Source organism: Quercus robur, chromosome 2, assembly GCF_932294415.1.
Source record: "Quercus robur chromosome 2, dhQueRobu3.1, whole genome shotgun sequence".
NCBI lineage: Eukaryota > Viridiplantae > Streptophyta > Magnoliopsida > Fagales > Fagaceae > Quercus > Quercus robur.
This window is the reverse complement of record NC_065535.1, coordinates 31,560,749-31,624,093: the sequence shown is the minus strand read 5'-3', so window position 1 is coordinate 31,624,093 and position 63,345 is coordinate 31,560,749. Positions and strand designations below refer to the sequence as shown.

Sequence of the window (63,345 nt, the reverse complement as noted above, 5' to 3'; positions counted from 1 at the left end):
GTCAAAAGATAAATTTGTATATATATAATTTGGGGTTAAAACAAAATATTATTGTTACACTAGATGATTATTTGTTATCATGATGATTGAGAAATTTTTTTAGTAAAAGAAAATTTGTATAAGTATAATTTGGGGTTCAAAAAATTACTTAATACACTGGACGATTATTTGCTATCATGCGGCAGTGGCGGCAGCGGTAGTAGTGGCAATAATGGCAACGATAGCGGTATCAGTTGTGGTGGTTGTGATTGTTATTTATTATAGTGGATATATTATTTTATTTTGTTGAAAACTAAAATAGATCCATTGATGCTGGATGTTTTGTAAAGTGAGTAGGTAAAATAAATAAAATAACTTTTTGTGGTGCCAAATAACTAAAAAAGTAGCTCTACCAATGTAGATGTTTTTGCATCACCACTTTTGCATATAATTCTACTTCAACCACTTAGGCGTTCCTTGCAATACACAAGCCCATCCCTTAAAGCTCACAGTTTAGTAAAAATGCTAGTCGCAATTCTGATGGCTCTAGAGTACCTAGGGATCTAAGCCCCATTGTCCACCACTACTGATAATATCTCCACCCCCCTACCATGCATGATTTCCCAAATGAGGCACCATCTGTAACAAGCATGCCTCATGCATGATGCATATATAAACAAAAATTTCTACAATAGTTTTTTTTTTTTTTTTCTTTATATCCATACTTGAATTAAGATAATTCCAAAACCTGAATGTACCTTATAGAATTCAAGAAAGCCTATATACAACAACAACAACAACAAAAATTCAAAATATTTGACATTTGGTTAATGTAGCAAGTTGTTAGTGGTAAGTAAAAAGTGATATCAATGGTGAATTCAGATAAGAACTATAAGGACTAGATTTGAGTTCCTAGCCCAAAAAGTGAATGGACTTAAGCCCAAAAAGCCCAAAACAATAAATTTGTAGAGAGTGGATCAGAAAACTGGGTTCTAATGAATCAGACAACAAACAAAGTAGGTTTTGATGACAAGAAAATGAAGATAGACAAATTTAAACTAAAGAAAATTGTCCTCGGCTTAATTCGAGGAGATTAGTTCTTATATATTGATTCTCAAATTTGATTACAAGTTCAGTTCTTGATTGCTACAATTTTTTTTTCTCTCTCCCTCCCCCCTCTTCCATGGAGGGTTTCTTACATTATATAGTTCTCTTTAAACGATCTTGGCCCTCCACTTGTTGATCATTCAAGCCACTACTTCAGTGTTTGTCCTATCAAACACCCTCTTAGGCCCTCTGTTCATTGGGGCAGCCAATGCAGCACTGTTCAGAGGTCTTCTCCACATTAATGCAGCCAGAAAGTTAGTTGCAGAGCATTTAATACAGTGGTAGCAGCTTTTCCTTGAGATATTTCATAGCCTCCCTCTGTCCTGTTCCTTCTGGATACTTATCCTCATTAGTAGAATTGCCCAGAACATTGCTCCTGGTGTCATACCACACCTTCTGACCTTGACTTTGCTCAGCAGAGGAAGTATTCCTCCTCGGATAGCCTTCTCGGATGGTAATGATTAGACCTCACCTCTTTACTTACCACACCAATATAGATTCTTAGGAAGGTGCTTACCCGTCCTCGGACTATTTATGTCCTCAAATTGGGCCTCTAGCCCAATATACACATAGATATGTACTCTTGGGCCTATCACTCCTATTGTAAGGTTCTCAACTTAACTATTGTAAAAAGTGTCGTGAAATTTTTTGTGTATGCAATATTGGTCCAAAGTGCAACTATGCTATCCAAAAGAGGAAAGAAAATTACAGTTTTATCTAGGGAGATTGAAAACAAAAAGAACCATAAAATTATGTGGACCAAATGTTAGGGTCATATTTTCATGTAGTTGGCATATCCTATGACGAAGAGCACTTTACTTATATTTGGGTAAATCTACGTAGATTCAAGAATATTTTGAAGTACCTTGAAAAGATTTTTCAAGTAGTTATATTGAAGACATGAAGACTGCATAAAGAAATAACTATGAAAAGTTGAAAATTGCTAGCTTGACACCTGGTTCGATACCTGCTTCTATCTAGAATAAATGAACCTTGATACCTCGTGAATTATCTAGCTTCGCATATCCAAAAATCTTAGATCTGTTTTTCGGCTCATGATGACTTGGCTTTTCTAGGGTTTCATTCTTTGACCTACTAGATGAAATAAAAATTTTATTTTACAGTCATCATCATACACAGAGACACACATAGAGAATATACATTTTTTTTGTGAAGCTATTGTATACTTATGCGCCTTACGGTATTGTAATCAAGTTGCCTTTAATTCTACTAGTGTGTAGTGAAGAACTTTGCATCCATCAACATACTTTAAGTTGTTAGGAGTTAGTCACAAATTAGAGATTTATGAGATTGAAGAAGTCTTTACAAGATCAAGTCTAATTGGAGATTAGCGTTAGGGTTTTACTGTAGGTGGTACTTTGGGATAGACTAGAAGGGTAAGATTCTTTGTACTTGTAATCACTTTTTCTTGATTAGCAAATTCTTGAGAATGGTGACCTAAAATTCACTCAGTGGAGTTTTTTCCTAGTAAAGTTTTTCCCCATTAGTAACAAATCACTATCAAAATTAATTTCCGCTTCACTCTATATTAGAATTGTGATTTGTTGATGCCTTCAAGATATTTGCCTAAAATCTAAATAATTAATTAACTTAGGTAATTGAATTATTTAACTAGGGTCAATCTATAACCCTACACCAAAAATCGCCAAGACACTAATTGTAAAATTTTGTCTATGAGCAAGCCACTAGATTAATAAAGGGTAGTACTTCATACCTAAAATACGACTTTTGCTATAAAGTGATGTGAGTTTAAATAAGAATTTTAGTATTTATTTAGAAACAATTTATTTAACTTTTTGTTGGAAGTGTCTTAAAGTATACTTTAAAAAATATATTAAAAAAAAAGTTTTTAAAAAGTTGTACATAAAGATTAAAAACTAGAAACTTTTTTTTTTTTTTTTTTTGAGAAAAATTAGTAGTTAAGTTAGAATTAGAACACAGGGATTTGGGTAGTGTACTAACGGCTTATTGAGACTAAACTCTGACCAAAGGTACTCTAACAAAACGGCCTAAGTCTTGTTAGAATAGCGATGGTTATAAGCTCCTAACTAGAAACTGAACTTATAAGCTCTAACCAAATAAATACAAATATATCTCATTTTTCATGTGGTGTCATTTGTCAAAGAGATATAAGTCTCTTACATGTACGCCATTCAGGATTTACGCCTTGTCACTAGTTCTATCCAAAAGAGAAAAGACAAAAAAGAAGCAAGAACCATAAAAGTTCTATCCAAAAGAGAAAAGACAAAAAGAAGCAATTATGTGGACCAAAATAGATTAATAATGGGTTAAACCCTAAAAAAAAAAAAAAAGAAAAAAAAAAAAGAAAAAGAACAAGAAGAAGAAGAAGAAGAAGAAGAAGAAGAAGAAGAAGAATAACGGGTTTGAACTTCACGCCTGAAATACAATGACTTTCGCTATAAATGTTGTCAAGCCTGAGTAGTTAAAAATTTAAAATCCCATAAAAATGGAGGAGAAGAGTTACAGTAGGGTCTGCATCACAGGAGGATCTGGATTTATTGGTTCCTGCCTTGTCAAAAAGCTTCTGGAGAAAGGTCATACCGTCCATGCAACTCTGAGGAACCAAGGTTCGTATGTGTTTGTGTGATGTGAGTGTGTACATGTGTGTATGTACCATGTAGATAGGCTCTCATGGTCTTTTATTTAACTTACAATTGCAGGGGACACCTCCAAAGTAGATCTCCTGAAGTCCTTTCCAAATGCAGAGAACAAATTAGTGCTGTTTCAAGCTGATATTTACAATCCCACTGAGTTCGAACCTGCAATTACAGGGTGTGAATATGTTTTTCATGTGGCTACCCCAATGTTACATAACACCCAAAGCTCTCAGGTATCATGTCCATTAATTTCTAAAGCTACAGCCTACAGTTAGTTCTCCTATATAGCTTAGAGAATTTTGGCAATTAACAGTTTGATAATCTGAATTATATAGTATAAGGATACGGTTGAAGCGGCTGTTGCCGGGGTTAGGGTCATCGCTGATGCTTGTATCCGGTCGAAAACCGTGAAGCGGCTCATCTACACTGCGTCTGTAATGTCCTCTTCACCTTTGACAGGAGATGGAGTCTGTTTCAAGTCTTGTATTGATGAAACCTGTTGGACACCTTTTGATGTTTCCTTCACTTATGCCAATGACTTTACAATGGTATTTTTCTCAGCAGCCCTTTCGTAATTTCCCTGTAATTGTGCAGTTATTAGTGGGTCTAGTATACTTTTAGTCTTGACGTATTATAATTTGTTCCAAGAATTCCCCTCAATGTTAATGATTCGTTGGAAAAAATTGCAAGTGCAGCAGCAACTGTTCTTTTAAAAGATTCTGTCTATTTTATACACAAAAAAAAACTTTTTTTTTTTTTTTTATTTTACACAATCATTTTACCAAAACATTCACATCAATTCTTCTATTATACACTATATTTTATATAAATAATATTTTTATGAGTTGAAGAGAGAGAGAGAGAGAGAAAGTGGAAGAGAGAGTGCGAGGGAGAGAAATAATATTAAAATAATGTATAGAATAGCTACAATAACCATGTATATGTGCACGGTTACTGTAACACTTGTGCATTTATGCACAATTTTATATCCACTGAAGTGGAGTTTTTTTGTTGTCAAAATGTATAAAATAAGCTATTTTTTGTATTTTGCAAAACTTTGCAAGAGATGATGTGGTTCAGTATTAGATATTATAGTGCGCATGGGTTGTGTGTGTTGTTTAATATTAAATATTATTTTATTTTTGTGTTTATTCATTGTGGAATATGGGTTGTCCAGTATTAAATTAGACATGTTTGTTCATGTTACACCTTCTATGAAATATTGCAAGTTTGTCTATAAATAGTGAGTCACTCATTTTATTGCAATTAGTTTTTTTCAAGCAATATATTTTCCTACATAGTCAAAGAAAGAGAAAGAGAGTTTTATTTGTTAAGAATTTAGATTTCTACACTTCTTATATGAGGGGTAAAATCTGTCTTAAGGAGATAGTCTCATCATTGGCATTGATCAAATTCGCATTTTGCATTCATTTGAACTGTGTGTATATTTAATTATTTTTAGTTATTTTTGTGTTATATATATTTGTTTGGTTTGTTGTTCTGGTATAGAGAATTACAAGAGTAAATTATTTGTGAAATATATCTGACATGATTTACTATGTTAATGATATATTTAGATTATCTACATGAACAATAATTACAATCATCTAGAGTTCTTAAGATAAGTCAACGTGGAATTTCAAGAATCTTATCATTAACCATTATAGAATGAATGGATTAGATTTCAATACAGCATTAATAATTTAAATAGATTGTTAGGTTCTAAGGAATTAGGAACTAATATATTAGAACTTTATTTTGTAATGTTGGCAAATCATGATCAAAACATTTTAGTCTTGTTTAGACTTGCTCAAAGTATGTGGTTGTATGTAAAGTTAGAATCGAGTAGCTGCAGGATTTACTGTGTAAATCTGCTTGGCTCGATCGATTGAGTCTAATTCTCAATCGATCGAAAGTTGTGCAGATTGTTTTTTCTGCAGAATTTCCAACTCAGCTTAAGCCCGTTTGACGTATAGGGTTTTATGTTTTGCCCTAGGTATAAAAGGAAAAATCCTAGCCACATTTTGAGGTTGCTCTTTATGCTATGTGTGTGAATCTCTTGTGAGATTTAAAGGTGGTTGCCTTCACATACACTTAGGGTTTCCAAGATTCAAGATTATATCAAGAACTTGGTGATCAATTCAGTTACAGATTCAAGAGTTTAAAGATACACAAGCGAGAGTGCTTGTACTTGCTGGGAATCCAAGAAAGTAGTAGTCCGTAGACTCAGAGCTGTCACGTGGTCGTGATAGTAAGTTTTTTACTGAAGGTAGTAATAGGATGTTAGTGGTCTAAGTCGCTATTGTGTAAACTTCAATTCTTTCATAGTGGATTTAGTTTTACCTTAAAGATATCCAGGTTAAATTTCCCCAGATTTTTTACCAGTTTGGTTTTCCTGAGTTATCATATTGTTGTGTTCTTTATTTTCCGCACTTTACAATGATATGATATATTTATGTTAACCTAGATTTGATAATTTGACTAAATAATCACTTGGCTAATTAACTAGGTTAATTTGGTTGTGTTTTAAGGGGTCTAAAAACAAACTTAGATGATAAAAATTGTTTTAAAAACTGGACCAAACCGTCTAATTTGGACTGGGTTAATCTGGAACTAGCCACAAGTTCGGCTTGAACAAACCTGCAAGTTCCGCAAACCACTGGCGGTTTCAAACTGAGTAATTGTTTTTTTTTTCTTTTTTTCTTTTTTTGAGAAAAGATGACAGAATGATATTGAATAATTAATTGCTGGAGTGGGTGTTGTATTATTAATAATTTAATCTGGTCATTGACTGTTTGTTTTGTCTTTTTATTTAACATCTTTAAATCAGAGTTTTTTTTTTTTCGTCTTCTTCAGAGAGATAAGCAGTATTGTTAGATTTAAATAATTAATCTTAGCAAAAAACTTTATATAAAAATTTCCTCTTTTTGTTTGTCTATTTGTGATTTTTCCTTCTTTTTTTTTTTTAAATTTTGGATTTTTTTAATTTATTTTCTTGTAATCTTTTTTACTCAACAATAATAATTAATTTTAACAACAATAATTAGTATTTTTGTTAGAAGATTATTGGACATATAATGAGATAATAAGCATAACTTTTATTTGACTGTAAAGGCCAAGAGCAAACATCACAAGAATAGTAAATTATCGTGATTCATGTTTTTAAAAACATAAATGATTGATTGACACCTAACATTATATAGGTGACATGTCTTTATGGACGACACTTATCTAACACTTACCAATTATATTACTAACATAAATAGATTTATATGGATGATGTGTATGGAAGGTACTCATTTGATACTTAACATTCTGATTAGTAACAGAAATAGAGTTATATGGGTAACGTGTATGAATGGATGACATTTATCTTATCGATCAAATTACTAAAAGAAATGGATAATATGAGCCAAATATTAAAATAGAATCAAACATGATGTACCAAAATTATTTATTAAAAAAAAAAACCTCAAATTTTAAGGCCAAAAGTGTACTTTACTAATTTCTTTAATGGATTTGTTCGAAATTGGTCTTGTTATTTTTCCTTTCAAAATGAAAAGGGTTTCCACCTAAACTGTGGTGTTCTTGTGTATGGTTAATATATATTTTCTCATAGGTTTGAGATATTGGCTTCATAATTTTAGTAGGAATATATATATATATATATATATATTTTTTTTTTTTTGGATTGTTTAAAATTGTTTGTTAAACTTTATTGATTCACATGAGTCTAAATTGTAGCCTACAATATTGAAGAATGATAGAATATGTTTTTTTTTTTTAAGCCGATATCTTGAATAAATAAAAATGTGCAAACTGTTTGATTTATTAAGATCTTCTATTCATAATGTTCAATTGTTTTTTTATTGGGTATGTGTTGTAGGGATACATTAAATCAAAGACACTAGCAGAGAAAGAGATTCTGAATTATAATGAATATGATAATAGTAGGCTTGAAGTTGTAACACTTGCTTGTGGCCTAGTGGGAGGAGAAACACTTCTTCCTTATGTACCATCATCTGTGGAAACAATTTTATCTCTGCTTTCGGGCAATTTATTTTTCTCAAATGCATTGAAGTTTTTGCAAGAACTTTGGGGTTCAATTCCTCTTGTTCACATTGAAGACATTTGTCAAGCACATATCTTCTGCATGGAAAACCAATCAATGAAAGGTAGATTCCTCTGTGCTGCCACAAATCCAACCATAAGAGCGATTGCAAGTTCCTTCCAAGAAAAGTTTCCAGAATATCAGATAGCGAAAGAGTAAGATTTTTGTTTGAATTTTGATTGCCAAACTTCCTTTCCATTTTTTTTTTTTAATAGCAATTTCCTTTTATGTGTTTATTTTATTCATTTTTGGTCAAAAGAGAAATACCAAAAACTATTTTTAGCTTGAGGCCTTTCTTTGACCATGACATTTCATTTTAGATTCATTGAAGGACCAGATAAAGGAGTTACATTTGATTCTACAAAGCTAATGAAGATGGGTTTTGAGTATGCATATGATACAAAGAAGATATTAGAAGATAGCGTGGCATGTGGAAGGCGAGTCAGATATCTAATCAAATGAGCATTCTGAACTCTTGAGGAAATGTATTAATAATTTGAAAAAATCTAAAAACACAACTTTTGTACCATAACTCTTGTCATAATGTGATTGATTATGAGCAAGGGAAAAAAAGTAGTGAATTTATGTAAAAATGATTGTTCATCACTCATAGTCAATCACTTCAACAAGTTGTAATAATTGGCAAATGATATGATCCAGTTGCAGAGCTAGGATTTGATTTCAAGGGGCCAAATTTACATTTGACACTCACAATTACTTATGCACACGCAGACACACACACACACATATATATACATACATACATATAGTATTTATGACAAATTTGAAAAATAACAAGTCATTCACATGAATACTAACAAGTGATATTTGAACATTTTTTGATAAGATCGTGTTCATTATATTAAATTTTTTTATTAGGAATTTTTTCACATAAATAATATGTTTTTTGATTTAATTTGTTTTCAAAGTCATAATTCTACGCACAAATATAAAGATTTGTAGTTAGATAAATATGAAGTACAACTCTGTAAATTTGTATTATGCAATTTGGGGGGGGGGGGGGGGGGGGGGGCGGGCGGGGGAGTGACCTATGTCAATTTCTATTTGTTAAATTTGTATTACAGTTTCTTTAGAATAAAATTTCTACTAGTTCATTGAAAAACACAGGAAACATGTAAAAAATTATAATAAGAAAAGAAGACACATACTCCTACCTAGTAGTATTAAAATTTGTTTGCAAGGCCAGGGAAGGCATTTGACCCCTCTCGACCCCTTAATTAGCTTCGCCCCTGGTATGATCTAAGGAAACTGAAGTAAGTTTTTTTTTTTTAAAAGAAAACTGAAATAAGTTTGTAAAACTATTTAGTATTTATTTTAATGTAAAGTGGTTCCTGCACGTAATCTCACTTCCAAGGAAGTAATTTTATGTTGGTAAAACATATTTTTAACTTTTTAAGTATTGTAAGATTGTATAATTAAATTGCATGGAGACAAGACCGAGTCCATCAACATTTTTATTCAAGAAGATTATTGTATTAGATTGGAGACCCTCAACTTGAATTTCACACTCTCTATCCTTCAAAGCTTAGATTACCAATCTACATTTAGAAAAATTACAGGTATAGCTGTTTATATGTATACCCCTTTCTCTCCCAAGGTAGGAGTCTTTCTCTCTGGACCTTAGGTTCCAGATTTCCTTAGAGAGCTTTGTCTCCTGTTTCTCTCTGGACGGGTGATTCTAGTTTTCTCACTCTCGGCGCACGACTTGGCTCTCCGGCTAGGCGGTTGCTCGAGTCCCTTTGGCGGACACTTGAATTTCTTGGACTTTCCGATCTCGACTTTCCGATCCCGGGCTTCCCGTCCCTGGACTTTCCGATCTGGGTCATTCCGATCTTGGACGTCACGATCTTGTGAGCTCAGACTTACGATCTCAGGCTTTCCTTCTTCTCCAGGGGTTTCCTTGGTGTTGATCGGTTTCTCGGAGGCTAATTGCTGTCAGTTGTAGCCTCTGTGGAGATCCTAAGCTCCATAGGTGTGGGTGATTTGGCCAGGCATGCCCACTACAAGACAATAGTGAGTAGTTCTAATTGTTTTAGCTTTTCATTATTGATGCTTTGTCTACGAGGGATCTTATTTCAAGATTTTCCCTTGTTTTGGTTCTGCTTAATGCTCTGTTTATACCCCTGCATCTTTTTACTCTTCTTTGGATATGCTCTGCATGGTGTTTGGTATGGTATGAATCCCATTAGCTGGAATTGCCGGGGATTGGGGAATCCCCGGTCAATTAGGGCATTGCAAAATCTGGTGCAGCGTTGGAACTCAAAAATTGTCTTCCTTATGGAGACAGAAACGGGGAAGAATCGTATGGAGAGGATAAAGAATAGAATTGGTTTTGCAAATGGTTTGATAGTTCCTAGTGTTGGCAGAAGTGGGGGTATTGCTCTTCTCTAGGCTAGGGAAATTAATTTAGAGGTTAAAAGCTACACAAGATTCCACATTGATGCAGTAATTTCGGAGCCTAACAGTGAATTCAAATGGAGATTACCCGGCTTCTACGGCCATCCAGAGACACATAAAAGATTGGAATCTTGGCACCTTCTTGCTTTTCTTAATAATCAATTCCAACTTCCTTGGCTTTGTCTTGGTGATTTTAATGAAATTCTTTCAATGGATGAGAAACTTGGAGGGGCTATCCGCACTCAGCACCAAATGGATGGTTTTAGGGGAATAGTAAATTATTGTGGTTTCCATGATTTGGGTTATTGTGGTCCGGACTTCACATGGAGTAACATGTAGGGGGGAGAAAATAGAATTTTCCTCAGATTAGATAGAGCATTGGCTACCTCTGAATGGTTAGCTCGATTTGGAGAGCTGAAGGTCTACCACTTAGTGGATTCCACCTCAGATCACTGTGCTTTACTTATCACTGATCCCAGAACTAGGAATCAATCAAAGACTAGGCGTTTTCATTTTGAAGCTCAGTGGACCAAGAGAGAGGATTGTAAAGCCGTTGTTGAGGCCACTTGGGGTGTTGGTGTGGACCTTAGTACTTTGAACGACATATCGGAAAACCTCAGAAGTTGTGCTGTTGAACTTTCTAAATGGAGTTCCGTGGTATATGGGCAAATTCCAAAGAAAATTCAGAATAAAAGGAAGGAGTTGAGTGCCCTAGTCCTCCGGGAAAAGGATGAAGATCTGAGTCTGGAAATTAACAGGCTTAGGGGAGAAATCAATGATCTATTAGATGATGAAGAAATCTACTGGGGGCAAAGGGCAAAAGCCCACTGGCTTAAAGAGGGTGACAGAAATACTAAGTTTTTCCACACACAAGCTTCGAAAAGGAGAAGTCAGAATACTATTCTGGGTATTTGGGATGAACAGGGAAGGTGGTGTGATGACAAAGAAAGTATTGCCCATGCTGCCATATCCTATTTTGGGAACATATACAGCTCCTCTCACCCAAATCATACCGAGACAGTAGTTAACGCAATTCTTCCTAAGGTGACAGTTGAAATGAATGAAAGTCTAACAAGGGAATTCACCAAGGAGGAAGTGGTAGCTGTTCTAAAACAAATCCACCCCACCAAGGCCCCAGGACCAGACGGTATGTCCGCAGTATTTTTTCAGAAATATTGGGATATCGTTGGAAATAATGTTACTAATTTGGTCCTAAACGTCCTTAACCACAACATTCCTATACCTGAGCTCAACAAGACCAACATCTCCCTAATCCCAAAAATTAATAGCCCCAAAAGAATGACCGACTTCCGGCCCATCAGCCTATGTAATGTAATCTATAAGCTCATCTCAAAAACACTTGCCAACCGCCTAAAAGCTCTTTTACCCCACATTATATCAGAAACCCAAAGTGCCTTCACCTTGGACAGACTCATTACTGATAATGTGTTAGTGGCTTTCGAGTTGATGCATTATCTAGATCATAAAACATCGGGGAAGGAGAGTTTTATGGCTGTTAAGTTGGACATGAGTAAGGCATTTGATAGGGTTGAATGGAGTTTTATCTCCAAGGTAATGGAAAAAATGGGGTTTTGTAACAGGTGGATCAACTTGATCATGCAATGCATTACCTTGGTAACATACTCTGTCCTCATTAATGGTGTTGCCTACGGAAACATCTTTCCTACGAGAGGTCTTCGTCAAGGCGACCCTCTCTCCCCTAGTTTGTTTCTGATTTGTGCTGAGGGCCTTTCAGCACTCATCCACCAGGCAGCAAGGAACCAACTCATCACTGGCATCTCCATTTGCAGGGGCTGTCCAAAGGTGACCCACCTTTTCTTTGCTGATGACAACATCCTTTTTTGTAAAGCAACTTTGGATGAATGCCAAAAGTTTAAATCAATCCTGTTGGAGTATGAAGAAGCCTCGGGTCAGAAAGTTAATACAAAGAAATCCTCCATTTTCTTCAGCCCCAATACAGCCCAAGAAACTAGAGAAGGTATTTTTAATATCCTAGGCCCTATGCAGGACTCGAGGCTTACTAAATACCTTGGCCTCCCATCTTTTATTGGTAGGTCAAAGAATCAAGTTTTTGCAATCCTAAAGGAGAGGGTTGGGAAAAAATTAGCGGGCTGGAAAGGCAAGCTTTTATCTTCGGGGGGGGGGGGGGGGGGAAAGAAATTCTCATCAAAGCAGTGGCACAAGCAATTCCAACCTATACTATGAGTTGCTTTCAACTCCCCCAAAGCCTTTGTCATGATTTAGAAAGAATGATGAAAAACTTCTGGTGGGGTCAAAGACAACAGGAAACAAAGATCAATTAGGTTAGCTGGAAGAGATTATGCATTTCAAAGACAAATGGCGGCTTGGGGTTTAGAAACTTGCAAGCCTTCAATTAGGCAATGCTAGCTAAGCAAGCGTGGAGGATTCTCTCTAACCCGAACTCTTTGGTGGCCCGTGTGCTCAAAGCCAGGTACTTCCCCACTGGCGATTTATTAAATGCTAAGCTTGGCTCTTCCCCTTCTTATTCTTGGAGGAGCATCCACGGTAGCTTAGAAATCATTAGATGTGGAACCCGGTGGAGAGTCGGGAACGGGAAACAAATCCACATATGGGAGGATAGATGGCTCCCAATGCCTTCCACTTATAGGGTCATCTCCCCCCAAAACCATAACCTTGAATTCCCTATGGTCTCCTCTCTCATTGATTCGGAAACCAAATGGTGGAGAATTGATGTTCTTCGTGCTACTTTTCTTCCCTTTGAGGTTGAGACCATCTTGAAGATACCACTGAGTCACAACCTAGCTGAGGATAAAATTATCTAGATTGGGAATAAGAGAGGTGAATTTACGGTGAAAAGTGCCTATCACATAGCTTATAATCTGGCTAATACAATGGAGGTGGGTGAAAGTTCCTCTGGGGACCCTTGTAGATTACTCTGGAGAAAACTTTGGCATTTAAACCTTCCTGCAAAAGTAAAAATCTTTGCTTGGAGGGCTTGCGTTAATGGGCTCCCTACCTTTGAGAATATGAGCAAAAGAGGGATTCAGAGTAATAATGTCTACCCTATATGTGGCTTGGGAATTGAGGATATCAACCATGCTCTCCTTCATTGTGAAGCTGCCATTCTTGTTTGGAATCACTGGGCTGATCTATCTAGTTCCTTGTGTCTCATGTGGTCCTTTCTAGACATGGTTCTGCACCTCCTTCAATCAAATGCCCCACAGTTAGAATTATTTTTTGTGTTATCTTGGGCTATCTGGTCTAATAGAAATAAATTGGTGCATAATGATTCCCCCCTTTCCCCATCTCAGGTGTGGCAGTTAGCAACCTGCACTTTGGAGGATTTCAGAAAGGCCAACTCTTTGGCTCTCACCCCTCCAAGTTATCCTTCATCCAGATGGGAAACTCCTCCCCAGGGAGTGTTCAAAATCAATGTTGACGGGGCCACCTCAGACCAGGGGAATAACTCTAGCATTGGAGTAATTATTAGGGACTGCAATGGCCATGTTGTGGCAGCCCTCAGTAAATACCTTCAAGGCAGATTTGCTACAGATCAAGTGGAAGCTCTGGCTGTGGAGCAAGGCATCTTACTGGCTCAGGAGTTGCAGCTGTCAAGAGTCATTATGGAGAGTGATGCCCTTACTGTGATTCAAGCCATTAATGACAATATCACAGGTAACGATTTGGGACACATTTTGCAAGGAGTTCTTCTTGTGTGTGAGAGCTTTGAAAGCTGTATTTTTAAACATTTGAGTAGAGATTTTAATGATGTTGCGCATGAGCTGGCTCAATTTGCGCGTAGAACTGAGTCTTCCTGCATGTGGAATGGGGTTACCCCATCTGAGGTGTCTAGGCTAGTTCAAAAGGACTTATTGGCATTGGTTTAGATCCTGCTGTATCTGTGGCTTGCTGTGGTCTTTGTCCTTTGCTGTATCCTTGCTGGTTTTTTTGTTATAAAGCTTCCTCTTCAACCAAAAAAAAAAAAAAAAGCCAATACATATAGTACAATTTTCTATCATCTCATCGCCAAGAAATTTTCTCCATATATGTATTTTTGTTCGGGCGGAGGTGACATTGACTGAAGTTGTTAATGTTGTTATTAGCAATTGGAAAAAAGTAATGCTACAACTACAAACTATTTTACAACATTTTTATAAACTGTTGTTGTAGTCAACTTCTTACTAGTTTTCATCTTAGCTCACTAATAACATCACTTTTTTTATTTATTAACAATCACTCATCACATTAGTAGTTTAATTATAAAAGATTTTGTAAAAAAATTTGTATCTTTAACATTTTCCATTGAAAAATAGGTTTTTGGGCCTAGCTTTAGTTTTCCATACCCAAGCGAAAAGAATATTGATTTTTGTACATGTTATATTATCATTCTTAAACATTTGTTTTTCTCTCACTTATAGCACTTTCACAACCACTTATCCACTTTCTTTTTAATTTCTTTTTTCCCTGACTCAATACAATTCAAAGTTTAAGACAATAACTTCAAAAAAAGTCTTTTTATATTTAAATATTCTTTAGTATTTTTTTTCCTATCTTCTCTTCAAAATTAAATATAAAAAAAAATTAAAAACAATTATTCTTACTTTTTGATATGACTAATTAATGGAGACTGGGTTCAATTTCTATTTATTCATAATTTTTTTGGGAATTTGCTTAAGTTACTTTAATTTTTTTACTATAATAAGATTATAAATTGATTTGACAAAGAATGTGATTAATGATACTTCAACAAGATAATAATTAATAAATAAGTATTTAAATTACAATTTGTAATTGTTGACAAGTCAATTTGTCATATTACTCAATTATTTGGACCTTTTTAAGAATGGATAAAAAAAAAATACAATTAATATAGTTTTTTTTTAAAAAAAAAGCACTTATTGATCTCCATTCTGGAGGCTTTTCTCTAGTAGAGGGGCCTAGGGCTAGCCTATTACCTCATTTATGTCAAAACTGCCTTATTTGTGAAAACTCAAATTAGTATGAAAACACTAGAGTTTGTTCAAACCCCAAATTAAAAATTACCGCTAGATTGCTTTTACTCTAACTTAACAAAGTGCAGAACAAGAGTAAATATGCGCAATGAACCGATAACACTACTTTAAGCCATATCCAACCACAATGAACAATAAAAGTAAAGCTTAAAGAGTAGGGAAGAGAGATGCGAACACATGATAACACCAAGACGTGTTATCGAAGAGGAAACCGAAGAACTCGGTGAAAAACCTCTTTATGACCCTTCAAGTCAAAATCGATTCACTAGTAAATATAGTTGGAGTACACGAATAACAAAAGACTCTTTAAGCCTAGTCTACCCCATGTACTTGAGCCCTCCAAGCTTCTGCTACTAACGGACTTCTCGGAGTTTTGTCTTCACTAACTTTCCAGATCTCTCAATTCAACTCGATTGCATCCGTCCAATGCTTCCCAATAGCTCCTTCCAATGGCTCCTTCCAATGCTTCCCAATAGCACCAAAACTTCACTCAACACTTAGATTGGGTGTGGTAAGTGTTTGAGATAAGAACCTCTCAAGGATGTAAAGATGGAGAGGTAGGAGTAGAGGAAAATCAAGATGAAATGTGTAGATATAACAATCTCTAACTCTCAAGTGTATTGGATATAACAATCTCTAACTCTCAAGTGTATTTGCTAGGGTTTTCTCTCTAAAAATTACTCCTTACAATTCCTAGGTAATGAGGGTATATATAGTGTGGGTAAAGAATTTGGTAAAGTAACTTATCTTTTTGCCAAATAGAATGTTTCATGGGTACCTCGCGAGATGGCCTTTCTCGTGAAGTACTTGGGAAATGACAGACTGGCATGACTTTTCAGCTTCTAGTCATGTGCTTCACACATGGCCTTTTCGCAGGATACTTTCTTGCGAGCTTCTTGCGAGCTAGTCGTGAACTGCACTGATCCATATTTTGACGCTTGATTCTTCACCAATCTCTCACACTCATCCCTTACAAATAAACCCACATAAATACAAGGAAATGATTGAAGAAAATACAATCAAATTTGGCTAAGAATTAAAGCCAACAAAGGCTAGTTGGAAATCACAACTTTACAATCTCCCCCTTTGGCTATTCCATGATAAAATCCCTAAACAGACTCTAGACTTAAACGTGAGTTTGGGAACATAAGCAAAACTCACTCACACCTAAATCTAAAAACTATGAGGCACTTGAACCTGCTTGCTCACTCCCAAGTGCAGGAGATCGTAGCAATATAGTTCTCGGAGTACCAAGGTCAAACCACAAGGAGCAGGATAGATTCAAAGACAATATAATTAAACAATAATTTGGGTGAAGAAGAAAAATACTTTTTCTTGGTGATTGTCAACAAGAATAATAATAAAAACTAATTTAAATCAATAATGTAAATACTAGGGCATCGGGGTGTTTCCCTATATCGATATGAAATTCTTTGTGATCTAAGAAAATATCTATTTCATAATTGATTGTTCTTATACAATTAAAAATTTATGATTCGGTTGAACTGAGACAATTCAAGAACGCATGATAACCTCGATTGATAATGTGGTTAGAAAAGTTTTCAGAAAAACTCATTCACTTTAAATCTTGATTTCTATTTGAAACTATTAGAAATTCATCTAAACAATAAAAAAAACATGATTGAACTTATTGAAAGCATGAAAGAACCAATACATCAAAAGAAATCTAATTGAACAATCAAATATATCGTTGATAAAATCCTAGAAAGAATCACATTAAATATTCATACCGTATAGAAGAAACATAACCCCTAATCCTAGCAAAGAGTTTAGGCTGCCATTAGAGAAAGAAAAATATAGGGTTTGCTCCCCCCTAAAATTCATTCTCACAGCCTTCCTTCAAAACCCTAATGTCTAAGTGTCCAAAGAAAATAAAACATTTACTATTTTAATTTCCATCCAGGTTTACAGCAGTAAATTGTGAGTTAATTTCAGCCATCAAAAATTGAGAATTTCGAAAAACTCAAAACTGAAAAGTTGTAAATATTTAAATCACGGTTCCAACCCATCTAGCCTTGTATCAATTGGATTTTGGAGGAGAGAGATACGCCCAAAATACTGATTAGTGCTCAAATTAGATTTTTCCTTTTCAGATTCTGCCTCTTTGATTTCTTTCCTTATTTGAAGCTTCCAATCATGGTAGACGATCCAAGCACTCCAGCTGCACTTCCTTAGACATTTAAGCATGGTCTTTTAGCTCCACTTTAATTCTAGTTTGGCCTCCATTCTCTCACAAATTCCTGTAAACTCATCTTTCTCACATGATTTCCTGAAAGTAGAAAATTACACACAATGAATAGCATCTTATTCAAGAAATTATGTAAAGATAAATAATAGAGACTAATGCAAATCATGGCTTAATTATACAAATTAAGCATAGTAATAAGGAGATAACGCTCATATAAATATGTAACAAGTATACATTTTAAGGCATTATCAGAACCATATACACCTATATCCTGAAACACTTGCACATAACAAATAAACTTCATTAAGCACGAGACAAGTAGAACACAAGACATGCATAGAGAACAAGTAAAATGTGATCAAGATAAGCAAGAGATATGTGAACATAAAGCAAAACTTGATCATACAAGAACAATCATTAGAAATGATCACAATGACCATTTAACGAGTAAATAATCATTCGGATACGCAATGCAATTAAGTGCAATGCAAAAATTAATTGCATGTCCAACAAACCACATGATGCATTAAAGAAACTAAAGCTAAAAGCAATAGATAACTAAAAGCATCAAGCACCGGCTATAAAAACCAAGATACACAAAGTACTAAAGAAAAACTACTTTTTAAACTAAAATACTTGAAAGCAAAAACTACTTTTTAAACTAAAATACTTGAAAGCTTTAAATAAAGCATTGTAAATAAAACATAAACTAGAAAAGCATAAACCACCAAAAATAAACCAATGGTTTTACTACTTCCCCTTAGGATGTACTCCCCCTCAAGCTAATCTACTCCCCCTTTTTGGCCGGAATGGCCAAAGGTCCTAGAAAGCATTAAACTCTGAGTTTGATTTTTCCAAGTCTTGAATCTGAGAAGAGAGGAAAGTGATTTAGCCTTGAAGGTATGTGAATTGCCTCGTGGAGTAGTCAATGTGTGCAGTCAGCATGGCATGCATTTCTTCTACCCTTCCAAGTATCAAATCAAGCCAGCCGGGTGCTCTAGCTTATGCTTGAAAAGAAGGCTATGGCGTATCCTCAGGTATGTGAGTGAATCGATCAATCTCATCCTCGGTGTTGCCACCTTCATCTGCAGCTTCATCTCTTGGAATTTTCGATGCACCAATTTCTAGACCAGGGATGTGAGCTTTACTCCAGATAATAGTGTGCTCACTAATTCACTCTTCCCTTTGCATGACCAGGAGTCTACTTCGAATCTTCACCCTTGCCCTTGATATTAGAGACATGACAAGGCTTAGGAATGGTAGAGTCAACCTTGACTTTCTCTTCTTGATGCACTTGACGAAGAGGTGGTAGATGTGACCACAGATATCAATCTCTTTGTGAGTGAAGAGATCATGGAGGAAGATGGTCCTTGGCCCCGACAAGGTTGTCAAATTCTTCACCGGATAGAGGTTGAAAATCATGATATAAGCCAAAGCCCTCATCTCAGGAGTGAAGTCAATCGTGTGCAAGGCCTTCTTCTTGAGCTGACCTCCAACTTGCACAAGAGGCTCAAGCTTTTCTTTCCTCTCATCATACTGTAGAGAGGTATCCAAAGTCATCGAACAGATCTCCAACAGCTCTTGGATTGACTCTCCGAAGACTGTGAACTCTCTCCCCCTGATCTAGCAGTTGATGTGGTCGCCTTCCACAAATGCATTCGCAAAGAATTCGTTGATGATGCACTCATACACATCACTAGAGGGTTTCAACAATTTGGTCCATGTCTTTTCCTTAAACACTTTCGGAATGAATGTGTTCTCCAAGGACTCAATGTCCATACTCCTTTCCATGACAATCGAAGCATTCTTGTAATGATCGATGTAGGCAGTGTTATCATCATTTTTTCTGAATGAATCAGTGGAGCGACGAGAATGCTTTGCGGATTTCTTTGCAGCTAACTTACAAGGAGACATCTACAAAAAAACAAACACACAAACCATACACAAATATGGCAACAAACTTGATTAAATACAAGTTAGTTCATAAACAAGAACAAATTAAGAAAATTTGTCCTAAAATTGAAATAGACAATCAAGACATAGACACAATAACATGTTATAAGTGCTAAAAGGTCTAAAAAGACTTAACTAGCATGAGTGAATGCAAAACATGTCAAGTGTTAGAGTGTATGCATCAAGAGGGCATGCAGTGTGCATGTGTGATGCATGAGCAATGCATGAACAAGCACTCATGGGGCAAAGTGTGTAGAATAGACAACCAATGATTAAGGCATGTTAAACATGCTTAATCATGGTAATCCCCAAAAATTGGTACTCAATGGAGTCCAAAACAAAAAAAAAAAAAAAATACCATATAGGCATTTTATCAAAGACTTAGAGTGCACACACTACACTAAAATATGAAACAATGCAGGAACACATGTAAAACTTGCCTAAATAAATGTTAAAATGCCACTAAGGGCCAACAAAAACACAACCAAACACAATGGGACACAGCCCAATCAAGAAAAATTAAAAACATTTGACAAAAATTAAATTTTCCTAACCCCTTTCAAAATAACCACAACCCTAGACATTTAAGAATCTAAGGCTTAATCTAAGAATTCAAAGAATAAAAGATGTTAAAACATACCTTAGAGAAAACTTAGGGATGAAATCCAAGTAGTGAGATTTGAGTGAAACAAGGTGTTTTGGGTTGAGAGAGGCACGAAGGAGGCAAAAAATAAACATTTGAAAACTGTCACTGTGTGCCCTTTAAAAATTGAAATTTCGCTCATTTCACAAGATAACTAATCACGAAATTCTTGTGAGTTACTCGCGAAATGCCTCAAATGCATAGGGCAAGTTTCGCAGGAAGTTGTTTCTCGCAAAGCACTCATGAGGGAGTCGTGAAACTCTCTATGTAAAACTTTGGAAGAAATGAAAATTAGCTTCCTCATTTTTGCGACTAGGATGTGGGATAGCTTACTTGCAACTTACTCAAAAAAAGGCTTCTGGAGGAGTTTTTCAACAAAATAAATTTGGCTTTTTGGAAAAACTTTCAAAACACAAGTGATACACAAAAAAACTTTCAAAAAAAAAAAACTCAAAAATATTTTTGGGTTTGATCATCAAGCAATTGAGTATACACAAATCACATTTGAACACAACACAAATGATAAAATAACTCTAGCCCGTTTCATGCATTTTATTTATTTATTTATGCCTAAAATGGTATGAGACAAGGATATGGCACTCCTAATTTGACCCCGTCCTATTTTATCAGTAATTGTCTAATTAGATTGGGATTTGTGGAACATATTACAGTTTAAGAGACTCAAATTTATTGTATGCTCATATACTTGCTATACAAGTAAAAGGGCTTTTGGGTCATAATATCATTAATAGGAGAGAAGAAGTTTGAAAAAATTAAATGAAATATAAAATGACTTCTTTATTTAATCTTACTTTAAAAACAATTTATTTATAAAATCAAATATACACTCTACATTAATTGTGTTTTCTCCCCCACTCACCAATGAAATAGTAACAAAATAAACGATTTGGACATTTAAAGTTTAGGAGTTTTTAATTTTGACATTAAAATTAGTTCAAGTAGTCTTGTTTATTTTTATTATTGTTGATGGTCACTTTTGCAAAAATCTTACTAGCCCAAATGCAAAGTAAAGTCAAATCCAATTTGGGCCCATAATAAACATAACATTTTTTATTCTTTTATGCATGCACCAAGCCAATGCATATGTAAATGGGGAATTAAGAGAGTGATGTTTAAAGGATAAGATTGGGCATATTTGGGTTTTTTTTTTTTTTTTTCATCAGTCCAAAGTATAGATTTTACCCATTCAGGCCACTTGCAAAATCTGAGGACCCATAAAAGGAATCACATGTTGGTCACTTAACTTTCATGCAAAAAAATCCATCATGTCTAATTTACTTTACATGACTAAAGACACTACTTAACCTAGTTTTAGCCTAAAAAGTAAGTTGCTTCAATTAATGAATTCTGGTGAGGTTTGTCAATTTAGTAGGTTCCCTATGTGTCAATTTGGCAAGAGGGTTTAGCTAATCAAGTTAGTCAACAAATTTCCTAAATCGTGACTAAAGTCACTAAACTAAACCAACCCATCCCATTATCCAAACTAAAACAAATCTAAAGCTTACCTTCTGTTTAGCAACACAACAACTAAAAGCTTCAATCCATAAGCAAAATTAGACCTTAAGGATGTCCTAAACCTACTATAAAGTTTTACCATCAAGCCCTACACTAACGATGCATTCTTCCACCTAAACTACCATGCTTATTTCCCTCCAAGTTTCTGAGTCACATAAGCGTGGCAGAATATTAAGGGTGTTATGCATATGTGGCAACACAATAATGCCTTCTCTCTCTCCCTTAACACCTTTCTTAAATTTCATATTTTGATGCATGTACAAATTAATAAAGATTAGAGGTATTATTCATATTTTCTTTCCCTTTGTTGTCCAACACTTTTGGGCATTTGTTTGTGACGCATCATTAGCTTTTACTTGATGAGTATTGTAAATTTTGGGTTTTACTATCCCTCACTCTTTACACCTATTGAATCTCGGGACGTTTGAGCCAATTCTTATTTTGTTTGCTCTATCCATTGATCGACCCCAGCAAATTAAAAAAGAAAAAAGCTTTTTGCTTAGTGTGTGTTTGTATTCAACTTATTCACGTCCACGTTTTTTACTCTACGTTTTTGTTCTTTTCTTTTTTTTTTTTTTTTTTTTGATTTTCACGCGTTTTTGGAGTATTGTGGTTACTGTTCATTGAACAGTAACCGCAAATGATGACTTTCTGCAGTGAACAGTGTACATGTGCACTGTTTACGGACCCACAAATTTCATTTTTTATCAATTTTTTCATTAAAAATGGGTCCCACAGCACTATTCACACATTTAAAAATTATTTTGCTACAGTATTTTCAGTTTTTAGTTTTCAGTTTCAACAAAATAAGTTCTATCCAAAATTGCATGAAATTCTAGCATTGTCAAGCCCAAGATAAAAAGTCATCCAAACCAGGCAGCCCACTCCAAGCCCACTAGCGCTACGATTCATTCACAGAAAGGTACATGAATTTGACTTACGATAACAATTTGTATGGCCCATCCTCTTCATCCATAGCCACTCACCATTTCTTCAAAGATAGTCCTATAATGTTTTTCTTAATTAGTGCCTTAAAGACCTCTCGCTCAGAAAAAAAATTGAAACTTTAGTGCTAAACAATGATCACAAGTCCAACATTTCAACCTCTATGTAACACTGTCACCTTTTTAGTCCCTCCAACTTTTCCGGGTTCTTCTGCTTTCTTGCAAAACTCCATAAAAAACCCATGTAGAAAAAGGAGGGAATCCAAGTGTTATAGAGAGAGATTGGTTGGTAAGAGAAGGGGAGAGATTGTGTGTTGGGCATTGCTCCCAGTGGACCCATGGGCACCCAACATTGATTCACAGAGTATAGCTTCACAGCTCTTTGCTTTTTCTTTGTTTCCCTACCTTGGTTTCTTGTACTTCATCACTAAATCCAAGTCTGCTCCAAAGCTCACCCTCTTTGGATTCTACTTCTTGCTCGCCTTTGTGGGGGCTACCAGTGAGTTTTCTCAGACCCTATTTCTTCTTTCCTTTAATTTTATGTTAATGTTTTGTTGTGCTTCTTATATGATTATGAGTTATTAGTTTTTTTTTTTTTTTTTTTTTTAACGGCCCTAACGGGATAGTTTATGCTGCCATTTGTATGATTAGAGATGAATTTAGCTTTGTTGGGTCACATAGGATATATACTCTTTTGCTCCCAGTCTTAATTTAAGCTTTCTTCAGTTCTCAAAGCGGGTTGATGTCGTTTTAACAGGAGATATAGACTAAATTGCAATTTGCACCTTTCAAGTTCGGGGCAATTTTGAATTTGCCTCCTAAAGTTCAAAATTTGGATCCGTACCCCTAACATAACATATCATTTGGATTTAAGTCCTTCCAACAATGCAATTGTTGAAGTGCCCGATAAGTGTCAAGTAAATTGCAATTTACACCATCAACTTTGGGGTAATTTTGATTTTACCCCTTTAAAGTTTCAAATTTTGGATCCATAAAACTACGTCATTTTGAGTTCAGATGGCACGCTTAAGAGACACCTCATCATGGCGCATGGATTGGATGGAATGGCTTAAATCTAAATGCTATGTAATGTTAGTGGTATAGATTCAAATTTTGAAACTTAATGGGGAAAAATCAAATTTATCCCAAACATTGAGGGTGTAAATTGCTATTTAGTCAAAGATAACTAATAATTGCTCTGGAGTATGGGCAAACAAATAAAAATCTACCAAAATTTATCTAAGAAAATGTTTGGGCTATGTTAACATTGAGGAAATATTGGCCCTCAGGATGTTGATAAGGAAAAATGAATTGAACTTTAGTTAAGGCATGTATTTTAGTCTGAGTTTTCATTTTTGTTTTGTTCTTATCTGTCTCCTTGGACAGTAGGGATGGCAAGAGATGGGGCGGGCTGAATCATGGGTTCCCCATCCCTCCCATGTGGGACGGGAGTAGGGCCAATCTGTGTGGACTCATTTTGTCATCTGTAATTACATGTCATCAGCTCTTGATCAAAGTATGATAGTGTTAGGAACCCCTATAGGTATATAGATAATAATTGTTGAAATATTGCATTTAGTTAGTTAGTTGGTTAGTTAGTTACAATTCCAAGCATGTTAATCACATTTAACACATGTTGGAATTATTAATACACATGGGGAATAATAGGACCATTAGGATAAGGCTATGTGGGCCAATAGAATAGTTTTATGGTTCTATAAATATCTATTTGTAATCACATTTCCATCATAGAGGAATAAACCAATTTCTTAGTGCATTAATGCATCTTTCTCTCTTAATCTCTTGCTTTCTCTATGGAGGGTGACTACCTCAAATTAAGTCAATTCCCCTACAATTCCTATTCATCCCCATTAGGAACCACCGAGTTTCTAACAGATAGTTGAGAAGGAAAGGGAGGAGGGGTGGCAGTGAGACTGTGATAGTATTCAAAGAGAAAGGTGAGTGTTAGGGATGCTACTAGGATATGTATTAAAAAATTAGATTATAGATATATATAAACATGCTCAGGGTGAAACGGCGTAGGCAAAATCCGTCCCATCCTGTCCCCTCATAAAGGCCAGGAAAACCCATGCAGGGCTGGTCAGGGTAGGGCGGGGCAGGTACATTGTGCCATCCCTAGACAGCACCAACAATGCTTACATGACTTCAAGATGGGTCTAATATTTTCTGCAATCCAGAGAACCTTATGTAATTTCAGGAAAATTGAATCAGGCATACGGGATTAAATTGTCTGAGGACTGGAGAAACTTGTTTTGGATGAAGTACTTGAGTGCCAAGATTGATCTCTTTGATTCAAATCTGCTAACTCCTTTTCATTTATCAATGAAGGTGCCTTTTGTGTCTCAAATTTTAATATAGCCATAGCCTGATCAATTACACAGTCTGCATTCTAGGGCCATAAAAAGTGAGATTATGGGGGGTCATGTCCATCGTCTATGTCTCTACATGTTGATAATTTTAGAAATTCAAATTGCCATTGTCTCAGCAATAGCATTGCTTTCATTTACCCTCTGTCTTCACACCTTGTGATACATTATCTCCAGAATGGATTGTTATTGTACATTTACAAGGCATTGAATGTTTAACGTAGTGAAAAACTTCTTCAAATCAATGCCATATAAGTCTCAATCATTTTGACTAAGATAATAGTTATGCTTTTTCCCTGCTATTATTACTTGTTTTCTACTGTATAAAAGCCTTGTTGTCAACTCTAACTAATTTTCTTCATATTGGTCTTTTCCATCGTTGTGCCTCTTGAGCAGTTCCTGCTGGAATTTATGGTAATTTTTCTAACATTGAGCAAGATATATTATGATTCAATCATCATGTTTACATATAGATGCCTAACTGTGTAACTCTGCCTATGTGATCGAAACAGCAAAGGTGCATTATGGTACTTCCTTGTCTAACGTGGATTGGTTACATGGTGGAGCTGAGTCACTTCTTACTTTGACCAACTTATTTATTGTGATGGGATTGAGAGAGGCTCTTAGGAGAGCTCGAGCTACAAAACAAAACACATCTAATTCTGCTGCGGGGTTGAAAGAAGAGAGGCGTTCCATATAGGAAGAGAAGATTTAGTTGTCCATTTGGTTTTGTTGTCTTTCTCATTATCTTCCCAAAGCACCACATTAGCTGCTCTGTTCTGGCTGATTTGCCTCCTTTTTTTCTTCCTATTTCTTCTCAATGCACATAATATTTGAGATACTTCCTGCAGCAATGCTTTTACTTGTGCTCTCTCTTGAGAGTTCTCACCTCAACTAGATGTACAGTGAAAGAATGTGTTCCTTTTTGCTGTTAAGCACATCATGTATTTGTTCACTTTCAGAATCTCTCTAGAGTAAACATGATGTTGCAACATAAAATTATGTCTACTGTCCATCTTTCTTGTTGGTGTATTCACATTTTGTGGTTTTCTGTCTTTTTAATTCCTTTAGGATTCCAAATAGTTTCTATTCCTTAAGGCAATCCTTGTAATATTTCATTTTTTTTTTGTTTTTTTTTTTAAACAGGTTACTTAAAACGTGCTCATGCTATTTGGATTGATATTTACGGTATCAGAGGCCATTCTTCTTTTATGCAAGTTACTTTTGTCTAACCATCGCTTTGGAAAATAAAACTAGAGAACATTTTGTATATATGTGATTTTCTTCTTTGGCTTCTAGGATAACCGTTGTCTTCTATGTAAACCCTGAACCCCCTTGGTGATTGCTTATCTATGCTTTGATGACTTTGGATAAAATTCATTGGTATATCAAATCGATTAGAACCATGGTATGAAAGAAATCTAAAACTCTAATGCTATCGTACATGTCATGGCAAAAATGAGAGGATCTTATATATTCTACAACACTCTCTTCCTCTTTATAATACAAGCTACATTCAACAGGTTTAACCAGCTAATTTGTAAATTGCATCCCAAATGCCGTTCTTATTCTTATTTTAGACCCAATGTGGAATTAAGAGAAAAACCCTGGGGTGTCAAATGGGAAATTAGGATCAATTTCCACTGGATCAAGTGAGAAGTCTATGTCTAGAATTGGAGAATTGGTGGCTGAAGTGTGTGCTGAGATTATCTCAGATTCTGAATGTTGCATGTGAACCCCTCCAAAGTTGCTCACTTGAAATGGGGAAGCCATGAAGTAGTTTGATTCAGGGCTAGTCTGAGACAAAAATGGCTGAGGAAAACCACCCAAGAGAGCGCTATTGTCAAGTTCTGAAAGTGAAAAGTGACTGTTTTCACTCTTCATGCATCCAAATGAAGTTGAAGGAAAAGAGAATGGATGTGCCATCTCTCTATTGTCCAAGTTCTCGGTAGCAACCCTCAAATTGTTTCGAATTGTTGAGAGTATTTCTAGTGATTGCTTTTGTTGATTATCATTGTTGTTGTAGTTGCTGTTGTTGTTGTGTTTCTGTTCTTGTTTTTCTGGTGATGATGGTGCTGGAATCAAATTGGTAGCGTGGGAACAGGTGTGCCTTCCTCGGTATGTGATTTCGAATAAGTTGGGGTCTTCATCTGATCTTTGAACTTGTTTTGTTGCCCAGCAGTTTTGAGTGATACGAAAGGTGCATCTGTAATAGCTTCTGCAATAATAATAATAATAATAATAATTAGGTTTCTCCCTGGCAAAAGACGGATGTCAAATGTGCTTCTGATCAAACTATTGCATTCACCTTATGAGATACTAAAGCATGGAAAGTGATTTTATAAGGGAGTGAAAATGACAAACAAATAGACTCAAATCCAGGTACATTTTCCACCAAAAGAAGAGAAAAGAAATGAAAAACTTTATGTAAAACTGCATGTTAACTTAGCAAATGATTAGTTTGTGCAAGCACACACGTGTAATGGGTGTCTACTTAGCATATGATTAGTTTGTTTTTGTGTTTGTGTGTGTGTGTACATGTGCTTTTCCAGCTAACAAAAAAACGTGAAAAGCAAGGATGTCCCACTGATTTTCAAGAAGATAAGGAAAAGAGTCATCACCTAGGATATTTGGCTCCTAGGATGTCCTTCTGACCATATTTTCTCCAACTATAGCCATCATCATGAGGTCCTTCCAACCCTGTCTCAGAGTTCACCCTCACTTGGTCTGTCCATCTAGGCAATATCTTTCTGCAACCCAATTTCAAAAACATGTTACAATCAGCATTAGTTATCATATCAATAAGTACAATTTCTTGGCAGTAATCAAGAATTATATCATGAGGCTCTAAAATTCACCTTTTCTTTGAGACATCATTAAGTTCCTGTTGATCCTTAAGACCCTTCTCAAATTCATCGCTCCCAGGACTTCCATTGACAGAAATTGGAGACCCTGGCACACCAGCTGTTACTCCCATAGTATGGGACTGTCCCACTGGCCCACTCCATCTCAGAATCAAAAGAGCCTTCTCGTATGAATTTAGTATCCTCTGTAACAACGTATCCGTGGTCTCAGGTGATGAAGATGTACCACTAAATTGTACCCTTAACTGTTTTGCTAGTTCCATTCCTTGAATTAGTTCACTAATCAGTGTCTTCTGCTCCCAGCTCCAACCATTCTCCATCTTTTACAATGCTGTCAATAGGGACTACAAGGACAAGCAATAGTCTTATACAGTGTGGAAGTGATCTGCTAGCACATTTGATTTCTGAGTAAGCTTATTGGTAAGTTTTTTGCTAGTTGATACCAGAAACAATGACTAGCATGCTTCTAGACTGGATATGTGTTGTCAATAAGCAAAAGCTTTCCACTAGAAGTAGAAGCCAGAGGAATATGGAAGACCCAGATGGTGAAAGATAAGAAGATGCAAACATGGAAGTAGTAAGAATGGGAATAGTCTTTTTTGAGGACTTGGTGGTGAAAGTAGATGAGTAGCTGAGTGGCAGAAAGAGTAGCTTTGCTTGATGCTGGATGCTGAGAAAGCAGAGAGAGGGAAGCTCTAAGTTTTTGCATTTGAAGGATTCAGTGAAGGGCTTGCATTTATAGGAAGCCTTTTTGGGTTGAGAAAAAATATTTTAGTGTGTTATTGAAGGTCAAAAAGTTGAAGTTTGACTGAAATGGCAAAAATTTCTACAAAGACCAGTCTTTGGTCATCAAGCGATAGAAGGTGAGGAAGTGAAGAGGTCCAAATGCTGACCAATTCAACTTCAATAACTTCAAAAAGTGTCTCTCTCAAATTTTCTCTCTCTTTCTCTCATTTGTCCATGTTGGCATTATTACATGATTAAGATTAAGAAAAGTAAGAAGTCAAGAGTTGGATTTGAGAGAGTGGACCAAAGAATTTTCAAAACTAATACCGTGTTTTTGCTTGATATTTTAGCTATTCCTTGTAGGAAGTAGAGTGGAATTTCTGACGTGTAATAGTTATGTCTTCAACCCCACGCCTACGTCGAATGATCTTTTAGATTCTTGTACTAGCCAAAATAGTTCTCTCTATTGATACTTCTCTCCGCTAGGAAATAATTGTACACCATCCACGATATTTGGTAGTGGTAGTGGGGAAGAGGAAGGGAAGAGAAAGAAGATTAGAGAATGGGGATCAAATAGATTTGATTTATTTTTAATAATTACATAATTACAATGGATAGGAAATATTTAAACATTGGATGTCTTGTAAACACCAAGGTTTTTTGATATAACCAAAAAAGGAGATCGAATTTTGGGATTTTATTTCAATTCGGATCATATAGGTGGTTAAACAAATGATGTCATAAAATTTTAATTAATAATAAATTTTAAAATAAATAAAATAGAAAAAAAAAAAATAATTACTAAGATTTGGGTTAATAATAGGCACCCCCACAAACTTTTCAAAAATATTCAAATTGTCCCTAAAAACAAGCTGTGCTTAACACTATTTGAAAGTTACCATACTACTCCAAGTCTTCTTTTACTTCCTTCTTCATCTTTGGTTGTTATAATATTATCAATCTATTATATATTATACGTACGCTCTCTCATGCATATAATTGTCATATATAGTTGTTGTGGGGTTACATCGTGGTAATTAACTTGAAAATAAATTAGTTTTTGAAAGAAGAGCACAAACAATGTTAAGTGCTTTTTGTACTTAGTGGGAAAATTTGGGGTAGTTTATGATATAAGCCCAAATCTCAAGAATAATTTTTGTATTTTACCAAAAAAAAAAAAAATATGTAATAACTCATAATATTTACAAAAAATATATAGAAATTAAACAATTTTCAAGTGAGAATAAAATGGTTTAGTTTGACTCCCTTCCAAAACTTAATAGGATTAGTAGATAGGTTCTATACAAACTGATTCTAAAATAAGTAGAATGCAAGTCACTTTATGCCTTGTATTCATCACCAATCAAGATAAATGTCAAAAGTTAAAAGGGAAAAAATAAATAAAAAGAGAATCATATTCATCAAGATATGAGAGAGAGAGAGAGAGAAAATCACAATCAACAATATCCCTTAAACTAAGAAAACTTACAAAGGAGTTATTATCGTATGAAAAAGATAAAATTAAGGCCCTATCTCTCAAAACAAATAAAGTGAATAGACATTTTCTACTTTATCTTTTTTTTTTTTTTTTTTTTTTTTTTCTTGAGTGCTCTTCCCTCTTTTATTGTTAGTATGAGTTATCACTTATCAGTTATCACATTAACTATTCACATCATATTAGCATAGTCCCCTACCTGACATTTAGTTTTTTACTTTTATTTTTTGTAATTTAACTTAATACGCTTAATATAATAATATGCATTTGACATTAACTTATTTGGTTTTTTTTGCTGAAATAATGCTAAAATATACTTGTCCTTAAAAAAAGTAAGAAAAAATGAGTGAATTAGTTGTGTTATAAATAAATAATAAAATATTAGCAAAACTTGAATGCAAAAACTTAATTAATTATTTTACATCTCAAAAGGTAAGAAAAATAAATTTTAAGTGAAGAAAAAATTGATACCAAAAGTTAAATAATATGATTAAATTAATATTTAAATTAATTTAAAAAAAAAACTCTATTAAAGTTGTCGTCTTAGACTCCCAAATACATTGAACCGCCCAATTTTGAAGAAATTTTTTTTTTTTAAAAAGAGTTTTAAAATTGTACGTATAAATAGATTATTTCTCTTTCTCTTTCTTTAGTCTTTACTTGTTAACTTCTGCAACTACCTTTTTTTCGGTCAAAAAAAAAAAAAAAAAAAACTTCTGCAACATTTGCTAAAACATTTGGAAGGAAAACGATTCTTTCATTATATCTCTTTCCCCTGATTTTTTTTACCAAAAAGTTAGCTCAGACGTCATTTAAAAGGGGAAAATAATTTCTAATTGAGTTGATTTTTTGTTGGTATACTTATTTTCCTCCTTGTCGTCAATTAGCATGTTTTACTTCAACTGTGATCCTCAAATGATCACTAGATTTCCACTTCCACTTTTTAATTAAAGGTTCAAGCAACAATTAATCGGAATTGGAAGAGATTCTCCAAGACCCGGTCCACATTTAATGATCTAATTATCTTGCCTTTTTAACTGTTTAGATGACAGCGTGGACCGGGTCTTAGTGGAACTTTTCCAAATTAATTAGATCATTAAATGTGGATTGTTTTCAATTGGTTTTAAAGTCTATCCCTCTCTTGTCCTCTTTCTTCTTCTTTTTCTTTTTATCATTTATTTTTTGGGTTGTAGGTAGGGGAGGTTAATGCCAATTAAATAAGTTTTAGATGAATGTTTTAGCTATTTTAATATGCAGTGAAATATGTGAATTTTAGTTAACTCACTTTGTTAAATTATTTGTTGTCAAATAAAAAATTTGTAATCAAATCTTGTTACCAAAAAAAATAAAAAATCATTTATATCTTGACTTGGTGGTTGAAAAAACCAATTATTATAAAATGAACTTCATAAGTTCTAATTTTATATAATCTTAAAAATATATAAAATATGATATACTTTCAAACTAATGTTGAAGTGACAAATAAGCATAGTTCTTAAACATGGATTGATCGATCAAACTGGTGAATTGATGACCCAGCCTAGACTAGTTCGAGTATTTATTTAGCTAGTAATAGTGAAAGATAACAAATACTAATAGCCAGTAATGACGAAGAAGAAGGGGACAAAAATTTGGACTAGAACCTATTAAAAGGGTTGTTGTAGATTTGTAGTGGAAGGATCGAGGAGATGTGTAAGTTCAAATTTCAATCAACATCATAGCATGTGACAAAAAAGCTCAATTGTTTTTTCGTACAATGATTCCCAAAACCGTGTTTTTGTGGAAAATAAATGGGCTTGGAAGTTTGAAAATGACACCCAACCATGGTTTAACGCATTTGTGAACCCTTTTGAGTATTATTTGACTGCCCATCTCATTTCTACTGTTCCCCCAAGAACCTTGGCTTGATTTGAAAAAGAGTTATAAAACCTTATTTTGTCAGAATTAGCTGATATTTTGATTTCTTTAATGGAAAAAAATGTAAGTTCATCAAATTTATGTGCTGGTCAAATATTCGGATCTACAGCGATTCAATTCAAACTTTTTTTTTTTCCTTTTTTTAATTAATGTGTTAAGTTTAAATTATACTTAATGTTGCATTAGCAAAAAGTTCCATCATTTAATAATAATACATTAGATTAATATTTTAATAATCTCACTACTGTATTACTGAACTACATGCTCTCTTTATATTTAATATGCATATCAATATTAATAATCTCACTACTGTATTACTGAACTACATGCTCTCTTTATATTTAATATGCATGTCAAATTTAATATTAATTAGATGTCATTTTCAATAATTTATAAATTCATATGTATGCATTTTTATACAAATTTAAAATATAAATAAAATTTAAAATCTTAAAAACTTCATTCATAAATAAGATAATTATTAATCTCACATTCTCTTGATATCTTACATATACAAAGGATTTATAAGAGAAGAAAACATAACCTAACGGTGCAATTCTTAAAATGCTTGTATGGTCACAAGACTAGTGCATTGGGACATGATGGGCTTTTCAGTTTAGAGACATTAAACCCATCTTACTCATCCACATGTACTGTATAATATTGTAAATATCTTAAGATTCGAGAGTAGAATTGTCAAGTCAATAGAAGACAACCCAATTAAAGGACACAATGGCGCGCTCGAAGCAACAATCCGCAGCCTTGAAGTTGAGATGGATGCCAAGGCCATTGTTGATGTGCTTCAGAATACAGGTTATGTTAATAATGTTATTTCTCCTATTTTAGATGATTGTAGGCATCTAATTTCTCTTTTCCAAAACGTCCGTATTAAGCATTGTTTCCGGCAAGCTAACCAATGTGCGGATGGCTTAGCTAGGATGAGTTTTAGTTTAATTGCTGATTTTCTTATTTTTGATAGTCCGCCTATGGACATTTTAGATGTTTTTGAGGGAGATCTCAGTGGGAGGTCTTTCATCAGGTCTTGTACTGAACCTTGTTCTGGTTTTTAGTTTTGTAATGTTATCGTCTTTCATCAAAAAAAAAAAAAAAAAAAAAAAAAAGAAGCAACAATCGTGCATGGGTGCAACAGTCATTCATGTATATCAGGGCTGGCCCAAGGTCTAGGCCCTCACCACAAAAGATTTTACCCCTAGGGAAAAAGGCTTCGTCCCCCATTGTAAAAGACCCAAAATTTTATAAAATTATATATATATATATATATATAATAATTGTGCATTTTTTTTAATTAGTAATGCTAAACAAATTTTACTATAAGCTTACAACTTGACATATCATCGATCACAAAAAAATAATTTAAACATTCATTAATCGAGTTGTTGAAGTTCATCAATTATAATCATTGTCGTATCATATTATGAACATTTTGTAGTATCTTTAGTGCATTTTTCCTTTTCATTTCTATAAAGACTTCTAAAATAAGAGACTAATAAAAACATAACCCTATCAAAACCCTAAAATGTTTCAAAAAAATGCTACAAATGTGTTAAATCATCAATTATAGATTAATCTCCCCTAATAGTTTGAAACTTTAATTTATGTAAATCAATATCCTACAAAGCCACACATCAAATAATCTCTCTCTCTCTCTCTCTCTCTCTCTCTCTCTCTCAAAAACAAGATATAAAATTAAAAATTAGATTACACCTTCTTCTTTTTTGAGAATTTGGATTACAATTTTACTTAACTATACATTATCATATATCCAACATAAAGTAACTTTTTTAATCATAATATATTTTTATTTCTTTTTATTAAAATTTATGATTCAACTATGATATTAAATTCTCAGTAACATTAGTTTAGTTTGTATTATGTATCAATTAATGTATTTAATGTATCAAATTAACTTTGATTTAATTAGTATTAAATAATTTTATTTAATTATTCTTTTATATATAAAAGGCCCACATGAAGTTTTTGGCTTATGTATTATGTATCAATTATGAAGATAAATGTACAGACTCACATGCACAAGAGATGGAGCATCACAATCCAATTTCAAATTAGTTGGAGGACCTTACTAGTTACTACAGACAAAGACCGCCTGTACCTATGCTAGCGCATTGGCTCACTACCTGACTTGTCAGTTGGGAATGGTGCAGCAATAAACGAAGGAATTTTGTGCCAATTTTGTAAATGTAACACTTGTGCAAAGTCTAGCTACCTCCTTGGTCTATAAAAGGAGGGGGATTGCCTTCCATTAGCAAGAACTTCAAGCAAGAAAAGAGCAATAGTCATGTAGAGAATAGACCTTAATGGTCTGTTTGGATTAAGGAGGAAGAGGTGGGGAAGAAAAGTAGAGTAGAATAAATTTAGCTCAAAATTAGTTTATTTTTAACCAACTCTACTTTACTCCCTTCCACTCCCTTTATTCCTCCCTCAATTCAAACGGACCCTACGAGTTTTAGGCTGACAGGAAGAAAGCCTTGTAAAATAAAGTCATTCCTCTTTATTTCATGAGCAAGGAGTTCATCCCTTGCTCCACCCGTAGTTTTTCACCCCAGATTAAATAATGAGGTTTTTCACGTAAATAATTGCATCTTTGTATAGTTTCACTTCCATTTTCTCAAACAAAGAACCAAATCTTCTAATTATAGGTCAGCCATTAGCTAAACTTAGTGGCGTCCAATTTATGTTGATAGTGTGAGTTAAAGTAATGATCATCTTCCACAAACCATTCCTTTAAAACCTGACTACGCACAATACTCATCTAATAAAATAATAATAAAGTGGTGTAAAATCGCAAATGCTAGATGTTGCTGGATTATGTTTCAAATTAAAATATTGATAAAAAAAAAAAATCAATAACATCAAGTATTTAATATTTTATAATTTGTTGTGTGTTTAATATTAAGAACACGTAGATATATGTAGAAAAGTGTAACTCTCATAGACACTAGACAGACAAAAAAAAAAAAATCTAGATTTATAAATCCAGGAGATGGAGCTGCTGTCATCTGATTTTCTTGTTTGCATGTGGGAAAGGCTTCAACTATGTTCACAGACTTCAAGTCTTAATTAAATATTTCTTAACATGTTGTATAATGTCATGACTTATTTTAAAGATATATTTTTAACCGTTAAGATTAACATTTCTCAATTCCTTGGATCTTTTAGCACCCGTATATATTAGAATAACGATTCCAAACATTTGAAGATAATTTGCTTTATTACAATGGTAAGTATATCATCCATGCTTTTCTAAATAATATGTAACGGTAGGTTTATCATGATGGAACATTGTAAAAGCTTTTAGTGGCTTTGACATTAGTGGTGATTATGATGTGCGTACTTAGGTAATTATTTGGGGGCCGGCTCCCCTCCAGTCCAAAATTCTCCCATTCCCTCCCGTTTTAATCCGAATGCAAGACACATGGCAAATGAAAAATCTAATGGTGAAAAACAAAGCCACCTTGAAATGTATTTTATTTCAATTTTACCCACACCTTCAACGATCTCCCTTGCAAACCCACAGCCCATACACCACCGTCCTTGGCAATAGAGCCATCAAAAATTCTACCTAGAAACATGACAATTGCATCCTTCACAAATAGTCAAGAGGGATTATTCTATACATTCTATAGTGCATGACTATATGTAGATTCTTCAACACCAGCTAATCAACGTCCTAGTGGGGAATGAAACAACAAGGGGGCCAAGTTAAAACTTGTCGAGGGGAAATTGATGCCTCTATCTAAGATGTTGGGAAGCCAAGCCGAAACTCAATTATGGGCTCTTGAGATGGTACCCAAAGGCTTTCGGTGTGATGACAAAGCCTATTCAAGCAAGAAACAAAGGCTGCACATGACAAAACAGCAACAAAAGCCCAAAGAAAAACACATTACAATACTTAATTAGTACATTAATGGTCCTGGTCCGATAGTTCAAATCAGTCCTTTAGTGGTACGGTATTATCTCCAACAGTAAGATAATTTCAGGTTAATAAGTGTATTTTCATGATAAAAAATCATTTTTTTTTCTTATTATTATTAAGTCAACATGAGGGAGAACTTCCATCGTTTCCAAAACATTATAGCCTTCATAATATTAATATACAAGGATTAAAGGCTCCATAATTACAAATAAAAGAGGAAAAATAGGATGGAATGAAGGGAGAGAAAGATCCCCAACTCAGTGCAACAAGTATTAAACTAAGATTTTGGTGAGTATGTGTGCATAAGGCATGAATGAGGTGAATGTGGGCTGTTTTGAGTGAGTGGGATAGGATTAATACTGAGATTGAAGATTTTTGTGAGTAATGGGCTGTTTGTGACTAGTTGGAGGACATTTTTGAGCTGTGATTGTGTAAAGGGGAGAGAAGAATATATGGGATTAGATGAGTGTAGGCTAAAGATGATGAGTGGTAAGCTTAAGGAGAGCTAAACCACCAGCAAAAATGGCAAACAAACCCCAAAGTCTCAGAGGGGGGTGGCTGTCCCTTTGTGGGCTAAGGTGCTTATGCTTTTATAATGGAGTTTAGATAAGCATTAATTAACAAGCATCCAAAAATACGTAGGTTTGATTCAGGGGAGCAGGTCAGCTGAATTAATAACCTGGATTTGGCCTAAAAATGGGAGATTTGCTTTTAGGGCTGATTTGCTTCTTTGGGCAAGGTAGTATTTGGAGTAATCTTGCATTAAATGCTAAGATTGCTGAAATTGTGTTTACCCAATGGGATTAAAGTAAGTATTAAGGAAGAATCCTAATGCTGTAACTGAGATTTGGACCTTAGGAAGTAGGGTTCAACACCCCAAGCTAGGTGTCAAAATTTAAGCCCACTTTAGAGGGTTCCGCTGGAGATCCATTTATATTCTCCAAACCACATGTTCCCAATTTTTTCCCCTTTAGGATTCATGGTCTTGGCACATGAATCACGTTTTGAACGTTTTTTAACATTTATAGCATCAATTTGTTGAAGTTTGGATAATTTGGTTTCAACTCCCCTTCTGTTGGAGGTGTAGTTTTGAGGAAGATGATGGAGTCCCTTCATTCTTTTGACTTCAGCTGATATGATAGCCCTTGGGCACTGTTCACGTCAGGTAGAGGGTGGCAGAAAACTGATGGGATAGCCCCTAGTTCATCCTCAAAGGCTTGGTCCTCTTGTAAGGGGCTCTAGTTGTTTCTTTGGTTAGGGACAAACAAGGGCTGGTTGCCCACTTTCAAGCCTCTTGCTGGGACCTTTTTGGGTTGGAACTTTGCTTCATTTTAGCACCTTTAGTTGGGCCACATGGCCCTTTCTTTGCTTGGCCTTGCTCCCTTCTCCACGAGATTCTTGGGCTTACAAAATGGGCATTAAAGACATGCTTTACCATGAGTTTTTTACTCCTCATGGGCTTTAAATAACTTCTCATTATTTTTACTATGGATTACTTTGTAAATAATATTTTCCTTGGGGTTTTTTTTTTTTTTTTTAAATAATGGCCTCCAATATTTTTCTTGAGAATAATATTTATCATGGGTTTTAAATAAATATGGTAACAATCACTATAATGGAATAATGTGATGTTTTCATGAGTTTCTCTATAGATAATTGTGGGGCCCACTAGTTTATGAGCCAGGCCCACTTGCTCATGGGGAGCTCGCAGGCCCAAGCTGAAAAAAGTTATGGCCCAAGCTTAAAAGTATAAGGCCGAGGATGGCCCAGATATGCAGCCGAGGACGGCTTAGTCCTCGGCAAGCCTAAAGCTCCCTTGACAAAAGGGGTAAAAGAGAGCTATAAGAACAAATCCGTAAGAAGATCTAAAATATCTTGGGAAAGTTACCCTTATTACCCTTCCCAGATAAGACTATACACCTAACAGAACCGGATTCTTAGGCTTTATCTACCGTCCCCACCAATTCTGGGATTAGACTGACGGGACAAATGTCAGTCCTGGAAAAGTTAACCCTACACGTGGACGAAGGATAGCAAACGCAGGATAATATAAAAGGAAACATAAGGTAATGAAGTGGGGATCCCCCATCTCACTTCCTGGGAAAAACTCCAGGGATGAGAATGACCGGACAATATATGTACACCACCACGAAAAACCCACCGCCGGGTAACCGGAGAAAGACATTAGTGCTCCTCGGACATGATCCGAGGAGTCCAATCCCTCAAGTTACAAAGTTGTAGGGCTTGGATATCCAGGCTGAAACCTTTTCTTATCTGAGTTTCCCTAAAGTCCGGTTTGGACCAACGCCCTGTGACCAAACGCTAACCTTTCAAGCCCACTCTCTACAAATCTTATTGTGAGGGATCCTTCACGTGCGAGCCCAACGTCATTGTTGGGCCGTTTGAGAATCGTGTCCTTACAATTGGCGCCGTCTGTGGGAAGGCTTGCGCATTGGCACGGGTGGCGCATGAGTCAACTCTCTAGCAAGCAGAGATTCGCGAGTTTTCCCATCTCCGGCGACGTGCAGTTGTTGCTCTGCCATAAGCTTCTGCTAGGGGCTACGCCTTACACTGCTAACGGCGCGGGCAGCTCTAGGGGCTACCGGCCTCAAGCCAACTCTCCCCTCCTTGGCCTAAGGGTTAACCTTCGAAAAATAAATAAGTATAGAGAAAAAATTACTCAAAAAGATATCTTACAAGTTTTGGACAGAACCAAGGCCTTGTATGGTCCTCGGACCCAAGCCTATGGGGAAACCAAGTACAAAAAAGATATCTTACAAGTTTTGGACAGAACCAAGGCCTTGTATGGTCCTCGGACCCAAGCCTATGGGGAAACCAAGTACAAAAAAGAAATCTTACAAGTTTTGGACAGAACCAAGGCCTTGTATGGTCCTCGGACTCAAGCCTATGGGGAAACCAAGTACAAAAAAGATATCTTACAAGTTTTGGACAGAACCAAGGCCTTGCATGGTCCTCGGACTCAAGCCTATGGGGAAACCAAGTACGCAAAAGAAAAACCAAAAGTTTTGGACAGAACCAAGGCCTTGCATGGTCCTCGGACTCAAGCCTATGGGGAAACCAAGTACACAGAAGAAAACACATAAGTTTTGGACAGAACCAAGGCCTTGCATGGTCCTCAGACTCAAGCCTATGGGGGAACCGAGTACACAGAAGAAAAAACATAAGTTTTGGACAGAACCAAGGCCTTGCATGGTCCTCGGACTCAAGCCTATGGGGAAACCAAGTACACAAAAGAAAAACCATAAGTTTTGGACAGAACCAAGGCCTTGCATGGTCCTCGGACTCAAGCCTATGAGGAAACCAAGTACACAGAAGAAAACACATAAGTTTTGGACAGAACCAAGGCCTTGCATGGTCCTCGGACTCAAGCTTATGGGGAAACCAAGTACACACAAAAAAAAAAAAAAAAAAAAAAAAAAAAAAAACAACATAACATAAGTTTTGGACAGAACCTAGGCCTTGCATGGTCCCCGGACTCAAGCCTATGGGGGAAACCAAGTACACAAAAGCACAGTCGGAGTTCCCTACTTCCCAGTCGACCGCTCAGATGGATTATTTAGGGATTATCAGTCTTGGACGGTATTCGCGCGTTTATCACAAAATATTCAACTGTTACCCCGGTTAGTTTCCTAAATTTGATTTACTATGAATTATCGATATAATGCCTGGTAGTACTGGTAAATTAGAATTAGTTAGATTATGTTTCAAGGTATCTTGCCCTAAATATTCTTGAAGCAACACACACATGGAGCACACCTATTCACAAAGTAATGTTGCCCAAAGGATCAGTACTCAAAACATGTAAATAAATTTCTATTTTTACTAAAACAAATAAGTAGTACAGCGTACAATGAAAAGCTGGAATCAGCTTATGTCAGAGCTCACTACATAATTGAGTAGGAAGATGCAGAAAATAAAACAAAGCCGAGGAGCAGTACAGACGAGAGGTTGGTTACTAAAGCTAACCACATAACCAAAAAGAAAGATACAAGAGAATAAGAGAAAGTCGATGAGGTGGGTCAGAGGAGAGGTTGGCTACTGCTCCAAGACCTTGTACTTCCTCAATGCTTTTACATACCCATGACTCAGGCAGCAAAAGAAACCCAACTTGAGCCTGACACCGCTGAAGGAAAGGTGCAGGGAGCTGGAAGTTGAGGGGCTTTCTCTAAATATTTGCCCGCCACAAGGCAGAGGCGCTGACGGCGGAGAATCTTTCTTCTGACACACCAAAATTCTGGCATGAACAGAACCTGCTTTGGATTTTGACTAAAAGAGGGAGAGACACCCTCTCCCCTCGATCGAAATGGAGTATTCTCTTGAACTTATGCTTCCTGTGCCCGTACCTCGCTATTTTGAGTCTTAGGAGAACACGACGATTCCGTGGCGGAGAGAGTTCCTTCTCCCCAACCCTCGCCTCAAACATGTTATGCTAAGGGAGGACAACACTGAGTATAGGAGCTGTGATTTGGGAGAAAGCTGAAGGAGTTGTGTGTAGGGAGAGCAACTATCTCTCCCATTTATTTAAAGGAATAAGGTGGTGGCAGTTAATTCATGCAGCATCCCAAGGGACGCTACAGACAAAATAGTTCTGGCTCAACTTCCAACGTCAACTGCAACCACAAGATTAAAGAAGCCTCGTAAAGGCGCACCTCGATTATTGGGACGTCAGAGAGTACCGCGTGGTCAAAGGCTGCAGAGATACCTCTTAATTCATGGGCCTAGTGAATTCGCGACCCAGACCCGTTCTGCATGAGGACCCAGGAATTATGGCCCACGCCAAGAAATAGCCATTGCCGAGAACAACCCCTACTCGGCGCCTCGTGAAATACCTGAGGAAGGAGAGAATCTGAACTCAAAAAAGTTTTAGACAGAACCTAGGACTTGCATAGTCCTCGGACTCAAGCCATGGGGAAACCAAGTACGCAAAAAAAAAAAAAAAAAAAAAAAAAAAAAAAAAAAAAAAACATAAGTTTTGGACAGAACCTAGGACTTGCATGGTCCTCGGACTCAAGCCTATGGGGAAACCAAGTACTAAGAAAAACATAAGTTTTGGACAGAACCTAGGACTTGCATGGTCCTCGGACTCAAGCCTATGGGGAAACCAAGTACTAAGAAAAACATAAGTTTTGGACAGAACCTAGGACTTGCATGGCCCTCGGACTCAAGCCTATGGGGAAACCGAGTACGCAAAAAAAAAAAAAAAAAAAAAAAAAAAAAAAAAAAAACACAAGTTTTAGACAGAACCCAGGCGTTGCGAAGTCCTCGGACTCAAGCCTTTTGGGGAAACCAACTACTCGGATGGGGAAGGTTCTCAGCTCAAAATACTGTAAAAGGTTAAGGCCAATGTGTTAAGAAGATGGCAAAACGACCCAATGTTCATTAGCCTAAGGAAACTGATCATTTTGCGGGCGACATGTCCTCGGATGGTTACTTCTTACACCGTATCAAACACTCAGTCCTTATCTCGGCTAATTTTAAGGTGAGTCTCGTTCCTCACTGGTCGGCATTGCCATGTCGAATAATTTTATTAAAGTTATGGTGGCATCTTTTTATTAGCAAGTATTTTGGCCTTAGTTGTCATTGATTCAAATGCTATACTATTGTGCCGAGCAGTGCTCGCAAATTTATTAAAACATATAAACAGAACATGCGAAGTAGAATAACAATAACTTTTATTAATATGAAAAATTACTACAACGTACAAAGAAGGGCTTAAACAAGCCTATACAAAAATGAATTGCCAAAGCAACAATAGCATCCGCAATACAGATAAATAAACAGTCAGATGTCTTTTAAACTCGCCTTCAAAGTCTCTCCAATCTCTGCATCAGTACTGCTCATATCAGGAGAAGAACCTTCTTTAGAAAAAGATGAAGGAGAAGGAAGAAGAATTGGAACACATGGAAGCACTTCAGCAAGCTCTTGTCATCAAGGAGCGCAAAGGAAGAAGAGGATGGAGGAGATGAATGAAGAAGATGGAGGACATGAGTAGGAAGGATGAGAAGAAGAGAGAAGAGATGAAAAGAAAGAGAAAGGAGCAAAAGAGGGAGAAGGAAAAGCACCAGGATGGATCTGGTGGTGGATAGAAGAAGAAAGAGAGGCAAAGGGGGGCGCCAATGAACGAAGAGAGGAAGAAGCAGGGGCACTTAGATATGCTTATGACAGAGCGGATGGTGGTGATAATGGATGTCTTTGACTCGGTCACGCCGAAAGTGAGATGTGACGAGTCCCTGCTTCGGATTTTGGCTAAAAGGAAGGGGAGACAAATCTTGAGTCTCCGCCATCCTTGCCCTGACCGAGCCATCTCGAGCTTTATTAGGACATGGAGTTTTTGGGAATGACAGGGTTTATTCATGGCTGACTACTGTGGTGAACCTTTTATCGGATAAGGTATAACCAGAGGGAAAGAGTGGACTCTGGGAGGAATATGAAGGATTCAAGTATGATAAAATCAGTTTTTGTCTTCTCTCCTTATATAGGGGAAGAAGACAAGGGTACATAACACGTTCAGGTCCCTAGGGAAATCTACAATTAAGAATACGCCGTTTCGTTCTCCCACGCCATCAATAACCGTTAGATCTGGGAGGTTTCGTAAAGGGAAGATATTAAAGACGCGCCTCGGATACCCAAACGGTATAAGGGCAACGTGCACAAATTCAGGGGAACGGCTCGTAGACCGGTACATTCTCTAGGTTGTTGAAGGGTCGCCAACGTCATTCAAGGGCTGAAATAAATGAACCATAATAAGGCTCGGTATCACCAAAACCCACCTTTCCAACCAAGATGTTGGACAGCAGGGTTTTGAGGGGCTATTGTGGGGCCCACTAGTTTATGGGCCAGGCCCACTTGCTCATGGGGAGCCTGCAGGCCCAAGCTGAAAAAAGTTATGGCCCAAGCTTAAAAGTATAAGGCCGAGGATGGCCCAGATATGCAGCCGAGGACGGTTTAGTCCTCGGCAAGCCTAAAGCTCCCTTGACAAAAGGGGTAAAAGAGAGCTATAAGAACAAATCCGTAAGAAGATCTAAAATATCTTGGGAAAGTTACCCTTATTACCCTTCCCAGATAAGACTATACACCTAACAGAACCGGATTCTTAGGCTTTATCTACCGTCCCCACCAATTCTGGGATTAGACTGACGGGACAAATGTCAGTCCTGGAAAAGTTAACCCTACACGTGGACGAAGGACAGCAAACGCAGGATAATATAAAAGGAAACATAAGGTAACGAAGTGGGGATCCCCCATCTCACTTCCTGGGAAAAACTCCAGGGATGAGAATGACCGGACAATATATGTACACCACCACGAAAAACCCACCGCCGGATAACCGGAGAAAGACATTAGTGCTCCTCGGACATGATCCGAGGAGTCCAATCCCTCAAGTTACAAAGTTGTAGGGCTTGGATATCCAAGCTGAAACCTTTTCTTATCTGAGTTTCCCTAAAGTCCGGTTTGGACCAACGCCCTATGACCAAACGCTAGCCTTTCAAGCCCACTCTCTACAAATCTTATTGTGAGGGATCCTTCACGTGCGAGCCCAACGTCATTGTTGGGCCGTTTGAGAATCGTGTCCTTACAATAATCATAATGGACATGTAGGATAAATAATTACCATGAGTTTTGGTTATAAATATTATGAATGTTGTGATGTAAGATGGATAGTGAACATGAATTTATAATATGAAATAAATAAATGTCATGGGTCTAATAATCATATCTTTCCATGGGCTTTTATAAGATGATTACCATAGGTTTTGAGAATAGATAATTCATAAATTCCATAAGCTTGTAATATTATGGTAATAGGTTTAAGGATCTAAAGTATTGTTCATTATTGGACTTTTAAGTGAAATAATTATGATATAGTATTTGCCAAGTATTGATAACCTTGGACTTTCGATAAATAGTGCTAAGTAGTTAGTTTGGGCTTTTAATAGTGCCGATGAGAATTGAGTTTTGATGTTGCCAATTGGGCTTTGATGTTGCCAATGAGAATTTGGTTTTGGTCAAATAAATCGCCATGGGTTCAAACCATGGGCTTTGATCATGGATTTGAATTCTATTGATAAAATTGTTTTGCCATGGGTTTGAATCATGGGCTCTTCAAATATTGCCAAGCATAAGTATTCTTGGGCTTTAAATAGAATAAGATGTGTGTATTGGATTCATAAGACCGATTTTGGGCTTAGCTAAATAATGATAATAAAATTGGATAAAATAGGAATTTTTTGGGATTTTTGTGATAGTTTATATCATGACCCAATTTAGATAATGAGATATAAAATATTTGTGATTAACATAATAATAGAGCCAAAAAAATATTGGGAAAACCCAATAACTTATAGTGATATAAATAGGTGGTACTCAAATAAAGTTAGGTGTAAAAAAAGTACCTTAACAAAACTTCTATGTGATAAGGTTTTGTATTGACACAGTCAAAGAGGCAATATCTTTTATTTGGGTAATTTGTTGTCAAAATATAGAATAGATGCTAGGTTTGATTACTTTGAATTGAAATGGAGCAAAACCCACAAAAGTTATGCCTAGATCTGAGAAATCCAAAACCTAAGAAGTGAATTTTGGTGAAATTCATTAAGATTTTTGATGTTTGGAAGAGGATTGGAGCAAAACCCAGATGTTGAAATAGGGTTTTCAAGTATTGAATGAGAATTGGCTAGACCCATATGGAGTTTTTGTGGATTTGTGCAAAAATGGAGATAACCCAGAAAAGAATAGGAAGTTTACACATGATTTTTTTGAGAATTTTTTTTTTTTACTTGCAAAAGAGATGTAATACCAAGAGCTTTTTGGAATGATGCCAGTAACTCCAAGGTTTCTGGCACTATTTCTGATGGCTTCTTGCCATATGCACCAAGGGCAGTGATGTATGGGCCAAGGGTTTCAAAGGAAGGTAGCTAAAAGGTGTTTGAACAAACCAATAATTACATTTCGAGGTGGCTTTGTTTTTCACCGTTAGATTTTTCATTTGCCATGTGTCTGGCATTAGGATTAAAACGGGAGAGAATGGGAGAATTTTGGACTAGAGGGGAGCCCGCCCCAATTATTTGAGGTTGATTCTTATTCGCCTGCAATGATCTAAAAGAAGTACAGATCAAGTTTTCAAGAAAGTCATTGCTTGAGTAGAAACTAATTTTTGTTTAATAGCTTGGTCTCTTAATTATATTTTCAGATTGCTTGAAGTGAATATCTGACTTCGAGAAGTTAAGTATGGGATTCAAAAACGCTTAACTTAATAGGCTTTTTTGAAAAATACACGAATTAAGAATAAGAATGAGAAAATACTAGGTGACTAAATTCATATATAATTAAGTTATGAGCCTGAGAAGATGTATTTCAATTAATGTTATAATTTTCTTAATTATTTTTTTTAATTGAATCATTCTCCAACAATCATCGGTTAGTTTCAAATTTTTAAAAATAAAATATAGATAATTTGTATAGATGTAAGCTTTATTTGTTTCATTGTAAAATATTTTGCAGTTGAAACTATTTTTAGTTTTTGGAGAAATTTTTTTTTTTTTTTTTTTTTTTTTTTTTTTGTGTTTAGTTACATTTCTAAAAATGCTTTTCAAGTATTTCGTGCAATATAACATGAAAAAAATTTCCAAGCACAAACTTCAATTCTATTAAATTTAGCATGGTTTTGAAACCCAAAACGTTCAAAAAAAAAAAAAAGTTCAAGATTTTTGAAGTTAGATTGAGGTTAAACCAAGGTCAAACCATGATATTTCATTTAATATTTTTAATGAATTAATACTTAAATCATATTTCTTAATGCTTGTGGCTCAATGGTTTAAGCTTTGGACATGCTAATTCACCTGTTGGGAGCAAGTTCAAGTCTTGACAAAGGCTTATTTTCAACTATTTTTCCCCAAAACAAAGAAGTGACTGAACCATGACCAAGAAAACCGACCTTTGGATCAATTTCCAACCAACCCAGTTGGACCGTTGGTCCAGGTCAAGGAAACTTTAGAACCCAACTCAACTCATTAACTCACAAAAATCCAACCCAAAATGTTGAGTCAAATTTGTCACACCCTTTGGTTTGAGTATTTAGGTAGCCCATTTTTGCATTCAACACGATCTTTTGTATATGCATGTGTGGTTCTCTTTCTCTTTCTTTTTTTTTCATTTTTTCATTTTTCTTTTTTGGTGGTGGGGTGGGGCAGTATTTAGATGGTCCCATAGCACTGATCTAGACTCTCACAAAGGGGTAGGTTTTATTCCTTTGTGAGAGTTTGGAGTAATGCTCCGAGACCATTTAAATATTTTCCGGTGAGTGGGAGAGGCGGAATTTGAAGGAATTGATGGATGTGACCTCAAAATTGAATCATTTGCAGAGATCAATAGGCAATATAGCCCATACATAGGCAATGAGAGAGAGAGAGAGAGAGAATCCGCTGTAATAGGAGATATTGTTCATGAAACTAAAAAACCAATGAAAGCACAAGAAAGACAAAGAACAAAAGAGAGAAAATAAAAAGAGAGGATAAGCAAACAAAACAAACTTTATATACAAGAAGAATTCCAACACAAGAAAAGAAATTCCGCTAAACCTGTCCGGATCAAATGAACGGAGGACTAGAAGCATTATGAATTCTTGGTCCTATGCTTGTTTCTTTTCTCTGCAAATACCTCACCATGTCTCATTATCCAAAACCTCTCTATATCTTCTGGTTTTCGCCCTGGAATCCGACCTGCTATCAAATCCCACCTGCTCAAAATTTTTTACCTTAATAAATTATGCAATTGGATTCATTTTTTATTGAAAGCTTATTTATTGAAAGTTGACAAAAATACAATTATACACAGTATATTTTATGGTACTTTTTTTTTTTTTTAAGTACAAAGACTACATCTAAACCATTTTTTAATGATTCTAATCAATAATAAATAATCATACATCTTATAAACTCTGTTCGTCTGTATGAATCTCCCAGAGTTATTAACTAACCCCAACAAAACATAAGTTCTTGATGCTTTGCGTTAGAATAAAATAATAATGGCCAGTTAGCAGGGTAGGTATACCTACATTTTAGCTCCCCCAAAAAATACGGCAACCTATGAAGTTGCAGAGGGTCAGAGGACATAAGAGATTCTATCCTCATACATTAATTGCAACAAGGGAATAGTTTGTATAAGTGCAAGGAGATGTAGGGTCCCATGGCTATGTTGTTATATACTTTGAGCACTAGCAATCAGTGATGCCAAAAAAAAAAAAAAAAAAAAAAATTTACATCCTCAAATACTACCTTACCTATTTTACTAATTTATTTTATAACTCATTATACATCTTAGTTTTTATTTTTATATACAACCTAATAAAATAATATAAACTACCTAATCAAATAAAAATAAAACATTCTTTTCTCTCTTTCCTCCCACTATTTTTTTCTCTTCACACACAACTACAAGATTAAATATTATTTTTTCTTTACAACCTATGAATAGTAAGAGCATTTCCATCCGAGATTCTAAAAAAGTTCTATTTTACACTCTTAAAATCTACTTTATTTATTTTACTATCTCATTTTACAACTCACCCAGCATTCCATATTCTATTTTTATATACAACTCATTAAAATAATATAAACTACACAAATATAAAATAATAATAAAAATAAAAAATTATATCTCTCCCATCTCTTTGATGTACCCAACAAATCTTCTCCCTGCTACTCGCCAACTTCAACCACAACCCATACATCTAAACCACCGCTACAACCCCAGCACCATTGATTCAAACCCAACCCCTAGCACTGATACTACAATCAACCTTGAACCATCGAACTTGAAACCAACCAATCACCACCCAGCACCACCAAAACGATTCAACCCACAACCACCATGACCCACACCTCAACCACACCATGATCCACCGTGACCCACACCTCGACCACAACTATGAACCACACTGTGACCCACACCTCGACTACAATCATGAACCACACCGTGACCCACACCACATACCCAACAACCATTGTGAACACAAACCTCGACCTCAACCCATTGTCACCACCACCACCAGTGAAGAGCATGATTGTGAGCAAAACCCACTACCAAAAAAAAAAAATAAATAAATAAAAAAGAGACCCACGGCGAGCAAAACCCAAACCCATGGTGGCAAACCCATGGTGAGCAAATCCCAGACCCACAACGAGCACACCCATAGTGGCAAACCCAAACCCACGACGAGCACACCCCGATTTCATTCAACCACCCAAACACAACCTAAACTCCAACCCAATCTCCACCTAAATGCCGACCCAAACACCACCCAATCGCCACTCCAAAGGCTGTCCCAAACACCACCCAAATGCCGACCAAACTTCGACCCAGATGATACAGTGAGCAAACTAGAATTTACAAAAAAAAAAAAAAAAAAAAAACAAAACAAAACAAAAAAACAAAAAAACAAAAAAAACCAAAAAACAAAACAAAGAAAGAAGGAATCTGGAGATGCAGAGAGTGAGAGTGGCTGAGGGAAAAGAGGGAAGGGAGAAGTGAGAAAGAGAGCGCAAAGAACAGAGAGAGAGAGAGAGAGAGAGAGAGAGAGAGAGAGAGAGAATATGAATAAAACATAGTTCTTCTTCTTCTTCTTCTTCTTCTTTTTATTTTTATTTTTTATTATTATTATTATTATTTACATCTAATGAACGGTGAGGTTGTATATACGCAACCTTACTGTTCACGGATGTTAAGAACTTTTACATATACATACTTAGTTGGAGCGTGTTTTTAAGGGGTTGATGGCTAAAATAGCAACTAAGGGGGTTTTTACACCCCCCATTGCTAGTGCTCTAAGGTTACATATATGCAACCTTACTATTCATAAGTTACAAATCTTTTTAAGTATATATACAAACCCGGATGGAGTGCGTTTTTTTTTGTCTTGATTGTAAAATAGTAACTGAAGGGTATTTACACCCCACTACTAGTGCTCTTATATGTCTTATCTCGATTAATGCATTATAAGTGGATTGCATAAAAAAAGAATGTTGATCCATTTCTTTTTAAATGTGTCAATAAAAGAAGGATGGCCTAGTTAGCTAGGACAAGCTTATGTCATGAAGCAATGACAATATATAGTCAGTAAGTAAATGACCAAGATAAACCTAAGGGTTTGAAACCTCTAATTAATCAATAATATGGGTTATCCTTAATTTTGTTTGGCAGTCAGAATGAAAAAAAGTGGAAAATAAAAAATGTTAGGAGGATTGAAAACACTATTGTACCCTTGTTATTAATTAAAAGTAGAAAATGAAAATTTTGGATAATTTTGTATTTATCTTCTCATTATCATTTTCTCTTATATTTTCTCTTCTTAATTTAGAAGGGAAAAAAAAAAAAAATAGAGTGGGTCTAGGTGAAAATTACTCCATCCACCACATTTCCAATTCTCTCCCCTTATTTCAACCAAACAGTGAAAAACACATTTTCCTCTCTTTTCCCTTCCTTAATTTCCATTTCCCCAACTCTTAACCTCCAACCAAACATAGCAGAAGGGATTCCTTCCTAATAAGTATTACCTAGTATCTGTAGAACGAGAATGTACTACACAAACTCAAAAAATAATAAGATGCTCAAAAAGTTCTGTACTCAATAAATAGATAAATACATAGAATGACCACCACATATAGTCATATTTAATGGGAGAAGTAATTTAACTAATATTTAGTTTGGTGATTGTGATGTCCAAAATATAAAAAGTAAATAAAGTCACTGCCAAGCAGTACAGCGTGTTCATTAGAGTTTCACATGAATGACAACTTTCGGTCTTTCTGACCTATTCTTCAGTCACATGATCATGCCGAAAAGCGTGCTTTCGTGCAATTATTGTCTTACTAATTTCATTTCATTAACATATACTTCACCCTCAGTCCTTTCCCCATGTCTCTCTTCTTCTTCTTTTTTCTCTTTTTTCTTTTTCTAATTTTAAAAATTACACTGCTATGGACCCCAATGGGCTCCTAACCTCCAAAGAGTCCAAAATCATTATGCCCACGACACGCCTATTGAGTTTCTTGGTCTCCTCTATAGTGTATGTGAACAGTACTGAACAAAATGAATGGTCACAAATTAACTTCCTTTTTTTTTTTTTTTTTTTGAAAAACAAACATACACAAGCGAGAGTGAATAAAATTCTAACCGATATGGTATGATTAACCACAACAATGGCTACATTAGGCATATATACATGCCGATCTAATTTAGTGCAACCATATATAATCTTTTTTCTGACACATAGAACCTAAATCCTTAACATAACACAATGCTGAAAATGGTAAGAAGCAACGTGAACAAAGGGAACACGATTTGTTTACCTGTCTCCAACAAGTCTGTACATCCTACAGATGAGATCCTCTTCTTGTTCAGTCATCTTTATGAAATCCCACTCAATACTGCTCACTTCTGCTGTCACATACAAGAATTCAAAGATGTTTAATATATGTATTGAATATTCAAAGGTTAATGGTTTTTCAAGTTTTTCAAAAATTAAAGAAATCAAACAATTTATATGCTTCCTTAAAAACCAAAACTGAAGTGGAAGGCCACGAAGTTTTGGACAGGAAAATATATACCTTCTGACGTGGAGCACCTGGTCTTGGCTTGTTTCCGAGGACGTTTGTCCATTAGTTCTGAAATCACTCAAAAGTGTGCGCGGAAGCACACACAGCCAAACACTTATTCAAGTAGTTAACAAGAAGAAAAATAATCAAATAGTTATGCCAGAAGATACAAAGAGCTTAAAGATATTATGTGTTAGAGAGAGGGTGGGCTTTTCTTTTGGGGGTAATACTTCACAAAATAAGTTAAGAAGATAGACCTTGAGGGTCAAAGAAAAACACCTTCAAACGACAAAATTAAAAGGAGAAAAAAATGACTTGAGAAAGAGAGAGAGAGAGAGAGAGAGGTAATATCTCTAGGATAAGCTGCAAGAATATGTGGAGAATGGATATGAAATATGAATAGTACTTGTAATGGTGAGGGTAGCAACGTTTGCAATGCCTGCATGGAATGACTGGTGCGACCGAACAGACATATATCATGAGTTGACTTGTAGTTATCGTCAGTCCAAATCTGACACATCCACTTCTAACAGAGTTTTAGATTAGATATTAGAAACTCAATGCTGAAGCCAAGCCAAGCAATAAGCATTTTCTCTTCTTGATATACAGCCAAGGACTTAAAATCAATCCCTGCTGAGTGCTGATCACCCCCTACACTTTCAATATACAGGTAAACCCTACAAATTTTGACATAGGACTCGGGCGGCGTTACGTGCTGGCCAGGGGGTTCAAATGAACCCCCCGGCCTGGCCATTTTTTATTTTATTTTATATATATATATATATATAATTTAATAATTTAAAAATAAATAAATAAAAATTGTTTTGATTCCCCTAAAATAAATATTTGAACTCACCCTCACCTTAAATTTTGTTTAAATTCAGCTAAAATAAACTTGAATATAATCACTTTAATACTACTTTCACAATATTTTCACAATAATTAATTTCATAATGAAGGTTAAGTGACAAGTTGTAACTAGTTTTTACTTTGACCCACAACTGACATCACTTTGACCCACAACTAATATCACTTACTTTTTTTTACCTACCTTTAACAACTTGTCATCTATATTTTGTTGTGAAATTTTTGTGTAAATGTTGTGTCAACAACACTACTCTTAAAATATTTAATTTTATAATAAAAAATGTTTCAAATTTTTGCTTATTCGTTAAAAAATAAATAAATAAATAAACCTCCTATCTGGGACTTTGGCTTACTTTTCCATTGAAAGCAAAATGAAGCTGTTTTTCCTTGCACTTTTCTTCCTCATCAGCAAAAAATTACACTATCGTTCCAATTATCATATCTATATTTATATCTGTGATTGTTTCCTCATTTTCTCTATCTCTCTTTCTCCGTTCTCTATTTTCTTAGCTTTTATCTTTGTTTGATCAAGTAATTTTCTTAACTTTTATCTCTATTTGCTCCAATTCCAAGAGAGGGATCACATGTATGGTTAAAAAGTCACACACTTCAAAAGTAAAAATTTAAATCAGTTTTTTTTTCTTAGTTTCACATACTCCTAGTCCTACTCCTAGGTCTGTTATTATTCTTCTTCTTTATCCACACATATATACACTTACATTAAATTAGAGTAGAATTTCTATTCTGTATCCAAAAAAAAAAAAAAAAAAATCTATTCTTCTTTATCATATATTTTTTATTTAATTAAAATTACACATAAATATAACAAATTATTATGCATTTAATGGTTGTTGTCTTACTAATCTTTAAACTATTAATAAATTTTTTAGACTATTATACGATATAGTTGTATTGTATTCTAAATTGTATTTATTTTGAATTATTGTATATAATATGGAAGTGTAGGGGCCTTTTTTGCATATTGTGCGTTGGGCTGGGCTGCCTCCTGCGGTAATGGGCTCGAATGTTTCTGAGTAAGGGAGTTGGCGCTAGTCCAATTGTAACTCAACTTGGGCCGATTTGTGCACAAACTTATGCCTTGTTTGGCAGGAGTAGGCTTACGGCAAGCAGAACTGTTTCAGATGAGTTACGGCAAGCAGATATAATAATAATAACCAAAACAGAGTACTCTAACTATTTAAATAAATGGCTAAGTAATCCCTACTTATAAAATATGATTACAGTCGTGATAATGTCATTCACAGAGAAAGTAAAGGAGAAAGAAAATAACATGAACTAATCAATAATGGGCATAAATCAAGTTTTAAGTTTGGTCCGCCAAAACAAAGCCAAAGAGGGGAGAACGCCTCCTCTCAATGCAAATAATCTCTCAGGAAAAGATCCTGCTGTGGGAATTAATGGCTTTGAGGGAGTCGGACCTGAATGGTTATTGCCCAAAAGGAATCCTTGTTACGTTTTGGAAGAGGGCAGGATTTGAAGGGGGTGAAAGGGAAACCGACCTACTGGTGCATGCCCATTGTACTATCTCTCTTTTTTCCTCAATTTCCTCTCTTTTCTTCTCTGTTTTCTTTCTTATCTTTTTTCTTTTCTTTTACTCTGTTTTCTTTTTTTTTCCGTGAATACTTTGTTTTTTGATCCATTTTCAGGGCACGACAAAGGTCCTTTTATAGTGCCTGTCGTGGCCAGTTTTTACCACTTTGCCCCTTAACCGCCTTTGTCTGTTCTGGGCGTACTTGCCGACCACCAAAGGTGTGTGACACTCACCCTTGCCAGACAAATGCAGGTTTGTTTCATTCCTCAGTCCACCGTAGCACTCTTTCCTGCCACAGCATAAATGCTTTCTTTTTCTTTCCCTCAAGGCATGCACCTAACGGTTCCCCCCTCAATCTTGCCTCTTTTGGGTGGTTTGTCATCCTAGCAAGACGTACCTCCCAAAAGGGCTTAGGCAGGAGCCGCAAAAATAGGTCTTTTCCCCTTTCCCCACCACCAAACCATACCCCATTTACCTCCTACCTCTGGGCCATGGCCCCACCACGTCCCATATTGGCTGGGAATAGGCTGGTGGTGCCTGGGCTTTGCGCGTGCTTTCCTTTCAGATATGTCCAAAAGTCTTCTTGCTACTCATGTGTTTGCCTTGATCTGGAGACTCTCCGTTCGTGTTTTCTGACCTTTTATGTGGGCTTTTCTTTGGTTTCCCGCTCCATTCAAGAGCTGGACTTTGTCTGATGATGGGCCTTACATTTCTTTGACCCACTCTTGATTTTTTTTTTTTTATTTCTTACAACGTTGTACTGTTATTCCTGCCGTAATAACTTAATTCTACTGGGCCTCTTTTGGGCCAGCCGTTTATTTCTTCTCTTAGTGGCTTGTCATGGCCATTGTTTTGCTTTTACTTATGGGCTCCTATATCCCTTCGGGCTTTCCTTTGGGCATCCATGGCCCGTTTGCTTTCTTTGGGTTTCCTCGGCCCATTTGCTAATTCCACACTCCCATGGGCTTTTTAATAATTTCATTGGGCTTCCCTGGCCCAATAACCTTATTCTCATCCTTGGGGTTCATGGGCCTGCCATAAACCCCTTACTCTCTTAGTTTGCATTGCCTTGGGTCGCGGCAGCCCTTTCTCGCTTTTCTACCTCATACACTGCCCATGGGATGCCATTTCTTTTCTTTCCGGGCTTCTTTGAGCCCATTTTGCTCTTTAAGACCCATTTGTTTATTTGTTAGGCTTGTGATCCATTATTCCTGCCGCTTGGGCCTAATGGTTTTTTGCTATCTATTTTGTCAATTCCTTGTTGCCCTTATTATTGGGCTTTCTTTCTGTCTGTCTGGGCTCTCACAAATAGCCCTCAACATTTAGCCCCCTGAACATATGAAATGTTCCTGCGATTCATATGTGAATGAAAAGGCGTTTCTGCCCTTCTCTCATCTTTTTTCTTCTTCTCTTTTTTGCGGTTCTTTTTAAGCTGTGGACCCCTTCTTATACATATATATATATATATATATATATATATTATATTTTCCTTCCTGCCGTGAACAGGGTTGTCTCTTCGAATTTCCCAGTTTGGCAGTTATTTTCGAAACAGAGCCGCCGCTTCATTAATTTCATCCCATTCTGATGGCTGACCCGTCACCTTCTTTCATGTTGTTATAAATGACCTGGGTATTTAAGGAAGAATCCTAATGCACTTTAAACACAAACTCTTTCTTTTCCCAGAACATACACTCTCTGTCTCTTTCTCTCCTTTTTTCTTTTCAAACACCCATACCCATCTTCTTCGACTGAGCCTCCTAACCATGTCGCCGATGAAAAGCCAAGGCTCTTCCCACCGCAAAGGGAAAGCAATCGCTTCCGATTCTCCCGCCGTTCCTGATGTGGGCGAGGAGATGGAACATTCCAATTCGGAGTGGTCCATTGAGGAAAAAATGCAGCACGACCCCAACAGTGAATACACTCCTTTAATCGACTCGTGGTATGAAGTCCATCCTCACTTTCCAAAAGTTCCTGGTGACTATGCCCCGCCGCCGCCGGGTCGTGTATGGATTACCCTTGTCCGGCGAAACCCCGATGTCTCTTGGGCTCCTTTAGCATCTTCGATCCCCGATCTGGCCATTCGCCAAGGTACCTCGCTTCCTATACCTCTTCATTTTGAATTTGGGTCCGGCACAGCCTCGGGTTGGAGGGAATGGGTTGATAGTGAGCTTTCCAATACGGGCTTTATGGGTTTGTTGCAACGCGTTGGCGTCTTGAAGGCTATAGTCTTATCTCGCTACTTGTCAAATTTCCTGGACCTCTATAACCTCCGTCATTTGGTCCAACGATGGTGTACCATCACCCACACCTTCTTTTTCTCGTGCGGCAAACTTACTGTGACCCTTGAAGATGTGGCTAATCAGCTGCTCCTGCCCATTCTTAGCGATGCCGATCCTGCCGCCCTAGAGTTTTCTCTGGAGGAAGAGGCCATTGAGGCTGAATTGAGGAAAAGGATGGCCAAAAACGCCAAGTTGTCATACTGGGTGAGTTCTTCCTCTAAGTTTTCTGTTACTGCTCGTCGTGCGGCTTTTATTGCATTTTGGCTTTGCAAATTCGTTTTTGGGTCCCACCCCCACTACGCCATAAAGCCTTTGTACTTTCGTTTGGCTATTAAAATATCTACTGGGGTGAGCCTGCCGCTGGCCCCCATGTTCCTGGGACATTTTTATGTTTAATTAGACATCCTCCGTAGTTATGAGAGTCAGGCTGGGTCCTGCCACATTGTTACCTCTTCTGTTCACTGTACCATACTCCAGCAGTTGTTGTTTGAGCGTTGTGCTCAGCACTTGACAAAGTGTAGATCTGCTTGGTTTGCTAGAGAGAAGTACCAGACATGTCCGAGAGTGATTACTGACTTTTGTGGTAGGTTTGAATCCGATTTTTCGCTTGCTTTTCGTTGGTCTGGTTTGAAGCCAATTGGCTATTCTGTGGTTGAATCTTTTGATGAGGGTATCGGTTTTTCTTACACTTGTGTGGATTCTACCATGGGTTCGTTTGTTGACACCATTGGGACCACTACCCCATTGGTTAGTTTGATGAAATAGGGATCACCTATCTTGCTGCTACTAATGCCGAATGGCTGCCTTATCTAGCCGATGAAGGCATTAGGTTTGTTCACTATCCTACCAACCGGGTGAGAAGGCAGTTTGGGTTGGATCAAGATATCCCCGATGACATTTCTTTCCTCATGGAATCTCCTACTTCAGTCCGTCCTTTCCTACAGCATACTGCTTTTGAGTTTTGGAGGCAACGTTTCAACATCGTTACAGTCCCTGGTTCACTAAGGGAGGGTCTCTGTACTCTTCCCATGCACGGTTAGTGGCACGCAGTGATGACTACATTTGTGGATGAGCTAGCGGGTAGCCGTGGCTTCTTCCTTATTCCTCCTGATGGGTTAAGTATGGTTGTCTCAGTTAACCCTCGCTTGCTTCTTCCTTCTAAGTCTGTTTTGGCGTATGCTAGAAAACAAAGCCAGTCAGCCATCTTTGAGTGGGACGCAGAGAAGAAAGGATGGTACTGGCATGCTGGTGATTATCCTTCCGGTTGGGAGAAGAAAGTTAAAGTAACAAACATCTCTGTACCGAGCAAGAAAGCTCCTGCCAAACTTAAGTCTGCCGGCAAAACCAAGCCTGCCACCCCACTACCTCCTACAGGTGCTCCTTTGGCTAGCAGAACTCATGGTAGCAAAAGGAAGACTACTCCTCACCCCGTATCTGCCGCTGAACGGAGGGTAAGTTATTTCTCCTCTTTTTCTTTTTTTTCTTTGACAAAACTTCTTAACTTTCTTGTGGCTAACTTGCTAATTTCCTCTGCCTCTTTTCTTTTAATCCAAGCATAAGGAAGACTCGTCAGTTACCCACCCCATTTTGCTTGATGAGCCAGAATCTGAGGTAAGCCACTTTTCTTCACTTCTCTTCTTTTTTTTTTTTTTTTCTTTTTCGCACGCGCTCCCTCTGCCACATGTCTTTTGTTTTTTTCTTAATAATTTGTTTTTAGGAGGAGCCTGAACCTCTATCCATATATCACCCTACTACCGAGGAGATTTCTGCCTCCATGGGTGTACCCATGGAAGGCTTTTTTGATGAGGCCGATACAGTATTTGCAACGCCCGCTCCTTCTACTGCTGCACATAAGGCTCCTGCCAAAACTCTCACCCCTTCCGCCGAGCCGGTACCTAGAGAAGGTACTCATGTTGAAGGGGTTGGTGAGACTACACCTTTGCCTGCCAAGAGACTCACTCCTCCAGAGGGAGCCATTCCTCCTACCGCCGTTCAAACCAAGATCGCTCCTTCCGTTCTGCTGCTTGTTATTTCCACTAGTGGCCCTTTTGCAGCTATCTCCCAGGCTGGAAAGGGCGGTGCCTCCCGTGTTGTTACTCCTTCCTCCATTCCCAGATTCGCTACCCGTGGTCCTAATACGGACTTATCCTCAGAGGGATCCGATGACATTCTTGAGGATCCCGATGATGCACCCGTCCTGAAGAAGAGGATTTCTGATTCCGATGAAAAGGGGAGTGCTTCGCCCAAGCCTGACTTTATGGGTATGTATCTTTCCTCCCCTTCTCTTTTTTTTTTTTTTTTTTTGGTTGTATTTGCATTTCATTTGCATACTTATCTCCCTGCTTGCAGAAACTTCTAAGGGGCCAAAAATTGCAATAGGCGTGGGAATGACTGCTCCTGCCACACCCGTAGCGCCTATTCCTGCCACACCTTCAGCACCCATTTCAGCCGTACCTACTACTCCTACTTCTGCTGTGCCTACAGTATTTGTTTCTGCTACACCTGCAGCTCCCATTCCTGGTAGCTTTGGCAAGTTTCCTTTTCCTTTTATTTCATCCTCTTTTTCTGTAAGTCTTCTCTTCCCGTGTCATGGCTTCTCATTTTGCCTTGCGTTTCCTTTTTTATAGGTCCACTTCCTACTATCCCTTCTTAGTTTGAGGTGGGTAGTAGTTCTGCCGCCGTCCCGGATGATGCTGTGACCTTTCTTGGCCGCTTTGACCAGCCGGAGGTTAACGACCTTGGTCTGGTAGACTTCTAGGCTTCCGGTCCTCCTTACATAGACTTTTATAGCTTCCGAGTCCCTGAGGATTGCATTTCTCACTTGGTGATGATCTAAAGCAGTCGTGGCAACTTTATGCAGGAGTTTCATCTTGGCCATTCTGCTAGGAAGCATTTCTTGAAGATGTTAGGGTGCGTGCTGAACGATATTGAGCATAACTTCATCGACTCTGTTTCTGTCGAGAGAATCCTGTAGTGGAGGGCTGTGATTCAAGAACTTATCAGTGTGGGTTTTGCCGTGGAGTTTGTTCTTGATCATCTTCGTGAGGTTGCCCGAGTCCTTTTTATGAGGAGAGTTCAGCTAGCCGTGGATGCCATAGATGTCCGTATAGAGCTTTTGAAGAAAGAAGTGGCGAATTTGGAGGGTCGTCGTGAGCACCTTCTTTCCGGTGTTAGTGGGCCTAGTCGTTTTGGAGATCAGAGTCTCATTTCCGGACTCCATTGATGATGGCGCGGTTCCCTTTCCTTTTCTTTGCTTTTCTGTTTTTTGTTATGTCACACAGAACACTTATATGTTTCCTACAGTAGTTATTTGGCGTGTATTTGCCACAGTTTGGGTTTGTAATGATGCTACACTTTGCTACCCTTTTTTTTACTATTGCTATGACATGATGCTAATACTTTGTACTTTTTCATTGCATACTCATGAAAGCACGTTACAACTTTTTCTTCTGTGACATAGTCACTTGGAGGAATAAAAAAGAAAAAGTGAAGGAAACAAAAAAAAGGGAAAACCACATAACTTTCTTCTCTAAGCAAAATAACGCTTCAGCCATTTTCCATTGATGGGATCCATCAAGTCCTTGCCATCCATTTGAGTTAGGCGATAATACCCATTTTGATGCGCTTCCCTTATCACAAGGGGTTCCTCCCACTTTGGTGCAAACTTGGATGGTCCTGCCAAGCCTCGCTTGACATAGTCTGCTACCTTTAATACTAGTTGTCCTTCCACAAACACTCTTTCCTTGGTCATCCTGCCGTAGGCTTCAGTCATCTTTTGCTTGTATCTTCGACTTTGTTCCTGGGCTTCTTCCTTCCTTTCATCAAGCTCTTCTAGGTCCTCAAACCTTTCTACCGCAAAGACTTCTCCTTTTCTTTTTTTTTCTTTTTCTTGCATCTACATGACCCTCAGGGACGGTGTCATTATTTCTGCCAGACTCACTACTTCAGTTCCGCAGACTAAGGAAAAGGGTGAAAAGCCTGTAACTGACTTTGGTGATTTTCTGTAAGCCCAGAGAGCATCCGGCAAGTGCATCGCCCATCCTCCCATATACTCTTGGCTCATTTGCTGATGATCTTTATGAGAGTTTTGTTTGTTGCCTCTGCCTGCCCATTCCCTTGAGGGTAATAAGGTGATGACCTGTGGTGCTTGACTTGGTAGAATTCTAGCATTCTCCTTACATCATTGTTGACAAATGGTGTGCCGTTGTCACTGATGATCCTGTGGGGCACCCCAAACCTCACAATTATATTTTCTTTGATGAAGTTTGCCACTGCTCCCCCTGTGGCCTTACGGAGTGGCACTGCTTCTGCCCATTTAGTAAAATATTCTGTAGCCACTAATATCCATATGTATCCACGTGATGGTAGGTTGACTGGCCCTACCAAATCTAACCCCCAAGTGTGGAAGGGTCATGGGGTGACCATGCTGTGCAAGCCCTATGTATGGGTATGAATCAAGTTGGCTTGTACTTGACAACTGTGACACTTTTTTACAAATTCTGCCGCATCTTTCTTCATGGTTGGCCAGTAGTAGCCCATATGTAGCAGGCATCTGTAAAGCTTTTTCTTCCCCTGATGTTCACCACATTCCCCTGAATGTACTTCTTTTATCATTTCTTTTGCCTCTTCAGGGCCCAAACACCTCAAAGGGTCTCCATCATATCCTTTTTTGAAAATGACCATGATATGCAAGAAGTAACGTGTTGCCAATCTCTTAAACTTGTATCTTTCACTGTGCCTTTGTGGCAAGACGCCTTCTGTTAGGTACTGCATGAAAGTGCTTCTCCAATCCTCGCTGATGAACACAGCGTAACTTTCCTCCCTGTCTACCGCAAGCTAGTAGGTCCCACACTGGGTTTGGACTTGATCTGCGTCTTTACCCATGCTTGGCCAATAGAAGCCTGCTCTCTGAAGTCTGCGGTAAAGACTGACTTCTCCGCAAGACCCGCAAGTCTTGTCGTGTATTTCTTTCAATTTTCTCTAGGCTTCCTCCTGCCCCACGCATCTGGATAAGACCCCACCTGGCATCCTACGGTACAACTCTTCTTTTACCAAGGCATAGTCTTTTAATATCTTTAATTCTGCTGCATTGTCTCCCTTCACCAAGGTTTCCTTTATGGGGATTCGCCAATCCCCTTCGCCTTGTTCCTCTCGAAACTTTTCCTTCAACACCTCAATGATGGATTCTTCCCTCTTGCTGACTTCTATATTAGTGCTATTCCCTTTGAAGATTATTTGCGAACCCAATGCAGCTAACGTGTCCGCAAACCGATTTTTGTTTCTCGGAGCATGTTCTATTTCAAAGGTTGAAAATTTTTCTTCCATTCTCTAGGCCATCGCTCTGTACGGGGCTAGGCTAGGCTCCTTTAAGGAAAAACTTCCTTTGGCCTGGCAGACAACCAAGTTCGAATCTCCCAGTACTCTCAAATGTTTGACTCCCATTTTGAGTGTCGTGGCAAGCCCGGTTAGATAGGCCTCGTACTCCGCCATGTTGTTTGAACAGGGGAATTCCAACTTAAATGATAGCGCCACTGCCTTGTCTTCTTCATGATACAGAACTACTCCCACCCCTCCGGAATGGGTAGTAGAAGACCCATCGAATTTCATTACCTACTGTTCTCTGACTTCTTCTGCCATGGCTACTTCCCTTGGAACTCTATCATCCAGTGGGAATTCTTCCTCTCCTGGAAACTGTGCCAATAAATCTGCTATAGCTTGACTTTTCACTGCCCTAGGTGTCCCCATTCTTAAGTCGTATTGTGATAACTATAGCAACCACTGGGATATCCTGCCGGAGAGGATCGGCTGTTGTAACAGAGCTTTAATGGCATGGGACTTAGTCATCAGCCATACTTCGTAGGCCAAGAAATAGTGATGCAACCTCTGCGAAGCGTATACAATGACCAGGCATGCTCTCTCTGCCCTTGGGTAACGAGTTTCTGCATCTTTTAAGGCGCGACTGATGTAGTACATTGGCTGCTCGACACCACCTCCATCTTCCTGAGCGATTAGTGCACCGATGACGTACGAGTTGGTGGCCAAATAGAGTAGCAGTAGTCTTTTATGAATAGGGGCCTACACCGTGGGGAGCTTTATCATTATCTGCTGTAGCCTTTTGAAGGCTGTCTGCTGCGCTTCCCCCCATTCAAAACTTTGCCCCTTCTTAAGCAACTTGGTGAAGGCAGAGGTGATTGATGCCAACCTAGGGATGAATCTCCGGATATATGAGACTTTTCCTAAGAAACTCTTCAATTCTTTTACTGTGGCCGGAGGTCTCACAGTTGCTATGGCCGTGGCTTTGGCCGGATCCACGTCTATGCCTCTACTGTGAACCAGGAAACTCAAAAATTTCCCAGAGGACACTCCAAATGCACACTTGAGGGGATTCATTCTTAACTTAAAAGCTCTGCATCTTTCGAATACTCTTTTTAACACACAAAAGTGTTCTTCTCTCCTCCTTGACTTAACCACTATGTCATCTACATAGTCTTCTAGCTCCTAGTGCATCATGTCGTGAAATATGCCGTCATTGCTCGTTGATAAGTTGCACCTGCATTTTTTAACCCGAAGGGCATCACAGTATAGTAGAAACTACTCATGGGTGTTCTGAAAGCAGTTTTCTCTACATCCTTTGGCGCCATCTTGATCTGATTGTACCCGCTGAAACCGTCCATGAATGAGAACATGGTGCTTCCTGCTGCGGAATCTATTAGTAAATCCATGTTTGGCAATGGGAATTCGTCCTTTGGACCAGTTTTGTTGAGATTCCTGAAATCTACACAGCATCTTATCTGGTCGTTCTTCTTCTTCACTGGTACTATGTTGGATAGCCAACGAGGATGCTGAATAGGCTTGATGAATCTTGCGGCCAGCAACTTCTGCACTTCTTTGACTATCTGCCCTTCTATTTCTGTGTGAAATATCTTGGTAGGCTGGGCCACCGGCTTGGCCTCTAGGTCCACATTCAATGTATGTGCAACTAGCTCGGGATCCAGCCCTGACATTTCACTGTAATCCTAAGTAAAAACGTCTTTGAATTCTTTCAACAACAGTATGAGCTTTGACTTCTCCTTTTCTGTCAGACTTGCACTAATTGAGATAGGTTTTGGTTCTCGTGAATCAAACCTTAAGTCAACTTCTTCCAATTCTTCCTCTGCCATAACCTGGATGTCCTTTTTTGCCTTATCCTTCTCTTCTTCTTTTCCCAAACTTCCTTCAACAACGCAACACGCCAAACTCTTATGTTGCCCTTTTTGGGTGGGACCCACTTGCATCTCACCCGTGGGCCCCACGCACCTTCATAATTTATACACAATCCTGCCATCAAGGCCTTGGACCCTGATGCACTGAGGTATTTCGTCTGGCTTTGCGGCAGGCGCTTCTTTTCTTTTCTTTTTTCGCGCCAGTAGTTCTCTTAAATCGGGTTCTAGGTCATTTTGAACATCTTCCCACCTAGGCACAAAGGTGCCTCGTGGCTTTGAAACCGAATTTTCCCCAGATGGAGCCCATTGGTCATAAAACATGGTTTCCACCAAGTGGGCTTCTGCCTCCTCAAATGGCGAAGGGTTTGTAGTTATGCGTATCATCCTGCCATTCAATCTTCCTTTCACACATTGGTGGTAGGTGGATGGGACTAATTGGTGTTTGTGTAACCAGGGTCTTCCCAAAAGCACATGATAAGATACTTCCGTTCTGACCACATGGAAACGAGCTAAAGAGGCTATAGGGCATACTTTCAACCATAACTGAATGTGGCCTGCGGTGTACTCACCTCTTCCACCGAACCCCGTTACTTCTATCGGGCATCCTTGTATCTTTCTTTCTGAAATTCCTGCGGCTTGCAAGGTGCTCAATGGAATGAGGTTTACGAAAGCACCCGTATCCACCAGGGCCCTCTTGATGGGGATTTGATTTATAGATGCTGCTAAATAGAGAGGCCTTCTATGATCTGGGTGTCCCACCTCCATATCCTCATTGCTGAACGTGATTTATGTTGATTCCTATTTGAAGGCCCTGTCTTCTGGCATTTCTGCTGACAGGCACTCCACCCCTGCCCTGGGAGTGATGCTTACCAAAGCCTCCGTGGCTATTTTTCTTTCTTTTGCTGTAAGCCCCAACTGGTCAAATAGATTTTTGA

General features: G+C 37.2%; 4 protein-coding genes across 5 annotated transcripts; 2 read left to right on the top strand and 2 right to left on the bottom strand.

Moving 5' to 3' along the window:
• Positions 1–3,443: 3,443 nt before the first annotated feature.
• Positions 3,444–8,521, top strand: LOC126713341 (anthocyanidin reductase ((2S)-flavan-3-ol-forming)-like). The gene is made up of 5 exons (XM_050413078.1): positions 3,444–3,695; positions 3,789–3,958; positions 4,061–4,273; positions 7,612–7,991; positions 8,157–8,521. Exons 1-5 carry the CDS (start codon positions 3,575–3,577, stop codon positions 8,296–8,298), a joined length of 1,026 nt encoding a protein of 341 aa, XP_050269035.1. The 5' UTR covers positions 3,444–3,574; the 3' UTR covers positions 8,299–8,521.
• A 14,060-nt stretch (positions 8,522–22,581) lies between these two features.
• LOC126713340 (uncharacterized) lies at positions 22,582–25,996 on the top strand. Its single transcript, XM_050413076.1, has 3 exons — positions 22,582–23,053; positions 25,338–25,355; positions 25,454–25,996. The coding sequence occupies exons 1-3, from the start codon at positions 22,690–22,692 to the stop codon at positions 25,639–25,641; spliced, it is 570 nt and encodes a 189-aa protein (XP_050269033.1). The 5' UTR covers positions 22,582–22,689; the 3' UTR covers positions 25,642–25,996.
• Positions 25,997–26,388: 392 nt separating this feature from the next.
• On the bottom strand, positions 26,389–28,527 carry LOC126713339 (probable WRKY transcription factor 53). The gene is made up of 3 exons (XM_050413075.1): positions 27,800–28,527; positions 27,563–27,691; positions 26,389–27,159 (listed from the first exon to the last, which is right to left on the bottom strand). The coding sequence occupies exons 1-3, from the start codon at positions 28,123–28,125 to the stop codon at positions 26,535–26,537; spliced, it is 1,080 nt and encodes a 359-aa protein (XP_050269032.1). The 5' UTR covers positions 28,126–28,527; the 3' UTR covers positions 26,389–26,534.
• Positions 28,528–46,328: 17,801 nt separating this feature from the next.
• LOC126713337 (transcription factor CPC-like) lies at positions 46,329–51,156 on the bottom strand. Of its 2 annotated transcripts, none has more exons than XM_050413073.1 (3): positions 50,523–51,156; positions 50,265–50,355; positions 46,329–46,654 (listed from the first exon to the last, which is right to left on the bottom strand). In XM_050413073.1, exons 1-3 carry the CDS (start codon positions 50,572–50,574, stop codon positions 46,531–46,533), a joined length of 267 nt encoding a protein of 88 aa, XP_050269030.1. In that variant the 5' UTR covers positions 50,575–51,156; the 3' UTR covers positions 46,329–46,530. The 2 variants fall into 2 exon arrangements, with proteins under 2 accessions (XP_050269030.1, XP_050269031.1); XM_050413074.1 differs by having other exon boundaries at positions 50,265–50,352; positions 50,523–51,142.
• Positions 51,157–63,345: the final 12,189 nt, after the last annotated feature.

What these genes read in the sequence shown, in the direction of transcription:
- LOC126713337 (XM_050413073.1), bottom strand. Translation starts at nt 50,574, where the DNA reads ATGGACAAACGTCCTCGGAAACAAGCCAAGACCAGGTGCTCCACGTCA. An exon ending in CAGGTGCTCCACGTCAGAAG is followed by an intron (nt 50,356 to 50,522) that starts GTATATATTTTC and finishes TGTATGTGACAG; the next exon opens with CAGAAGTGAGCAGTATTGAG. An exon ending in TACAGACTTGTTGGAGACAG is followed by an intron (nt 46,655 to 50,264) that starts GTAAACAAATCG and finishes AATTTTGAGCAG; the next exon opens with GTGGGATTTGATAGCAGGTC.
- LOC126713340 (XM_050413076.1), top strand. Translation starts at nt 22,690, where the DNA reads ATGATCACAAGTCCAACATTTCAACCTCTATGTAACACTGTCACCTTT.
- LOC126713339 (XM_050413075.1), bottom strand. Translation starts at nt 28,125, where the DNA reads ATGGAGAATGGTTGGAGCTGGGAGCAGAAGACACTGATTAGTGAACTA. An exon ending in AATGATGTCTCAAAGAAAAG is followed by an intron (nt 27,692 to 27,799) that starts GTGAATTTTAGA and finishes ATTGGGTTGCAG; the next exon opens with AAAGATATTGCCTAGATGGA. An exon ending in CTAGGAGCCAAATATCCTAG is followed by an intron (nt 27,160 to 27,562) that starts GTGATGACTCTT and finishes TTATTATTGCAG; the next exon opens with AAGCTATTACAGATGCACCT.
- LOC126713341 (XM_050413078.1), top strand. Translation starts at nt 3,575, where the DNA reads ATGGAGGAGAAGAGTTACAGTAGGGTCTGCATCACAGGAGGATCTGGA. An exon ending in ATAACACCCAAAGCTCTCAG is followed by an intron (nt 3,959 to 4,060) that starts GTATCATGTCCA and finishes TGAATTATATAG; the next exon opens with TATAAGGATACGGTTGAAGC. An exon ending in ATGCCAATGACTTTACAATG is followed by an intron (nt 4,274 to 7,611) that starts GTATTTTTCTCA and finishes TATGTGTTGTAG; the next exon opens with GGATACATTAAATCAAAGAC.